At 45.6% G+C, this 61,919-nt stretch overlaps 2 protein-coding genes across 3 annotated transcripts; both read left to right on the forward strand.

Annotated features, from left to right (window-relative positions):
• The first annotated feature begins 20,274 nt into the window (after positions 1 to 20,274).
• Positions 20,275 to 44,201, forward strand: Leo1 (LEO1 homolog, Paf1/RNA polymerase II complex component). Of its 2 annotated transcripts, none has more exons than XM_057768551.1 (12): positions 20,275 to 20,380; positions 23,861 to 24,619; positions 26,223 to 26,327; positions 27,888 to 27,982; positions 28,786 to 28,931; positions 29,769 to 29,853; positions 32,575 to 32,669; positions 33,171 to 33,305; positions 34,387 to 34,522; positions 35,741 to 35,927; positions 38,167 to 38,264; positions 43,966 to 44,201. In XM_057768551.1, the coding sequence occupies exons 1-12, from the start codon at positions 20,323 to 20,325 to the stop codon at positions 44,068 to 44,070; spliced, it is 2,004 nt and encodes a 667-aa protein (XP_057624534.1). In that variant the 5' UTR covers positions 20,275 to 20,322; the 3' UTR covers positions 44,071 to 44,201. The 2 variants fall into 2 exon arrangements, with proteins under 2 accessions (XP_057624534.1, XP_057624535.1); XM_057768552.1 differs by having other exon boundaries at positions 43,970 to 44,038.
• Positions 44,202 to 49,177: 4,976 nt separating this feature from the next.
• Positions 49,178 to 60,718, forward strand: LOC130873672 (RNA polymerase-associated protein LEO1-like). The gene is made up of 9 exons (XM_057768553.1): positions 49,178 to 49,294; positions 49,813 to 49,958; positions 51,003 to 51,087; positions 53,535 to 53,629; positions 55,265 to 55,399; positions 56,759 to 56,888; positions 57,690 to 57,867; positions 59,243 to 59,341; positions 60,463 to 60,718. The coding sequence occupies exons 1-9, from the start codon at positions 49,178 to 49,180 to the stop codon at positions 60,507 to 60,509; spliced, it is 1,032 nt and encodes a 343-aa protein (XP_057624536.1). The 3' UTR covers positions 60,510 to 60,718.
• Positions 60,719 to 61,919: the final 1,201 nt, after the last annotated feature.

The raw sequence follows: 61,919 nt of genomic DNA on the forward strand, positions 1-61,919 counted from the left end.
TAGGGCTAAGCAGACCAGGAGAAGGGCACTAGGAAATACCAAGGTGACTGGCAGCTTCGCCATTCCCAGCAACCAGTACCATCATGAATATGTTCATTTATACAAAGGCAGCTTTCATTCTCTGTAGTTTAGCCTGAGGTCAGTTTGAGCAAAGAAGAATTTCTTCTACATTTAGAAACTTTTGTTGAAGGATTTCAGATACCACTTCCAAAGCAAAGGCAAAAGGCTAAATATCCTTGGGGGAAACGAGAAAGGAAACATTTAAAAAATGACTTAGTAAGGCATACAAGAATAAGAAGGGAGAAAATAAATGGCTCCTTCCTGCCTCCCTCTGTGACTCAGAGATCACCCCTAACAACAGTCCCTGTCCCAGTGTGGGAAGCTGGGGGAAGACTCATCTTCACAACTTCCATGGATGGCCGAGGAAGGGAAAGGAACAAAGGAAGGAGGTGGGAACTGATTTTTATTTTGATTTTTTTTGCCAGCAGAGGGGTGGTGGTGGTTTTTTGAGACAGGCCCTCACTATATGGCCTAGCCTAGTCTCAAACTTCAGATCCTCCTGCTTCACCTCCACAGTGCTAGGATGACACACGTGCACTAGAAGGACTGGCTGGAGATGGCAACTGTGCACCCAAAGAGGGCTCCCACCCCAGCGCTACCTCCAGTCTTCTTTCTCTTTTGAAACAGTTTCTCTAATAAGTTCTCTAATAAGTTTCCCAGACTAGCCCTGAACTCTTTCTGTAGCCTTGTCAGGTCTTGCACTTGTGACCACCTCTTCTTTAGCCTCCAGAGTACATAAGAGTACAGGCCGTGTCTCTAGGCCCAGGGAAAACAGTGTTTGCGGTGCAGGGCATGAATGAATCCTGACCTCACCAATGGATGGCCAATGCTCTTACCACTGAGCTCCGCCCAGGAGCTGGAACTCTGAGGTGAGACACAACCGAAGGCCCATCTAGCTGTGGTGAAGTCAGTGTTTCCTACACTTGCCCCACTATATTTTAACATATGAGTGTTTGGCCTGCATATATGTCTGTGTACCACATCTGTGCAGTGGCCAAAAAAGGGTGTTGAATCCCTTAGAACTCAGATTATTGACAGTTGTGAGCCACCATGTGGGTGTGGGCAATCTATGCTGGCTAGTTTTATGTCAACTTAACACAAGCTAGAGTCACAGGAGGGGAGGGAGCCTCAGGTGAGAGAATGCCTCAGTAAGACTGGACTGTACAGAGGCTGTAGGGCATTTTCTAAATTAGTGATTGATGGGGGAGGGCCCATCGGGGGCGGTGCTATTCCTGGGCTAGTGGTCCTTGTTTCTACAGCAGTAGTTCTCAACCTTCTTAATGTGACCCTTTAATACAGTTCCTCATGTTGTGGTGACCCACAACCATAAAATTATTTTCGTTGCTACTTCATAACTGTAATTTTGTAGATATTGTAACTATCTGTGTTTCCTGATGGTCTTAGGTGGTCCCTGTGAAAGGGGTAGTTTGACCCAAAGGGGTCACAACCCACAGGTTGAGAACCACAGTTCTATAAGAGAGCAGGCTGAGCAAGCCATGGGGAGCAAGTCAATAAGCAGCACCCCTCTGTGGCCTCTGCAGCATCTGGAGCTCCTGCCTCCAGGTTCTGGCCATGGCTGAGTTCCTGTCCTTTGATGTCATCATCCTTTGATGATGAATAGTGTTGTGGAAACATAAGCCAAATAAACCCTTTCTTCTCCAAGTTGCTTTTAGTTGTGCAATAGAAACGCTAAGACAGAGTTGAACCCAAGCCTCTAGATAAGCAGCCAGTGCTCTTAACCACCGAGCCATCTATCCAGTCACTCACCCCATTATTCATAGGACTTACACATTTTATTGCCTTAGGAAGCACAACTTGCTGTTTCAGGCTTGTCTCCCATTGAATCTCTTAAGAGACCCATGACTTACAAACTCAAATGGATTTTCATTTTTTCAACCTCCCAATGTTTTTTCAGTTATTCAAGTTCTTTATGAAAAAGTATTTTATTGTTCGTATTTCAGACTTAGAGAAAAGTTGTACACCCAGGCCGGGGATGTAGCTCACTAGTGGAGTATTTGTCTAGCATGGAAGAAACCCTGGGTTCAAGTCATATTACTATAAAAGACAAAAAGGGACAGAGGGCCTGGAAAGGTGGCTTAGTCAGTAAGAACACTGGCTGCTCCTGCAGAGGACCAGAGTTTAGTTCCCATCACCCATGTGGAAAGTAACGACCACCCATAACTCCAGTTCTAGAGGAATCCGGTACCTCTTCTGACATTGCCTGTTCCAGGCATGCACAAAGTACACATACATATGCAGACACAACACTGATGCAAATAAAACAACTATAACATAAATAAGGAAAAACTGTCCACACATAGCATAATTTTTTTCCTATATGTTTAAGAGAGAACCCAGGTTTCATTTAAGTGATCTGCTTAACTCCCAACCAAAAGTATCAATTTCACCTGAACAATTAGAGTTAAGTTGCCAACATGAGCCCTGTGGTGGACACTCAGACCACTGGCTAACTCTCCGAGAAAGAACTCGATGCTTAGCTGTTGGCACTGTGGCTGCACATGGCTGTCAATCATTTCCTTTGAGATTTGCCTAATCTGCAGAGAGCAACCTTGCCCAGAGAGATACACCTTTCTTCAATGACCCAAACTCATTGACAGTCAAAGCAAAACCAGAAAGAGCCAAGGACTTTGGCCCTGCGTGGAATAATGCTGTATAAGGGCTCCCTGATGGGGTTAGCTCAGGTCATTAGTCTGCATTTAATTTCAACTCTTTCTGCCCAGTCTTGTTTCCTTCCCCTCCCATCCACAGATGTTGATCCCAACAGCTCTCTCTAATAAATATCCTGAGCACTAAGTCTGTCTTAGTCTGCTTCCTGAAAAATCCAAACTCCTGCAGTTAGAGCCAGGGGAGGTCTGAGAAGTCAGAGATCAGACAAGGTTTGGAGTTGGCCCATTCATCACTGGCAAGACAGACCACAGGTACCATGAGTGACAGATGGAGCACAGATAGCCTTTGGCACAAAACATGCAATTAAAAGACTTTGAAAGTGTCTTCTTGTTCACTTAAAAAAGATTGAATTTATTTTTAATTTGTGTGTGTGTGTCTGGGTGTGTCTGTGTCTGTAGGTATGTGCATGTGAATGCTGGTGCCTGTAGAGGCCAGGTGTCAGGTCCCCCACCTGATGTGGGTGCTAGAAAACAGGTCTTTTGAAAGAGCAGCAAGCACTCTTAATCCCTAAACCATCTCTTCAGCGCCCTCCTTTAAAAAAAAAAAAAAAAAGACAAGGTCTCAAGTAGTTCAGGCTAGCTTCAAAAACTCCTATGTAGCCAAGAATAATCTTGAATTCCTGATCCTCCTGCCTCCACTTCCTGGGTGCTGAGATGACACACCTACCTATATTATAACAACCATCTTAAAAAGACTTCTTTTTTTGTCAAGACAAAAGGAGTAATGGAGGAAGAGAAAGACAAAACAGACACAAGGGACAGCAAAATGGCAGATATAAATCCTTCATATAAAATGACTCAGCCATGTGAGTCAGCTTTTGTCATCAGCCACACCATGGCTGGCACAACAGAGCATGGGTGAAGTGACCCTGTACCCTGTGGCAGTGTGAGACACTTCGGAGCCCAGCAGTCCAGGTTCTCGCTTACCAGGGCTGAACTACTTACTGCCTCTACCAGTGTCCAACCTGACAGTGAGAGGCTGTGTAAGGCTCTGGGTGTCATCATCCCCCCAAGAAACCATCTGGTGACAGAAGCTGGATACTTTGGAACCCTTCTTTGGTGAGTGATTCATTCCAATAGGAATGGACAAGTATTTGGGTGAGTGTTTTGACTGTCTCATCCCTCAGGCATCACCCTGGAGTTCTGGAATATTCCATCAGCATAGACTCTCACAGAACATTGCATCAGACTGGGGGACAGCAATGAAGAACTGGTGATGGTGGGTCCCTCACGTGGAATCTACTCTTTGTATTGCTCACAGGCTGCACCTGTGCCTGTCTGACCGCCTCATTCTGCAGAGATCGAATGCCATTTTCCAGGTTGCATAAGGACAGAGAACAAAAATTTTTTTTTACTATGGTTCTGTGTCTGTAGCCGGACGAATATGTGGACCTGGGAAGCAAACTTGCTATCACTCCTCTAGGTTCCAGATCACTCCTGCTGTTCTGATTCTGTGGGGCTAAGGGACCTGGTTCCTAAAATGGGACTCTTTCCACCAGCGATGCCGCAGAAGTCCCCTTGAATACCTAACAGTAGTTGCTGCCCGAGCACTTTGTGTGTCTGGTATCCAAAGACAAGGGAATGTTCTCCCTGGGGACATTCCCCGCATCACCAGGACCCATCCTCCACATCCTAACTGGTGAGAGTGTGGTTCCTGGTTCAGGCTGGATCAGGGAAATGGATCCATTGGTAAAGTACTTGCCTTCTGAGTTTGAACCTCAGGAACCATGTAAAAGGCACGTGACAGCACGTGCTTGTAATGGTGGAGGCAGGAGGACGTCGTGGGACTCAGTCAGCCTGGCCTACTTGGTGACTTCCGAGCCAGAAAGACCCTATCTCAAAAGGCAAAGCAGGTGACTCCTGCAGGACAAACCTGAGGCTGTCCTCTAGCTGCCATGTGCATGTGCGTACACGAGCATGTGAACACACACACAACACAATAAAAACTGGTCCCAGAACTTTCAGCCTGGTTGGGGCACTGCTGTTCCAGAGTTCCTTTTGGGTCAATTAAGGCTGCTGGTCTTCCTTACAGCTTGTGTTTCCTTCCTCTGCACTGGCTTCCTTCTCTTCCCTTCCCTTTGACAGGTGTCAGTTTCAAAGGCACTCCCTGATAAACATCCTGGATGCTAAACTGTGACTCAGAGGCTTCTTCCTGTGCAGTCAAAACTATGAAGCTGCCCTGTTGCCCCTAGACCTGTAATGTGTTTTTCTTCCTAATGAGAGCACTCAGAGCATTTTAGCAAGTCTTCTACATCAGGATTTAACAAGCTTGCCTCTGATCTCCACACTCCACTCAACCTGTCAAAGTTCTCAGTAGTATCCTATGTGGGGCTGGAGAGACGGCTCGGCAGTTAAGAGCACTGGCTGCTCTTCCAGAGGACCTGAGTTCAATTCCAAGCAACCACGTGGTGGCTCATAACCATCTGTAATAAAAATCTTGTACTGTACATGCAGGCAGAACACTATATACTTAGTAAATAAATCTTTTAAAAAATAGTATCCTTGCCGGGCGGTGTGGCGCACGCCTTTAATCCCAGCACTCGGGAGGCAGAGGCAGGCGGATCTCTGTGAGTTCGAGGCCAGCCTGGGCTACAAGAGCTAGTTCCAGGACAGGCTCCAAAGCTACAGAGAAATCCTGTCTCGAAAAACCAAAAAATAAAATAAAATAGTATCCTGTGTGTTTGTTCATGTGTGTGTGAGTGTATATACGTACATGGGAGGGCTTTGTGTGTGTGAGTGTGTATGTGTGCGTGCGTGTGTGTTTGCAGGTCAGTACATAACCTTAGGTGCCACCTTACTTTGAGACAGGGTCTCTCACTGACCTGGAACTCTCCAAATAGGGGAGCTGACTAAAGAGAGAGCCTCAGGGTCTCCACCTCTCCAGCCCTGGGATTACAAGTGGACACTACCAGGCCAGACTTTCCCACGTAGGTCCTGGGGAGCAAACTCCTGTCCTCGTGTTTGCAAAGCATACACTTTGCCGAGCTGTTCTCCCAGCCCCAGCCACACCTTCCAGAAATCACACCTATGTTCAGGCGGCAGAACTCTCCAATCTGGTTTGTTTGCTTTTTGTTTAGTTTTAGCTATATGGTTACTAATGTGTATATGTGCATGCACACGGAGTACATGAGAACACCTTTGTGGCACTATAGAATCCATTCTCTCCTTCCATCTGTGTGGGTTCTGGAGGTTGCATCATGACTAACATTATCAACATTATCCCCTGAGCTATCTCACCGCCCCTCCGGTCTTTTTCAACATCGAATAGTCATTCTTTCACTTTATATAATAGTCACATATGCAGTGTTATGCAACATTCACATATGCTGAGCCCAGGCTGGCTTCAGACTTCTGCCTCTACTGCCCAAATGTCACAGTGTGCACCGCCATGTGTGACTTTTCTTTGACTTTCACGACTCAACAGTTTCCAAGACTATAGGCCACTTCTTTTTGTAAATTCTTTGATTTTAAGCTTATCCTGCCACAGAGAAACTGTGAGGGGAGAACTCTGTCCATTGGACACAATGACTGTATCACCTACCACACCGCCTACAGGCTGCCTCTGGCTCTGTTCAGGTACCATGCTTGGCAGGCATGGACTGCCATCTTCCAGGGTTCAGAAAGACAGAATCAAAAACTAGAGTTTTATCACGATTAGATTCAGGTCATACACCTTTGGCCAAAGTACCGGAGAAGCCACTTCTCATTGTATCCTAGTGGGTGACATAGGACACGCTGGTTTCCTCACAAATGTGGGAAATGATGATCACATGATTAGGTGGTGGCTGCCACGATTTCTCAGTGCAAAATTACCCTTTTCCTTTGTAATTGGTTTTGTGGGGACATACATTAAAGCTATGACTAAATATAAAGAGTAAATAGCTAGTCGGTGGTGGCGCACACCTTTAATTCCAGCACTTGGGAGGCAGAGGCAGGCGGATCTCTGTGAGTTCGAGGTCAGCCTGATCTACAGAGTGAGTTCCAGGTCAGCTAGGACTGTTAGAGAAATCCTCTCTCGACAAACAGGGAAACAAAAACAAAACTGTAAATATCCGACTCTTTTTTTTTTGTTTGTTTGTTTTTTTTTTCGAGACAGCGTTTCCCTGTGGTTTTGGAGCCTGTCCTGGAACTAGCTCTTGTAGACCAGGCTGGTCTCGAACTCACAGAGATCCGCCTGCCTCTGCCTCCCAAGTGCTGGGATTAAAGGCGTGCGCCACCACCGCCTGGCTAAATATCCGACTCTTGATCAGACCTTTAGTGTATTTATTCATTCCTTCATATCTGCATTGGGTGAAGGACTCCTGTCTCATTCAGTAAATTATAATCCATCACTCCATTATTTTATTTTATTTTTGCCTGTTGAGACAAGGTCTCCCTATGTAGCCCTAACTGTTCTGCATCTCTCTATGTAGATCAGGCTGATCTTGAACTCAGAGAGATCCCCTTGCCTGCCTCTGCCTCGAGTGGTGGGATTAAAGATGTGCGTCAGTCACCGTGCCTACCTTCCTTGCTTTACTGTTCCAGCTGTCCGCTTCTGGCCAGCAGGAGCCTGTGCACGCGGGTCTCCTTGTCCTTTCAGCTGATCTTCTCCATTTCATCTGTGCTTCCTTGCTCACTGTGCAAGACGCTCCTAGCTTCCTCGGGAGCTTCCATGCCCCAGTCCTCCAGCCATTTCCTTAGAAGCTAAGATCTGGGCCTTAAATGTGTTATTTACTCTTCCGACTGTTGTTGGGCTGATTGACACAATACAGCTAGGGAATATAGGAAAAATTCACATGCATGTACATGTATATACAATAAATAATAATGTACATATTTGGAGCCATAGTTATTTCTACACTCACCTGTGTATATCCAAAATAATATCACTCTTACCTCCGATTCTAGTCCAACTTGACCAGCTTCAGTTCTCTCATTTCCTATGTATGCAGTGTTCTCTACGGGTGAAAAGCGTGGGTCCCCATGACTTATCTAACCAGTCATTCTCTGTGTTAGCCTCCCCACGACAGCCTGTCATATTGAGAAATACAGATTTGGTCTTTGGAGAGAGATCCACAAACCTTTGTAATTTCCTGAGTAACACTGGCTGCTAGGATTTTTTTTTTTTTTAATAAATATTTGGCCATTGACCCTGGCTCCTGACTCAGAGATCTTCAGACGTCTGTGATTTATTGAGTTACTGCCACATCTAACTCAGGACCTCTAAATCCTTGGAATTTCCTGAGCTAGGTGCATCCTCTGTTGAACCAAGGCAACTCTTGACATGTTCCTGGATAGCCTCAAGATGGAGCTGGTTGCCAGGGGAACCAGCCATGTGATCAGATAGGGCAAGAGCCTCTGAAGGTGGATCTGGGCATGAATGGTCAGTGTTTTAAGCAATACTGCTTCCTAATGAAGCCTCCATAAAATTTCCAGGGACAAGGTGTGAAGAGCTTCCAGGGCACCAGTGGAGGCAGAGGGGCACTCAGAGGGCACTGCATCCCTACAGCCTTCTGCCATCGGCAACATCTCTTGTAGCAGACTTTCTAATACATGGATGAACACCAGCAAAGTGTTTCCCTGAGCATGTGAGCTGCCCTGGCAAACTAAGCAAAGCTAAGGAGGGCTGTGGGAAGGCAGACCTGCAACTTTTGTCTGAAGCAAGCCTGAGATGGCTTGAGAAGTGGAGGCAGCCTTATGGCACCAGACCCTCAGTCTGTGGGCTCTGCTCTCTTCTAGGTAGAAACTCAGAATTGAATTGTAGGTGGCCCGGTCTGTGTCCACTGAGGAACCTGGTGCCAGAAATGTTAAGTGTGGCTGAGCTGGAAGGACGCAGTCCTTTCTCCTATGTCTTGCACTGTCCCCCTGCCCCTCCAGTGTGATCGTCCTCCCCTGCACCTGGACCCAGTGCTGAGTCTCCTCTGGCAGCGTGACCAATGCACCCTGTAGGCTTCCTCTCCTTTCCCACCCTTTGCCCCATGTATTTATTTTCTTTGGCTTCCAAAGCCTGACACCAGGCTGTCTCTAAAGGAACTCCACTCTCCCTTGTCCCAGAATACTCCACTGCTGTCCCTTCCTTGTGGGGGTGCCCTCTCCCTCCCGATAAGTCACCCTCTGAACAGAATCCGTCTTGTCCCTCTTGACTTTAACCTCCTTTTCCAAATTAGTTTCCTACCTGAACGCTAGAGCACCATGGCCCTGAAACCTCCACCTTGCTCGGCTCCTGCCTCAGTTTGTTTTCTATTGCTATAACAAAAGAACCGAGGTTGGACACTTTGAAGAAACAAGGTATTTAATTAACTTGCCGTTCTGGAGTCTGAGCCTCTAAGATCAGATGGTTTCTGGCAAGGAACTCCTCAGTTACATCACACCATGCCAGATGGCATCGTGGCAGGAGCACAACACAGAGAGAAGCCAGGCAGCAGAGAGGCCTTTTTATAACAGCAGCGCATCCTCCTGAAAACAAACTCCCCATTCCTTCCAAGGGCAACACCTCTGATGATTTAACAAGTGCCCTGAACTCTAGCTCTTAAAGGTTCCACACCTCCCAGCATCACCCCACTGAGGACCAAGCTCCCACCGAGAGAGAACACATGCAAACCACGACAGCCTGCACATGGTTTGATCTGTGTAGGAAGGGAGGGAGGAGCAGAGGGGAAAGTAAAAGAAGCGACACACCATTAATCACTTTTCAAGTTTTACTTTTTATTTTTGGGACAAAGTCTCATGAAGCCCAGGCTGGCCTCCAACTTGCTCCACAGTTTAGAGTCACATTGAACTTGTGATCGTCTTGTCTCTACCTCGAGTGCTAGCATTGCAAATGTGCATCATGACTTACTCATGCAGTGCTGGGATCGAACCCAGGACCTCCTGCACACCAGGCAAGCATTTCTACCAACTAAGCCACATCCTCATTTCATAGGTTCACTTTCAACAAACATTATCTTGAGATTCAGCTCCATTTTGTCTCTACTAGTTACCACCTCTGTTAAATTTATATTTGCCAGGGGAGCCAAAGCTGCCTGTCCAACTGTTCTTTCAGTTTTAGTCTTTGTTCTTTTGAGACAGAATCTTGTTATGTAGCCTGGGCCAGCCTCCAACTCTTGGTGTTCCTCCTGCCTCAGTTTCCCAAGTGCTGCAACTGCAATCACAGGCCACCATATCACTTCCACCCGCTCTTTATGATGCCACAGACTCTTCTAGCAGAACCTCCATGGCTCATGCAGGGCATTGATACCAGCTGACCCCACCCACTATTTCTGTCAGCAGATGCCTCGGGATAACAGAGAGGGGCATGGGCAGCTGCTTTAACCACTTTGAGCCTTCCCCCTTTCTGTTCTCCTGTTTCCCACTAGAATGTTTGATAATCTTTCTAAATTTTGTGTGTGTGTGTGTGTGTGTGTGTGTGTGTGTGAATGTGCCTGTGTGTCTCTGGGGGCCAGGGGTCTGTGCCTCTATATCAAGTATTTTCCTTTATTGGTTTCCACCTCCTTTCCCCACTTTCCTTCTTTTTTCTTTTTCTTTCTTTTTTTCCTTTTTTAAAGACAGGTTCTCTCACTGACTAAGCTGGCCAGGATTCCCCGTCACTGTCTGCCATTTCTGGGGTTACATACATGCACGACCACATATGTCAGAGCTGGGGGCCAACCTCAGGTCCCTATGCTTGCACGGCAGATCGATACTTCAGCTGCTGAGAAGCACCCTGGAACCCCACCTGCATCTAAATTTATTTCTTAGTTTTTAGAATTTTATTTACATGGTGGGGGAGATGTCTGTGTCATGGCAGAGGCGTGGAGGTCAAAGGACAGCATTCAGGAGCTAGTTTACCCCTTTTACCACAGGCCTCTGGAGATCAGATTCTGTCAGGCTTGGCGGCGAGTTAATTTTATCTTCTGAGCCAGCCCTGCCCAGAAATATAAGCTAGATTTTTTCCCCCATGGGCAGATTTTTCAGATGACCTAAAACTATACAGGCCTGGATTCCTTTTCCTCATGTACACCCCATGCTGTCTGTGCCTTATTCATGCAGATTCCTCTCTCAGGCCTGTCTTCCAAAGACACTGCATTTCCAAAGACCACCACCCTGGCATCCTTAAAGGCATCCCACGTGCTATCCAAGGCCTTGCCAGTGTTCCAACTCTGCACCCTGGTAGAATTTAGGCATCTGCAATATATGTCCTTTCTGTTTGATGCTCCTCCCCAGAGACAGGCACTATGTCTTTCCCATGGTTTTACTCCCGGGAGACCTTGTACACAGTAGCAGTTAGACATTATTTGTTACACTGAAACATCAAAAAAGTTTATAGATTGCTTTCTTTCTCTGAGATAGGGTTGACTTCCAGGCTATCCTAGAACTCTGTAGATCAGGCTGACCTCAAACACACAGAGATCTGTCTATTTCTGTCCTTAGTGCTGAGACTAAGGGTGTGCCACCACACCTGGCTAATAAAAGTATAGACATCCCTTACCAGCACACATTAGTAGCTAAAAGACCTCATTTTTCTACCTTAGAGAAGACAAGATACTTTCCTCACCTAAAGGGCAAGAAAGTTAGAATGGTTGCCTTTATCTTCCAGGATGCAATGTGCTGTGTTAGTACAGAGGGAAAACCCACTCAACACTGCAAATTCAGACTTGCCCATGCAAGTCCAGTTTTTTTTCTTGCTCAGATGGTATTCCATTCTAACTTTTTAAAGCTATGAAATATTGACCTATTTTCATTTCCCACAGAATATATTATTCGTTACTTTCTTATTGCATAAAACCCTATTTTCATCTGCAGCGACATGGCCCCAATCCTCATTCCTGGTAGGAATTACATAACGACAGCAGGAGAGCTGCTTGCTTTGTGCTGGTCTTAGCCTGGAATCCCATAATCTGCTTCAAAGCAGGGCATTATGGAGACTCTGGCTGCGCTGCTCTGGCAGACATTTCCTCCACTTACTATATTTAGAGCAAGAAGAATCATTTGGTTATAGTCTTCTACTGTTGCAGCCCCTCCTTGGCATCCTTGGGATGAGGGGATACTATGGATCTGCAGAGTGGGACTTCACCAAGCTCAGTTCTGACTGTGTCTGTTCTCTACGCCATCTGCTACTGATCTCGCCGTGCTCGGAGCTGAAAACACAGCTCCTGGTGTCTTCCTCACGTCCCGTCACGCGGCTCTGAAAGTCTGCTTGTCCCAACTGACCTAATCACCAAGTTATTAGAGCCAGCCATTTTAGGAATTTTAATCTTTACATAGAAGAGAAAGAAGGGCTAGAGAACAAGTCTAGACATTCTTACAACACAGACAAAGGCTTCATGCCGAGTTCCTACATCCTTATCCTTGTGATCTGGAATGTGACCCCCATGGTGAGAAACAGTACTGAGTATGTGGTTAAGTCAGGAGTTTTGAGGTGGGCCGTAGACACAACAGCCTATTATTATTAGAGAACAGGGCAAAGGGAGATCTGATACACTACAGAGGAAAGGGTGATGGGACCATAGATGGGAGATTCTATTCATGTGGCCAAATGCCAGGGAGTGTTGCCTGCTATCAGAAGCCTGCCAAGACAAGGACAGGTTCTCCTGAGCTCTGCCAAAGCTGTTTTTCCACCAGTGAGACTGAATTCCCAGCCTACACCGTGAGTGGTTACATTTCTGCTGAATTCAGCCACCAAACTGTGGTCAGCCACAATCAAATAAAACAGCAGCCTATCCCTGAAATGTTTCTATCTTCGCTGCTTTCCTTTTTGAGCCGGTGTATTTTTAAAACCCCATCTTATCCTTTATAATATGTTTTCTCTAAGAAAACAACTTCCCATGTTCTTTTCAGTTTCCTTAGATGCTGGATTTCAAAATAATCTAACACACATTTAGCAATCATCTACTGTGGCCCTGGAGTGTTTAGGCACTATAGACGACAGACACAAAGCAGCAGCATACAGCCTGTCCTTAAGTGTCTGTAAGTATAAAACCGTTTTAATAGTGCTCATTGCCAGTGCGTGATAAAATGGAAAAATCAGAACCGTCAGGATGGACGGGCTGGAGTGACCAAGAAGAATGAGAGGCGCCTGGGCTGCGCGGATGGGCTTGAACAAGCAGACCTTACTGGGAGATGCTAGAGCAAAGAAGACTCCAGAATTTATCTTCTAGTCTTTCCTGAATTCCCTCCCCATTTTCATTTCTGTGTTGTACAAGTAACCTAGATGCTTTTTCTCCTTTAGTGTTCAGTGCTACGGATTGAAGCTACAGCCTCGTGTATACTAGGGGAGTTTTCCACCACTGAGCTACACTGTCAGCTTCTTTGACTTTGAGGCACAATCTTGCTGAGTCCCCCAGGCTGGCCTGAAACTAGGGATTCTCCTACCCTCACCTCCTGGGTGGCTGGGGTGACAGATGTGTACCACCAAGCACCACAGGGTTTCACTTAAAACATTCCAGAAACCTAAAATTGTACGATGAGATGCTTCTGTAATCTCATGCACACAGAGGAAAGCTTTGCTAGCAATTCAAAGTTATCTTCTTCAGCCCCCTGCCCCGCCCCGTACACACAGTGCTCTGTTCAGGCAATTACTACAGGAGTGACAGCACGCTGCACACATCTTTCCCTACCTGCTGTGAATAGAGAGGAATGGGGCATTTTAAGATAATTCATCTTTGGCAACACACACACACACATTTCCCTAATCTTATTCTGATCACATGCTTTAGAAAAATCACACTTTTCTAATCACATAATGGACTGTGTTGAGGGAAGAAGAGAATGGGGCTGAGGGACGGGAGCAAGGGAAACCCAGGGGGAGGGAGAAGGAGGGAGAGAAGGAATTTTTGTTGTTGTTGTTTTGTTTTTTACAATAATCTGAACAAACACAGGATGGAGAGGGTGTGGCGAGATGTCTTAGCAGTTAAGAGTACTTACTGTTTTTGCAGAAGACCTGAGTTCAGTTCCTAGAACCCACGCCAGGCAACTTGCAACCACTTGTACCTCTGACTCCAAGGGATTGGGCGCCCTCTTCTGGAGTCTGTGGGCATTGAACTTACATGCATACGCTCATGCACATACATATACCTAGAACTAAAATTTAAAAAATAAATTAATTAAAAGTTAAAAGTCAAGGTCTGGGGCATAGCTCAGTTATCGAGTGACATGTGAATGGCCCTAGGTTCAATCCCCAGCGCGGCAGAATTAATTAAAAGCTCTGTGTGGTGACTCGCATCTGTTACCCAGCACTCAGAGGCTGAGGTAGGAGAATCTAAACAAGTTCAAGGCCAGCCTGGCCTACAGAGTGAAGAAAAACAAAAGTAGGCTGAGTGGTGGTATGCCTTGAATCCCAGCAGGTGGATCTCTGTGAGCTTGAGGCCAGCCTGGTCTACAAAGCGAGTTATAGGACAGGCTCCAAAGCTATAGAGAAACCCTATCTCACCCCCCCCCCAAAAAAAAAAACCCAAGTAAAATTCACTATAAATTGGAGCAGTACCTGCTTAAGTCAGGAATGAGAAAGATCTTTTCTACTGTTCACCATCTTGGACCATGTTTACCTTTGAGACGCAGAAAGGTGCAAATGATGGAGAAAACAGTGACCATTAAAGCAAGGCGCCCACACCACCAGAGTTCGGCATTCAGCGATCACTACACATGCATTTGGCTTGCTTCCTTTTGGACATTTTCCTGTGTCAACGTGTGTATACACACATACGTCACAAAACGACGTTCTGAGGGCTGGTGCATGGCTCAGCTAGGAGTGCGCTCTATGCTAAGCCTAGTGAGTGACCTGAGCTTGCTCTCTAGGATGTACACGGTAGAAAATGGCTCTTGAAAGTTTTCCTCTCATCTCCACATGTATGCTGTGCCACATGAGCATGCACAAACACACAGACACAAAAATGGGCCGGGCGGTGGCGGCGGTGCACGCCTTTAATCCCAGCACTCAGGAGGCAGAGGCAGGTGGATCTCTGTGAGCTCGAGGCCAGCCTGGTCTACAGAGCGAGTTGCATGACAGACAAACCTTGTCTCTGTGGGCAAAAAAGAAAGAACATGCAGTAAATTTAAAAATGTAATGTGTGTGAAGTGTGTCTGTAGTATGTGTGTGCATGGTATGTATATGTATTGTTTGTGGTGTGTGTGTATTTGCTGTGGATGTGTTTGGGATCAAGCCCAGACCTTCAGACATACTAGTTACCATCAAGCTACAAAGTAACCCTACTTAAACTACACTATAACTTACCTGGACAATTCTCTATGGCTTTTGTTTGCTTGTTTCAATTTCTGATTATAATAAAGGTTCTTATTTTACATTTTAGCTATTTATTTGCATATCTGTCAATTTTTTCTCTCCAAATTAATTTCTAGGTGATGGTCTCTGTGTTGCAGAAATGTGATATATATAAATATATATGTCATATATATATCACATACATGTAAGTAAAAAACTTGTACAATAAAAATAAATTTTTAAAAAATTACTTGCTTCTGTCTAGAAAAATAGCTTTTTTTTGAGACAAGGTTTTTCTGTGTAACCCTGTCTGTCTTGGAACTCACTCTGTAGACCAGGCTGTCCTTGAATTTACAGAGATCCTCCTGCCTCTGCCTCTTGAGTGCTGGGATTAAAGGCATGTGCTACCACCACCAGGTGAAAAGTAACTTCTAATAACACAGGTAGACAGAGGATTTATGGTGTTGGTGGAATCATCTGTGTGCTGTGTCTCTTTGCTTAATTTTTCTTGCTATTTTAAGCCCAAGATTATAATCTACTCTTCTGTTCATATTTTGCTTCCATGTTAAGTAGTAGATAAAAGGTACATGCAGATATAGCTCATTTGGTATAATACCTTCCATGGCATAAGGCCCTGGTCTGATCATCTATTCTCACACAATACAGCAGCAACACAAACACATATGTTCCCATATTTGAAAGCCAAATTTACCGGAACATCAGTATGAATCATAATCAACCTAAAATGTCACACCCATTAAGGGGACTGTCCCCAGCTGTCATTTCCTGGTGAGTAAGGAAATAAATTACAGTAAAGGAAAGAAAACCTTCAGTGGACTCTTTAGGGGAAATTTCCCACTTTACGGTGCCCAAGAAAAAAACATTTTCCTAAAATGGTAGCGTTGTTATTTTAAACTGAATCAACAGCCAGGTGTAGTGGTACACACCTGTAATCCCAGTTCTTGGAGGTTGAGGTCATAGGATCATGAGTTGAAGGCTAGTTTGGGATACAATGAGTTTCAGGTCAGGCAGGGCTATATAATGAGATTATTTTAAAACAAAACAAACAAAAACCACCAAAAAAAAGAATAAAACCAGAAACGATCACTTTGCCAGACACAGAGAGCTTCACTGCTCTCCTATTTATTGAGAGGCGAAGGCAAGATGATCGCTGGAGAGAAGGAGCTCAGGGCCAGCCTGGGGAACAGGGTGAGACCTCATCTTCAACACCACAGTATCGAGCTGAAAATGTATTTCTGTAGTGTTTGTTTTAAAAACAGTGTTTTTAACTACGAGAAACAGTGAATGAACACTGCTAAATTTTATTTTAGAGGTCACAAGGGGCCTCTTTCTTCAGTTTGCGCTGCTTCAGGCTTCCCCACAGGCTCACAGAAACATCTAGCTTAAGAAAGACCGGCTAAGGGTGGGAGGGGCGCTGCTCTTCCTCATTTGCAGGTGACAGGTCTCTTCAGCACACCATCACCGTCTTGTGGCCTTTGCCACATTACTGTTAAGACCTCCGTGCTTCTGTAATTGAGGCCTGAAGCCTGTCTCCTGCTAGTGACTCCCTTGAGAGGGAGGAGACACACTGTGCCAGCCAGCCAGGCACACCAGTTCCCACCCTCTGCTGAGATGGCATCTCTGTGTTTACTCAGGATTCTAAAATACCCAGTTAAAGAAGCAAACACACTAGACAGATTTAATCTGAGCAGTGTCACCATAAGGAGAATGCTTCAGTTTTGTCTTTGAGCTAAGTCTATTTTATTCATTTTATTCTTTTTTCAAGATAGGGTTTCTCTGTGTACCCCTGGCAGTCCCGGAACTCGCTCTGTCAACCAGGCTGGCCCTTGAACTCAGGGATCCGCCTATCTCACCTCCTGAGTGCTAGGATTAAAGGCATGGACCTCCAAGCCCAGCTAGCTGTATCTATTTTAGTAGTTTCTTTTTATTTCATTTTCATAAACTGGACATACTGGTGCAGATGTGCACATTTCTAGTACTTGGAAAGTAAAAATAGGAGGGTCAATACAGGAAGTTTAAAACCTGCTCGGAGCTAGGCTGTGGTGGGGCATGCCTCTAGTCCCAGCACTCGGGAGGGCAGAGGCAGGCAGAACTGTTAGTTCGAGGCCAGCACTAGGACACCGAGGGCTACACAGAGAAACTCTAGTCTCGAGAAAAAACACAAACCCAACTCCCTGCACCCCGCAAAGCCTGCTTGGGCTGCATGAGACTGCCTTAAAAAAAACAAAGGTACGTACATACATTGCAGAGGGGGGTTCCCTGAATTCAACTCTGTTTTAGAAGTTGGGTAGTGTTCTCCAGTTTTGTCTCTAGATCCTCCCCACTAATTTATTAGGGTTTTAAAAGATGTTCTTTTATGTCCTTGTCTGTCGTCTCTGTTGTCCCGGTCTCTCCTTCCGGGTACTTGGTACTGTCTCCGTGGTGTCCTCACAGCTGTCACTCTCCTCCTAGCAGGCCCCGCCTCCTCTGCCTGTTCCTTCCCTCTCCGTCTCCTCCCTTTGCTAGTGCAGCAGCTGACCTCATCCTGCCTGCTGGCGAGGTCTTTCCAGGACACAGTTCCCTGGTAACCCTCAACTGGCAGGAAGTAACTAAACCTAGCCTTCTCCCAAGCCCCTCTGCGTTGGAGGGGAAGGTTCCAACAACAACAAAAAAAAGTCCACCTTTCTTTCTCTAAGAAATGCTTTCAGGTTTAATAACTTTCTTCTGCTTGCTGTGATGTTTGCTTTTTTCTCTTTTCTCCACATAAATACACATTTTCATAGGAAGTGTACCCAAACCTTTTCAATATTCATCTTTCCTTGCCCAAACTCTCATTTACATAGGGAACTTACTGGGGCTTTGAAATCTACAATCAAATCTCCTAAAAATCCAGCTGATACATGGCAATGAGCAGACATGGAGGTGAAGGATAAAATACTTGCCATTATTTTGGAAAACAGGTCAGACTTAATTTTGGGAAGTGTTGTCTATTTCTAGATACCCAGAAAACTCTTCCATATGGAAATTAGCTTCCCTTCTAAATAGATTTGATAATGCCAAGTATGTACACACACACACACACACACACACACAGAGAGAGAGAGAGAGAGAGAGAGAGAGAGAGAGAGAGAGAGAGAGAGAGAGATTGCGGAGAGTGTTGTATGAGGCAACTAACTAATGTGACTCTCAGTTTATACTATATTACGCATTTTCTACTATGATTATAAAAACAATCCTCAGAATCCTTCATGCCAAATGTCCTACTTTACTTTCTATTGCTGTGGTAAAACGCTGACTAAAAGCAGCTTGGGGAGGAAAGAGTTTATTTCACCTTACAGTTTACATTCTGTCCTGAAGGGGAATCAGCGCGGAAACCCAAGGCAGGCACCACGCAGGGCCAAGGAGGAATGCTGCTCACTGGCTTGCTCTGCTTGATTGCGTATCTGAACCACCTGTTCAGAGGTGGCACTGCCCATAGTGCACGGGGCCACATCAATCATGGACCGAGAAAATGCCGCACAGACTTACCGACAGGCCGATCTGATAGATGCCTATTCTCACTTGAGGTTCCCTCTTTCCAGATGACTCTAGCTTATGTCAAGTTGACAAAACAAAACCCTATCCAGCATGCCAAGTTAGTAGAGAAAACATAACACAGTCTGTCCTACTAGACAAAAATTCCCTTGCTTACGCTAATATATTTCCATTGTAGAAAAATCTAAAAAACAGAACAAAATAAAATCTTTGCACCTAGAGCTAATTAAGCACCACTGGCATTTGTTATCATTCTAAACTTGACTTTAAATTCAGAGGACATTTTATATAAAAACCAGAGGGTATAAAAAGGCAACAACAAAACAGGAGAGATGGCTCAGCAGTTAAGAACATGTACTAGACTGTGAGGCTATGGGGTTGGTTCCTAGCATCCATACCAAGTAGCTCACAATTGCCTGTAACTCCAGTTCCAGGGGATCCGACGCCCTCTTCTGGCTTCTGCTGGTACCTGCAGGGGATCCGATGCCCTCTTCTGGCTTCTGCTGGTACCTGCAGGGGATCCGATGCCCTCTTCTGGCTTCTGCTAGTACCTGCATGTAAGCGGTCTGCGTAGAGCAGGCACACAGGCAAAGCAGGAATCTTTAAAAAGAGATAATGGAGGATAGCATTTTCCCCTTCCTATCCTCCTGACCTCAGGTTCCTCTCTTAGGAAGCAACCACTGTTTCCAGCGTCTACAGAGGGAGTCTTCTGGAGAGAGACAGTCAATTTCAGGCTACCCACAGGGTTTTTGTTCTTTTGAGACAGGATTTCTCTGTGCGGCCCTGGCAGTCCTGGAACTATTTAGACCAGGCTGACCTTGAACCCACAGAGATCCATCTGCCTCTGCCTCCCGAGTGTTGGCATCAAAGGCATGTGTCATTGTGCCTGGCTCACAAAGTTAATGGTAGCTTTTTATGTATGCTATTCAAATTTTTCTTTCTTAACCATATATCTTAGACATACTATTTTCCTCTTTTTCCTTCTTTCTTTTTTCTCTCTTTTTCAGTTATTTATTGGTTTTTCAAGGTGGTCTATCTGTATAGCCCTGATCCCTCCATAGACCAAGCTGGCCTCTAACTCAGATTTGCCTACCTCTGCCTCCCAAGTGCTTGGATTAAAGTCACCTGGCTTTGCACCTTAATTTTAAAAACAGGATTCTTTATTGAGCCCAGAGGTTGTGGATTCCGTGCTGGGATTACAGTTGTCAGAGCCATACCTAAGTAGGTGCTAGGGTGTCAGAACTTCACAACTTCACTGCCAAGCTACCCTCCCAGCTTTTCTTTCTTTCTTTCTTTCTTTCTTTCTTTCTTTCTTTCTTTCTTTCTTTCTTTCTTTCTTTCTTTTTTTAGAGCCGGGGGTCCTCAAGGATCCCACGTTGCTCTTGAATTTGCTAGACAGCTGAGCATAAATTTGGGTTTCTGATTCGGCCTCTGGAGTGCTGGATTACAGGCGTGTACCACCACGTCTGGCTGGAGTTCTCAACCTCTTATTTTTTGCGACAGGGTCTCCCTTTGTAGCCCTGGCTGGCGAGAACTCGTTATGTAGACTGATCTGGCCTGGTACTCACAGAGATCACCTACGTCTGCCTACGCAGCGCAGGGATTAAAGGGGTGAGGTTTCCAGGAAGCTGAAGCCTGCCGCAACTGACGGGTCCTAAACCAGTTGGCCCCGCACCCCCAAACTCAGCGAGGCGGGCGGGCGAGCTCAGACACTCGGGGGGCGGAGCCCGCCGAGCGCACGCGGAAACTAGGTCACAGAAGCAAAGGAGGTTTTTGTGCCGATCTTTACGACACTGTCGTATTCGCTGGGCCCCGGCCGTAAAGCAGGCTCGAGTCGGCCAGGCCAAGGCCGCGGACCGAGCTGCCATGGCGGACATGGAGGATCTTTTCGGGAGCGAAGCGGAGAGCGAGGCGGAGCGCAAAGGTGCGGCGAGCAGGCGGGCGGGCTCCGCGGATGGGCGCACGGGGCGCCGAGTTGCTTTCCGGCCGGAGGCGCTCCACCGGGCACTGTGGTGCTCCCACGCTCTTGCCCAGCGCCCCCTGCATGCCCGGCGGTGCCAGCCTCTCCCAGGAGACGAGCGCGGAGTCTGCGCCTCGAGGGCCAGGGATCAGCCTGGGCTCGTTGGGGGGGGGGGAGCAGTCTGGGGACGGGTGGTCTGCGCCCCGCTGTGCACACCTGGCCGAAGGAGGGGTGGCAGCGGCTAAGTTCACTGTTCATCGGGTCCGATAATGCCCTCCCGAGTGAGACAGATGATGGGGGGACTGCAGATGCTCATGAAGGGTCTGGGGGTCGGATGGGGACCAGGGTGGAGCTGTGCCGAAGGACTGCACGCTGGAGATGAGTGCCCTTGGAGAGCCCGTTCAGAAAATTCCTTTCCTCGTCTGTGATGTAAGAATGGGGGCACTTTGGGGGTGTTGGAGAGAAGTGACAGGAGATTTGGTGAAGAATGAATGGGTTGTATGGTGCATGGAGGTTTTTCTAGCACAGGGGCTAAGAATATTTGGATTTGAGATATGAATAGAAGTAATTAGGAATGAGGAAAGATAGAGACCAACCTCAGAATTCTTGCAGCCCTCCAGGCCCAGATGAGCCTGCATCAATGTCTTTTTCCTCGCCCCTCCCCCCGTTTTTTGCCAACTCCAGTTTATTTGTAATTACTGTAGTGAAGGGAGCAGTAGGTGAAAGTACAGAGAAGAGAACCGAATTCTGCTGTGAGAGCTCTGGTCAGGATCAGTCCGGAATACTTCTGCATAAACTCCCGTCCCACAACTTTTGCTAGGAGTTTTTCCTCTTTGTTTACTCTTGTCTCTTTGAGGCACAGTTCTATGTAACCCTTCCTAAGACTTCCATAAGGGCTTTCATTTCATTCATCCAATCAACAACGATCCCTATAATTTCCTGTTACTTTGCCAGGTGTTGGGAACATAATCATGAGGAGACAGGTTCCCCCTCCCCAGCGTGATTCTTTTTTGATGCACAGTTGACGAGAAGCATTGGTTAGTGAGATGTACCCTACCCTGTAGTGCTTTCCTACAGCAACACAAGGCACAGGGAAGTGGTCTATCGAGATGATTGCAATTCTAAGCTGTTTTTCTGTCTTTTCTTCCTTTTGAAAACTTCTAAGGTCATTACAGTGTTCTTCCATCTTACATAAGTTAGCGGACACTCTCAGGTTTACTTCTGGGTCTGGTGTGCTCTCCTTACAATGGCTCTTGATCTTGAAGTTGGAATGGACATGACAGAGTAGTACTTGGTAGGCCCGCTTGTTTGTCTGCCTTGCCACCCTCACCCCCACCCCGACTCCCGGCCGCCTCCTTCCCTTTCTTTTTTCCTCTTTCTTCACACGATCTGCTGTGTGCATTGCCTTTGTTGGCTTTATATTCCTGAATCTCTTGCCTCAGTGAGTGCTGGTGTTACATATGTGTACCTCCACTCCCTGCTGGTCGTTATTTCATAGTTTTTATTTTTAGTGTAGGTTGACCTTGTGTCTTGTTGCTATCCCGCAGCTAATACATTAGCTGTAATAGTTTTTGTGGCTTCTTTAGGGTTTTCTACATCTGAAGCCATGCCATTGTGATTAGAGACAGTGTACTGTTTCTTTCTCTTACCTGTGTAATTTACTTGCTCTGGTTAGCACTTTCTTTATAATATTGAATGGAAGTTGCAAAAGTAGATATTGTTCTTGACCTTAGAAGGAATGTATTTAGGTTTCTAGTATTACTTATGGTTTATAAACATTGATTGTATAAGGCCAATAATGACATCACTACTTCCATTCCTGACTTTAGTAATTTGAATTTTGTATTTTTTTTCTTTGACAATGACTAAAGGCTTAATTTTGTTAATTTTTTTAAAGAATGAACTTTTAGCCAAGTGTGATGGTGTGTCCTTGTAATCCTAATACTCAAAAGGCAAGAGTATTGGCGGAATTTTAGGTCAGCCTGGTCTGCATATGGGTTACAGGCCAACCAAGACTACAAGAACCCATATGATGGGAAAAACAAACAAAACCAAAACTTCTGGATTTATTGGTTTTCCATTCTTTTTCTTTGTTATTCTCTTGCTGATGCTATTTTGAGCTTTTCTCTTTTTATGGTTTTTTGAGACAGGGTTTTTCTGCATAGTCTTGACTGTCCTAGAACTCACTCTGTAGACCAGGCTGGCCTTGAACTCACAAAGATTTGCCTGCCTCTGTCTCCTGAGTGCTGGGATTAAAGGTGTGTGCCACCACTGCCCTAGGTTAGGCTTTATTTTCTTTTTCTGATCTCTTAAGATATTGATACCTTAAAGGTAGGATATTGTTTGAGATGTTTCTTTTAATGTAGGTGGTTGTAGCTATACCTTTTCTTTTGAGCAACATTGCTTTTCCTTTCTGTCCCCTAAGAAAATATTTTCACTTTCATTCATCTTAAAATAATTTCTAGTTTATCTGTGGTTCATTAAGCCCTTTAAGTTATTAAAAATTTTTTGAAGCATAGTTGCATGCTCTGAAAGTCTGGGTCAGGCTGAATCATGCTAAGGGGTCGTGTTCTTGTCTAGCACATGCCAGCGCTGTTGTCAGCACTGCAAAGTGAAAAAAGATGTGTTTGTTTGACAGTCTTTCTTCCACATTTGAATGCCTGTTTTTGCTCTGTAGTTTGTGAGGAAAAATCCGTTGTGATCCTTACAGAAGATCCCTTTTATCTTGCTGTTTCACGATTCTTTGATAACTTGGTGATATGTTTATGTGTGGATCCCTTTAAGTTGTACCAGTGTGGCATTGACGTTCATTAAACTTCTTGAATGTGTAGACTCATCAAATTCGGGTCATTGTTTCTTTAGCCATGATTTTCTTCTAGAAGGCCATAATGCACATGTGATGTACTTGATGGCACCTTGTACAGTTTTTTCCTATACTTAATGCTTTTAAGCTCTGTTTATTTTTCTTCTTTTCTCCTCCTGCTGCATTTCTGGCACAGGTTCCGAGTAATGGTACCTGTAGCAGAAATGTGGGTCTGTGTACTGCTTTGTGTGGGTGAACTAGGCAGTGAAGGGTGGGCTGGGTAAGGTAAAACATGAAGGGCTCTACATTATTTATTTACTTCAGCTTTTTCAAACAGGGTCTCATGCTGTAGCCTAGGTTAGCCTAGAACTTAACTGTGTAGCTCAGGCTACCCTTGAATTTGAGTCGATCCCTTTGCCTCAGCCTCCTGAATTGATTATAGGTGTGGGCTACTGTGCTTTATTTACTACTGTGAGTTTGCTAAGTTTTCTTAACTGAACATTCTCCTGGTTCTTGAACTTCTTTGCCTCTGGAACATTGAGAAAGTTTTGCCAGTTCATGTTTGCCTTTTATCAAGTTGAGATGGACTTTTAGAGTTCTTTACTTTGCTGACATTACCTTGTGTTTGCACGACCCCCTAGATTCTGATTCCGGGTCTGACTCAGACTCTGATCAGGAGAACGGTGCCTCTGGCAGTAATGCTTCCGGCAGCGAGAGTGACCAGGATGAGAGAGGTGAGTCAGGACAGCCCAGTAACAAGGAACTGTTTGGCGACGACAGCGAGGAGGAGGGAGCCTCCCATCACAGCGGCAGCGACAATCACTCTGAACGATCGGACAACAGGTCAGAGGCTTCCGAGCGATCTGACCGTGAGGATAATGAGCCCTCTGACGGAGAGCAGCACAGTGGCTCTGAGGCCCACAACGATGAGGATGAGGAGGGTCACAGATCAGATGAGGGGAGCCACCACTCAGAAGCAGAAGGTTCAGAGAAAGCACAGTCGGATGATGAAAAGTGGGACAGAGAAGATAAGAGTGACCAGTCCGACGATGAAAAGATGCAGAACTCTGACGATGAGGAGCGGGAGCAAGGGTCTGACGAGGACAAGCTACAGAACTCTGACGATGACGAGGAGAAGATGCAGAACACAGATGATGAGGACCGGGCCCAGCTTTCTGACGATGACAGACAGCAGCTGTCTGAGGAGGAAAAGGGGAATTCTGATGACGAGCATCCTGCAGCTTCTGATAATGACGACGAGAAGCAGAATTCGGACGATGAGGACCGGCCACAGGTGTCCGATGAGGAGAAAATGCAAAACTCTGATGACGAAAGGCCACAGGTCTCAGATGAAGATCGGAGGCATTCAGATGATGAGGAGGAGCAGGACCAGAAATCAGGTAAAGATTCATGGGAAGGTGCGACTCAGTAGAAACATCTGAGTGCAGCCTTGCTCCGTTCTTGTTTCTTTGTAAAGATTTTTTTATCATACTTTATGCAGGTGGCTGTGTTCCCTGCATGCATATCTGTGTACCACGTGCGTGCAGTGCCCATGGAGGCCAGAAGGGGGTGTTAGGTCCCCTGGAACTGAAGTTAGAGCAGGTTGTGAGCCACCACATTGTTGCTGGGAACTGAACCTAGGTCCTCTGGAGGAGCAGCTGGTGCTGTTGACCACTGCACTATCTCCCCATTTCCTTTATTCCTGGGTCCTCTGAAGGAGCAGCTGGTGCTGTTGAGCACTGCACTATCTCCCCATTTCCTTTATCCCCGTCTTTATTATGCTGTTTTTTCATTTTTGTTTTCTCCTTTTATTTTCACCTTTTAAAACTCTCTCTTTCACACACACACTCTCTGCATTCTTCTAAATTTCCCTGTTTGTTTTCACTGTCTTCCCCTTCCATTCATAACTGACTAGGTAGAGAAAAATTTGCTCAGCTCAAATCAACACATTCTTCATACAGGATATGAAAATATTTTAGAGATTGAATTCTTTGTATTATATAAGTCACCCCACTTAGGTTAAGTCTTTCTGGAGTAGAATATGGATTGCTTCATTTCTGTAGGTGACTGGTCATGTTAAATTAGTTTAGTTCAGTCTTGGGAAGCTTAGGTACAAAGGGAGAATTGTTCCTGTAATATCTTACAAGGCGCATTCAGAAACACATTTTGACTTATTTTTTAAAGAAGAGGACTGGATATTTCCCAATATGGGTTTAAATCTGCATAAACTGTGCTTAGGACTCAATAAGTATTTAGTAACTACTTCAGAATAAGATTCTCTGTAAGGTTATCAGAATGTTGAAGCCTTATACAGTGCTGGCAAATTAATTCAAGAACGGGTAAAAGAATCTGCTAGCATTACAGGCATGCACCACCACAACCAACTTTTTGATTTTTTTTCTGTGTCTAGCTTGGGCATGCAGACACACACTCTGTGACTGACTGAGCCACACCTCCACCCTTTGGTTTGTGTGCAGTTTAGTGTTGACATGTTTATAGATTTATGCAGCTACCACCATCATGATACAGGACAACATGTTATGAGACACATTTTATAGCCACGTCCCTTGCCTGTACCTAACCTCATCACCGACTGATCTGTTCTGTCACCGTGCTTTTGTCTCCTTGTGCCTCGGTCTCATCAGTTCTAGGACAACAGGCACTGTCTCTGCCAGGCTAGGTTTTCTTCTTTGACTTAGCCTAATATATTTTATATCGATACAAATTGTTACATGTAGCCTGGCGCAGGCCTTTAATCCCAGCACTCAGGAGGCAGAAACAGGCGGATCTTTGTGAGTTTGAGGCCAGCCTGGTCTACAAGAGCTAGTTGCAGGCCAGGCTCCGTAGTTACAGAGAAACCCTGTCTCGGAAAACCAAAAAAAAAAAACAAATTGTTACATGTATCATACTTTTCTATTTGTTGCTGGACTACTTTGCATGAAGTTGCAGTTTCTCTGTAAGCTTGGATGTGATTATGCACACCTTCTAATTCTGCTCTTTTAGAATCTGCAAGAGGTAGCGATAGTGAAGATGAAGTTTTACGAATGAAGCGCAAGAATGCAATTCCATCTGACTCGGAAGCGGATAGCGACACTGAGGTGCCCAAAGGTAGCTCTTCTATTTCTTTGGTACCCACGTGTAGTTCATGACTCTGTGCTTTTAAACCTTTGTAAACTCCTAAACCTTGACACTGCATGATTCACAGAAGACTGTGTGACCTGCTTCTTTGTTTATAGTTTGAGTGAATTTATCAAGGGGGGCTGAGCCTCTGTACTGTTTGGAAGTGACAGTGTGTTCTTCAGTCGGAATAAGGAGAGTACTGGACTGACTGTCCTTACTGTTCTCAGACAGTTTAATATTAGATGAAGGCGTGAGCTTTGACTAGGTTACAAGAAGAGTTCATTCATGTAAATGCAGGTTAAGGTTGTTGCAAAGGTGGAGATGTACATGTTCATCTCTGTTCTGTTTGCAAATGGCAGGTGGCCACGCAGTGAAGATGTCAGTGTGAAAGTCAGAGCAGACAGAGCTGTGGTAGACGCTTGGGGACGTGCAGCTGTACTACGCTGCGTGGTAATAGGCATTGCTCCAAAGCTCCGAGAGGTTATCTTAAGGCAGACATTTTGAGGGTCACCTGTAGAGAAAAGGAAAGCTAGACAAGATAGCAAACCCTGAGGTTTACTTAAATATCTGCTTAGGAGTGCGCTTTGGAAACAGATGACCTGCTGTGTTTGGCTGATCAGATTTCTTACTAGATATAAAATAGGGTGATGAAGACAGAGGAGTTAGAATTGGTAGGTGGGGTCCATTGTTCCGTTTCGGTCACCAGTGTGTTTTGAGTCTGTACTATATACTGTGACTGTTGTAGGCACTGGGAGCATGGCCATGATTGAAAATCAGCTCCTTTGTAGAACTTGCCACCTGGTGCCTAGGTTTGCAAACTGGGGAGACAAGTAAACCTCACATGTACAGTAGTTGGGTGGTGATACGAGCTAAGAAGGGAATACTGAGGGAGGGGGAAGGCACAGACTTGTTTCTGCTTTACTGTATAAAGAACTTCAGTACTCTGGTCACCTCCACCTTGCTGTCCAGTGATATTTTTGTCCCTTGTCACATCTTTGTAACTCAGTGTCATAGTGTATTCTAGACTATGTCTTTACCAGTTGTTCTAACTGTTGTAATTACAATTTTAAACAGACAGCTGGCTCTCCGACCACTCTTCTGGTTTTCTCTTTTCTTGCTGCTTTGATGGGTACCTCAGTGATGTTCTGTCTATGAGGGTGGGGCTGGCTAGACACAGACATCTAACTCTGACATAGAATGTGTTAGCCCAAATTTGAAGATTTAGCCTGGAAGAAACAACTGGCTTCTAAACAGTAAGAGAAAATAAAAGGATACAGAGATGGAAGAGGAACTGCCTATGCTTGTACCTGTCTCTGCACACATGTGCCACAGTGCCTGTCTCTCTGCATACATACCCCTCAGTGCCCTTCTCTCTGCACACACGTGCCACAGTGCCTGTCTCTGCACACATACCCGACAGTGCCTGTCTCTCCACACACATGCTACAGACCTAGGTTTCTGCCATTTCATGATGCTGACCCAGAACTCTTGGGATGTTAAAGTGAAGACCAAGTGTTAATACTCTGCATCTTTCCTTCTGCACTGAAGACAATAATGGAACCATGGATCTGTTTGGAGGTGCTGACGACATATCTTCAGGGAGCGATGGAGAAGATAAGCCCCCTACTCCGGGACAGCCTGTGGTAAGTCAGGGGATTAGTGTGAGTTGACCCATACTCAAGTGAGACAGATTCTCAGCTGAAGGCTCTCTTTCTCCAAGAAGTTTCTAACTACGTCGTCATATGGAAATACAGTGAGTGGTTCCAGGGAGGCGTAGATGTGACTGCGGCTACCGTGAGATGGTGCTGGGCCTCACAGGCTGAGAGCATGGGGACCTGGCGTTTAAGAACCTTTCACTTTATTGTTTTCCTTACTCATGCAAAGTGTGCTGTCTTAGTAATTCTTCTTCCATTCCTTTCCTTTTTATTGGAAACAGGGCCTTGCTATGTAACCGCAGCTGGTCTCGGACTCACCATGGGGTGCTAATCTTCTCTGATACCATTAGCGTGGCTGCATAAGTGCTGACTGAGTGAACACTCTGTCCACGAAGGTCTGGCAGATCCTAGGTCACAGTGCTCTGTAGCCACACAGCCAACCGTGTCTTGCCTTTCCTGAGATATTTTGCAGATAGATGAACAGTGCTGATGACTGAGGGTGCATTAGTCCTAAGATAATATCTTACTATGGTTCTTGCTGGGCATGGCAGCTCATACTTGTAATCCCAGTACTTGGAAGGCTGAGGATTTCTGTGAGTTTGAGGCCAGTGTGGGCTATATAGTGAGTTCTAGGCCAGCCTGGGTGACAGAATGAGATCCTGTCTCAAACAAAATGAGAACAAAGGGAAAAGCAAACAGTGTTTCTTGCTCCCTTGAGTTATAAAATGTGGAGTTGATCTTGGGCCGATGCCCACTCCCCACAGCTCTGACCTTCTGCCTTCTTGCACTAGGATGAAAACGGCTTGCCTCAGGATCAGCAGGAGGAGGAGCCAATACCTGAGACGAGAATAGAAGTAGAAATCCCCAAAGTAAACACTGACTTGGGAAACGACTTATATTTTGTTAAACTGCCCAACTTCCTCAGTGTAGAGCCCAGGTAAGGAAATCAAGATGTCTTCTGAGTGTTGACTAGAAATATGTGGGTATTAACCTGGTGGTGGTGACACACACCTTTGATCCCAGCACTTGGGAGGCAGAGGCAGGCGAATCTCTGTGAATTAAAGGCCAGCCTGATCTACAGAGAGAGTTCCAGGACAGCCAGGGCTGTTACACGAAGTACTGGGATCAAAGGTGTACACCATCACCGACTGGCTGCAATCTGATGCTCTTATGAATGAGGGGACACCTGGTCTCCAAGACACTTGGTACCTACTGCATCCCACCAACACTGCAGTGAGAAGCAGACCTGCTGGCACATTAGGACAACAGCTATTCAGCTATTGGTGAAACAATGCTGGTGGGGACGCCTAAGTTAACTCTCAAAGTCTTGGGTGATTTCCATGCTTCACCCCAAGGAAAAGGATGTGACCATCTACAGTGTATGTGCTCTTGTCTTTGCAAGACTCCTAGAATGTGAAAAATTGATATTTTTTTTTTCTTTTAGACATTGTCTCACTATGTAGCCCTGGCTGAACTGGAACTCACAGATCTACCTGCCTCTGCCTCCTAAGTACTGGCATTAAAAGTATGTGCCACCACATTGCTATCTGGAATGTTTAATCTTGTTTATAATATATTTCAAATAATATATAATAGCATAAAAATTTTTAATTTTAGCATATTTTTAATGCTTTTAAGTTGAGCTTCAAACTGAGCATTGTAGTTTTTTTAAAGTTAGGATTCTTGATATAATGGGTTGTGGTAACTATAACTACACCATGGCAATGCTCTTTATGAAATAGGATTAATAGTTTATTTTAAAAACCTCTTGTAGGCCTTTTGATCCTCAGTATTATGAAGATGAATTTGAAGATGAAGAGATGCTGGATGAAGAAGGGAGAACCAGGTTGAAACTGAAGGTACCATGCAGTCTTTGCTTCCCTCCTATAGAGTGAATCTGGGGACACCAACCTAAGTCTTGAGCTCTGAAGATGGTTTTTGTGTCCCTTGTTCTATCAGCCAGATTAACCGTCTGTCTTCTCAGAATTCTTTTGATGCTAGGGATTGAACCTGGGCCTCTGCACACTCTTTATGGAGCTGCATCTTTGGTCCCTGACATGCTGCCTGGGGGCTAAACCTAGGCCCTTGCAGGTTAGGCTTTTTTGAAAATTGAAGGCAGAGTCTCACTATGTAGCCAAGTTGTCCTTAAACACGTGGTCTTCCCACCTCCACTTCCTGAATGCTGGGTCACAGGCATGACTCGGGGTTGAGCTGCTGCATTTCCAGTTGTACCATCTTCACCACATGCAGCAGCTTCCTGAGTGTCTGTGTGACATTGCTGAAGATGGACCCTGTCTAGGCACAGGTGTCAGAGCTGTCAGTGACCACTGTAGAAATGCGGACCAAGTAAGAAAGATGAAAATGCCAATAATTTGCTCAGGATCATTCAACTGGTAGGTTTAGCCTGATAGATGGTTTGGACTTTTATGTGCTCTGCCCTCCACTGTCTTGGCGCTGCAGGCTCATGTATCAGTATTTGCTTGGTATGCGTGTGTATTGATTCAGAGTTAGCAGTATTAGTTTCTCATGGCCATTTTAGTGCCTCTGACTTCTTTTTGCTGCTTCTCATTATTTTCATCATTTATATAAATTAATGTGGTAGTTCTTTATTCCTTATTCATTTTAGCAGTTTTCTATTTTCTGTCATGGTGCAGCAGAGAGTATCAGTGTGCTCACTGTACATTCCAGTGTGCACCTCATAGTTTAGACATCAGTATTTTGCTCTAAAACCTCAAGTGCTTCAGAGTACAAAATGTCTGTGTTTATTAGGTAGCTCTCCTTCAGAAGCTTGGGATATGATGGAAAGTGACCCTAGATTTGTTTCTTGGGTGATGGTTGAGACAAGGTGAACAGGCTTAGAGTCAATTGATGGCTGAGTCAGGAACCAGCTATGTGCTCTGTGAGGTTCTGTGTCTTTAGAAGTACTTCCATGTGCTTCCTTCCTGTAGAATGAGACTTCATAGTGTGTCCTCAAAGACATCTTTCAAATGTCTCAGTTGCTAATTCCTATGCTGGTTTGAATGAGAATGGCCTGCATAGGCTCATACAGTTAAATAGTTGGCCCTCAGCTGGTGAAACTGTTTGGGAAGGATTAGGAGATGTGGTCTTGGAGGAGGTGTGTCCCTGGGAGTCGGTGAGATGTGAGCTCTCAGCTACTGCACAGAGTATTACTGTCTACCTGCCGCCATGCTCCCTGCATGATGGGCATAGCTCTAACTCTGAATCTGTGAGCCCCAAATTAAATTCTTTTTTTTTTCTTTTTATAATTTGTCTTGGTCATGGTGTTTTCATCTCAGCAATATAAAAGTAACTAAGACAATACCTGTATATATGTTCGTATATTTATATGTAGCTAACTGCTTTAGTTGGGGTTTCTATTGCTGTGATAAGCACCGTGACCAAAAGCAAGTTTGGGAGGAAAGGGTTTATTTTATCTTACACTTTCATATCATAGTCCATTGTTGAAGGAAGTTGGGGCAGGAACCCGGAGGTAGGAACCGAAGCAGAATCCACTGTAGAATGCAGCTTACAGGCTATCTCCTCATGGCTTGTTCAGCGTGCTTTCTTAGACAACTCAGAATCACCTGCCCCAGGGATGGTACTGCCCAGGGTGAGCTGGGCCTCCCATATCAATCATTAATCAAGGTAGTACCACAGACTTTACTACAGGCTGATCTGATGGAGACATTTTCTCAATTAATTCTTCCCGAATTATCTCTAAGTTGACAAAAATCAACTGGCACACTAACCTATTGTACATAAGAGAGAAAACAGGAATAATAATAGATTGTTTTACCTTAATTTCTTAAATTTTTAAAAATTACATATATTTATCTGGTGTGTGTGGTGTGAGCACTCACATGTCCATGTTGCACATGAACTTGGGATATTTCCTTCTTGTTTCCATCTTCTTTTTCACCCCAACCCTGCCTCTTTAGACAGCGCCTTGCCTTGTAGCCTAGGCGGGACTGAGATCCATAGTCCTCCTTCTGCAGTGCTCCTTCCGTAGCGCCCCACATGCTGGGAGCACAGACGTGCACCACAACCCGTGGGTCATTCTGCATGAGTGTATTTTCCACTTTACTGCTATTTTAGTATGTTTCCGGGATGTAGCACGATCAATGCATGTATTTAATGTGCTGTGTTCTCCTGGAAGGACCATCAAGTTTTTAATTTCTGCAGCAGTGACTTATTTTCTAAATCTGTCTGGCATTTTTCCATCCTGCAGGTGACAAGTCCCCATATGTGTGTGGGAAGAGGTATTATTGGTTCCTAGGTCCATGGTGCTATTTCCTCTACATATGTGTCTACCTCCAAAGTTCTCTTTGGAGTTCAAGCTTTGTCTCCTGTACCTCAGAGCTTCTCAGTTTTAAATGCTGTGGCTGTGAGCTACCATTGTCATACTAGCAGCTCAGAAATTCACTTAAACACTTATATTTTTCCTGCTTTTAATTTATTACAAGAGGATTTCACTGTTGCCTGTTTTTCTGTCATTTACCTACTGTGCTTATTCTGTGACTGCATGTCTCTCAAGGGAGTACCACTAGTACCGTTTCCTAAGGCTCTGTATTTTGAAACAGGTAGAAAATACAATAAGATGGAGGGTACGCCGAGACGATGACGGGAATGAAATTAAAGAAAGCAACGCTCGGATTGTCAAGTGGTCAGATGGAAGGTGAGAGCCGCGTGCCGGCACTGGGCACCCAGACCAATGGAGAGGAGAGAACTGTGGACTCCCGACCGTACGCGGGCCAGCTCTTGTTAGAGAACCTCCACTAGTTACTCCTTGTGGTTGCATAGGAAAGCTGAGAGAAGCGATAGTTGGAGGTGTTCGGGCTGGTAGGAGTCGATAAACTAATGTGAGTTAGGAATCTTAGCTCCCTTAGCCCCATTGCATACTACTCACACGTGAGGAAAAGTTCCTTACCTGGGAACGGGTAGAGGCAGGGCCTGAACCACAGCAGGTGTGACTTCAGGGAAGTCATTTCCATCACAGTGTCTCTCCTCCTGCTGAACCACAGCAGGTGTGACTTCAGGGAAGTCATTTCCGTCACAGTGTCTCTCCTCCTGCATTTTGAATAAAGAGGGAAAAGTGGTTGGATCACACTTTTAGGGAAGTAAAGTTGTAGAGTGAAAGCCTTTAGATTTTAACATGCCAAATGATTTTTCTCTTCAGCATGTCCCTGCATTTAGGGAATGAAGTGTTTGATGTGTACAAAGCCCCACTGCAGGGAGACCACAACCATCTGTTCATAAGACAAGGGACTGGGCTGCAGGGGCAGGCTGTCTTTAAAACGAAGCTCACCTTCAGGTAAGTGCTCTTAGGAACATTGCTTGATTTTGGTACTTGGTCCCTGTGGACTCCGCAGTACAGTCCAGGGCTGGTTCTTGCTTCTGGAGGCTGAGACTTAAAGGACAGCGAACGTGCTTTCTCGGGAGCCAGGTCGTTCAACCGGGTTTACACGTAAAAGAGAATGTCGGTGTGTGAGTTCTAGTGGCTACTGTCCTCCAGGAGAGCTAACGTGCTTGTGTCTGTGCTGGTCAAATGGACCCTCTGTTTTCAGTAAAACTGACCTGGAGACATGGGGTAATTAGGGCTTGTATATGCTGATGTCAGAGAAAAGGCATGGAGTTGGGGGTGTGGATGCTGGAGCTGTCCCGTTGCCTGGTGCTGTTGTGTCCAGATCTTTGTGGGAATGTGTCCCCGGCAAACCCGGGCACCCCGGCTCTGGTGAGGGTGCTGTGCTGCTTTCTTGTTTTGGTTTTTTTTTTTGTTTCTCGAGACAGGGTTTCTCTGTGGTTTTGGAGCCTGTCCTGGAACTAGCTCTTGTAGACCAGGCTGGTCTCGAACTCACAGAGATCCGCCTGCCTCTGCCTCCCGAGTGCTGGGATTCAAGGCGTGCGCCACCACCGCCCGGCCATGTGCTGCTTTCTTGAAGATAAGCAGACCCCCGTCCTGAACGACAGTCTGGGGGGCACCACTCAGAGCTGTTCAACTGGGCTTTGGGATTGGGCCTACGTCTACTTCTACTTGTGTGGCTTCGGACGGCTTCGTTCTGTGAGGTCACCTCATGGGGTAGACGGGGAAGGTCAGATCCAGGGGGACAAAGCACAGTGTCCGTCAGCCCTGCTTGAGCCTGGCTGTTCCTGCCGTTCCTGCCTCGGGTGACCATGCTATACAAGTTTCTTCGCCCCAGTTTCTCTTTTCCTCTGTTCTTGTCTCACTGAGCTAGATAAAGTCCACGGCCCTCCAAGTAGAATATTCGGTTTTATGGTCTTGTCTACTTCTTTGAACAGAAAGTGGCTGCTGGTTTTGTGTTTTTATGATGTGGGTATGACTGGCTCACAAATATATTGATAAACAGTGGGGAATTCCTGTTCATTTCTCACAGGCCTCACTCTACAGACAGTGCGACACACAGGAAGATGACTCTGTCACTTGCAGATAGATGTTCAAAGACACAGAAGATTAGAATCTTGCCGATGGCTGGTCGTGACCCTGAGTGCCAGCGCACAGAGATGATTAAGGTATGTTGGGTAAACTTCATCCGGGAATAGTTTTGTGTATTAAGAACAGACTGTAGGGACTGGAGAGATAGCTCAGGAGTTAAGAGCAATGACTGCCCTTCCAGAGGACCCGGGTTCAATTCCTAGCACCCACATGGCGGCTCACAATTCTGCAACTCCAATTCCAGGGGACCCAACACCCTCACCCAGACATATATGTAGGCACATAATTTTTTTTTAATTAAAAGAAAAAAAATAACAGATTGTAGCCAAGTGGTGGTGCATGCCTTTAATCCCAGCACTTGGGAGGCAGAGGCAGGTGGGTCTTTGTGAGTTTGAGTCCAGCTTGAGCGAGTTCTAGGATAGCCAGGACTATATAGAGAAACCCTGTTTTAAAAAGCAAGCAAGCAAGCAAACAAAAAGAACATATTGCCCAAACTGTGTGTTTATCTGTTCATTATGTCTTATTGGACTTCCCTTCCCTCTTCCAGTGGCATGGGCCATGTTAATTTACTAAGCATATACTAAACAAAGAGATGCAGGGGTAGTGATAAACATATGCAAGCTTTTGGGTTCTTCCCCAACAGGGCTTGAAAGTGACCACCTGAGTTTTCATATATCAAACACCACTAAATCATCTACACTAGTTGGTCCTGTCGGAGCTCAGTGGGCAGACTCAGGAGGAGGTGCAGCGGTCCGAGTGAAGACCTAAAGTGGAGTCTCACAAGAGTTGTCTGAGTTTTGTTTTGTGATGCTGAGGTTTAAACCTAAAGCCTGTGGTTCATAGATTGTGAGTTCTGAGTCAGCCTGGTGTATGCTAAGATCTTGTCAAAAAAGCAAGGCAAGAAATTTATTCCACTTAAGCCTAACAACCCAGGTTTAATCCCCAGCACCCACATTGTGAGAGGATAAGACCAGCTCCCATAAGCTAGCCTCTGACCTACCCCCCCCAAGCAAAATAAATAAAATTAATTAAAAAAAAATGTTTCGAGACTAGAAGGTCCAAGAATAAGGCAACAGTGGCTGGTGAAGGACTTCTTGCTACATTCAGGCATGGTGGAAATCCTGGTGATGCAGAGGGAGCAAACTCGCTTCTGTAACAGCCAGTGTCTTGACAGCCCATCAGTCCGTTAGGTTATCAGTTAACCCATGAATTAACTAGCTAGGGACTAAGTTTCCAACACATGAAATTGGCGTCACTTTCAAACCATAGCAACTGGTTTACTTGCTTTCTCACAGAAAGAAGAAGAACGCCTGAGGGCCTCCATCAGGAGGGAGTCGCAACAACGCCGCATGAGAGAGAAGCAGCACCAGCGGGGCCTGAGTGCCAGCTACCTGGAGCCTGACCGATACGACGAGGAGGAGGAAGGCGAGGAGTCCATCAGCCTGGCAGCCATTAAAAACCGTTACAAAGGGGGCATTCGAGGTGAGTGTGGCGTAGAGTCATGTCACCTTGTACACGAGCTTACTGCCGGCCGTTGGACATCATACAGAGTCAGTGTCTTAAAGATATTGAGCATTTCCTGCCAAGTTTGTTTGAGGCTGTCCTGGCAGGGTAGGACCCTCGTGGCTCTCTTTCAGGTGTTTTATTTTTGGAGGTTTTCCTTGGACAGGTCCCTTTTCCCTGTCTCCTGGGCGTTGGGTTTATAGTCGTGTACGCCACATCAGGCCCCTTGCAAACTTACCCCTTGTCCTTCTGATTTCCACTTTGAAAGGTTGACGGTTTTTGTTTTCGTTTTGAGAAAAGCTCTCATGCTAGTCCAGGTTGTTCTCAAACTTTCAGCAGTCTCCTGCCTCAGCTTCTTTAGTGCTGGTATTCCAGGCATAAGGCACCTTTCTCAGCTAAGTTGCCAGTTATCAAGAACACGTTACTGAGACACGTGGTGCTTTCTTTTGCCTTCCTGCCTACTTTTCTCTAAGCTGTGTTCTGCAGCTTCCTCCTCTCAGTGGTTTTAGTTTGCATTTATAGCACATACTGAATCCCAGACAAACATGTTCTCTTTGATCTCTGTAGTGTTCTGATGTATTTGCTCACTGATGAAACTAATGGCTCAGAGCTGTCTGTAACTCTAGTCCCAGAATTCTGTGCCTTCTTTTGGCCTCTGCAAGCACTAGGCACACACATGGTGCACAGACATACGTGTAGACAAAACACCCACACAGTAAATAAAATCAGTAATGTATTAAAGAAAGAAAGAAAGAAAGAAAGAAAGAAAGAAAGAAAGAAAGAAAGAAAGAAAGAAAAAGAAAGAGAAAGAAAGAAAAGCAGACTCAGAAGCAGCCAGGATGACTGGAATCTCCCTGCCTCAGCTTCCCGAATGTGAGATTGCAGGCTGTGTCACCATGCCCACCTAGTTTTTCCACTTTTTTTGTTTGTTTGTTTGTTTGTTTTTTTTCCACTTTTTAAGAGTGGTATTTAAAAGGCTCCACAGCCTCTTTGAATTTCCTCAGTGTCATGTGAAATAAACGCTCTGCTAATGGTACCGAGAACCCGAGGGGAGGACTGAACAAGGAGTGTGCTTGGTGCTCATGCCAGTACAGAGTGAACGAGTGTGCCTAAAGCCACTTTGCCCACCTCATCAGCTCTGAGCATGTAACCTCTCAGTTCTGAATGTCATTTGCCGTGTCTGTAAATTGAGAAATGAGGTCTGCAGATGCTTTGGGTTGTGTGTGGCACTGGGTAAAAAGTCAGGGCTTAATGCCTGTTAGGGAACTACTGTACCCCTGGACTTCACTCCAGCCCTTCCCTAGTTCCTTCCCTAGTTCACTCTGACAGAGCTGTGTAACCAGATGTCAGTCATACATACCATAGTATAAGGATGCAGATGACCTTGCATCCTATCCTGGCTGTGCTCAGCTGAGTGATACGTTCTACAGACACATAAATTCCCTTTTATCTGACTTTTCTTGCAGGACTTCATGTGATCAGCTGAATGCTATAGAGCCTACCTATTTTGAGAACTCAGTACAGCAGCCTTTTTCATTTTGCCAATGCGAATTCATCACAAAAAATCTTAATTGTAACATTTTTAATGTAGCATATTAGAGATGCATTCAAGGATTATGGTATATAACATTCAGCTCAGTAGAGATTAAAACCAAGTAGATGAGTTCAGTGGTTCCCAGGAGAGCAGGATATTCACCTAGCAAAGCTGGGAAGGCAGTATATTTGGAAAGAAAAGGTCTGGCTCGTTTTTGCATATTTAAAACTATAAGAAAATTTAAACTGGGACTGAGAGGCTCAGTTGTTAAAGCACTTGCCACGCAAGTATGAGGACTGGAGCTCAGGTCCCCAGACCTGTGTGATCTGGGTACCTGTAATTCAACTCTGGAGGGTAGAGGTGGGCAATCCCCAGGGAAAGCTGCTGCATTGGTGTGCTCTGGGTGTGATAGGGAGACCCTGTCTCACTGAGGAAGATGCAAGAACGACTGAGGATGACTCCTGACATCAGCCTCAGGCCTCCATATGCATGTGCATACATGTGCACCCTTGTGCACACACATGTATCACACACACTCAAGAAAATGGAACCATAGAAATTATTTTGTTCCTCAGTGGAAAAGTACAGAGAGAAGAGAATGAACGGTATTTATTGGAAGGCAAATTCAGGAATGAATAGATTACTGTTGATGAAAATGATTCCATCTAATTCCTTCATTTTCAGAGGAACGCGCTAGAATCTACTCCTCGGACAGTGATGAGGGCTCGGAAGAAGACAAGGCTCAAAGACTGCTCAAAGCAAAGAAACTCAACAGTGACGAGGTAATCCACATGTACTGAATTCTAGGGTTCCCTTGTTCTCAGGGCTCAGCTCCTGGCATGACAAGGAGCTCTGAGACACACAAATGAGTTCTCCATGAAGGTCCTAGTCCACAAGGTGCATGGGGTGAGGCCCATATTTGGGTAAATACTCACTCCTTTCATGAGGCTCTGCCTTTGTCCTGCTTGCTGTTGTGTGACAAAGATTTTCCCTGGGGAGACACACAAGTCTACTTACCTCAGAGAGGGACTAACTCATAACAGACCAAAATACGGATACCACCAAAGTCCAGTTTGGAAAACCAGTAAGTTCTTTGGGGGTTACTTAAAAGAATATGGGGGAGGGGTTACTTACGTGATCAGAAATTACTCAGAGACAGCGCCATCACTAAAACCCACCCCAGCATGGGTGACAGCTCACAAAAGATAGGAAGTGGGAGCCAGGAGCTCAGCCTTCAGGCAGCTCCACAGCTGGGAGAGTATCCTTTTCAGGTGCCTCGGTAGTTCTAAAGTTCTTCTAGCAGCTCGGCTTCTTTCTACAAGTTGGTTTGGTCTCAGAGTCTTCCTGGCTTCCAGGTAGCTGGCCTGGTTTTAGAGTTCTCTCTGCTTGTCTGAATTCTGTACGCAGAGGCTGCTTGTTCGTTTGCTGACTGCCCAGACCTGAAATAATCACACAGAAACTGTATTAATTGCAATACTGTTTGACTAGTAGCTTAAGCCTATTTCTGGCTAGCTCTTACCCATTTCTATTATTTTATATTTTACTACAAGGCTATATTCTGCAAAGCCATTGGCCAAAAGCAGCTTCTTTATTAACCAATGGCAATAAAACATTCATAGCATGCAGAGGGAAATCCCACATCACCTCCATTCATCTCAGAGTCTTCTTTGTTGCTCAGCTTTACTTTGTCTTTTTTTTTTTTTTTTTTTTTTTTTGGTTTTTCAAGACAGGGTTTCTCTGTGGCTTTGGAGCCTATCCTGGAACTAGCTCTGTAGACCAGGCTGGTCTCGAACTCACAGAGATCCGCCTGCCTCTGTTTACTTTGTCTTGAGTGGGACTCTCAGCTTTTATTTACTCCGGTAGGGACCTGTAGTGAGTTTGGTCAGTTTCAGGTACTTCCTTGAGCTATTTTGAGTTGACCTTCCTGGTGAAGGAACTTCCTGCAGGACAGAATATTTCAATCCTAGAAGACTGTTGCACAAGGGTAACCTTCTAGAAACCCTCCTGATCTTGGGGTTAGCATTTTGGCATAGGAATTTTGGGACATAGACTAGAGCATCTCCTACTGTTTCTGTTGACTATATCTTAGGATACCGTATTTTTTGTACATTCTATAATGGAATGGTTTTGATTTACTGAGCTGATAGCCAGGGGCAAGGGGCGTTTTTATTTATTTTTTTTTAAGATTTATTTTTATTTGTCTATGTGTATGAATCTGTATGTGTGCACTTGTATGTGGGAGCCCGCAGCGGCCAGAAGAGGGCATCTGGTTCCATGGAGCTGGAGTTACAGGTTTATAAGCAACCTGACATGGGTGTTGGGACCACATTTGGGTCCTTTGCTAGAGCCCGCACGTGCTCTTATCCTCTGAGCCTTCTCTCTAGCCCCTCCACAGGAATTTCTGATGCCTAGATTGATTAATTTCTCCAAAGATGATTTTTTTGGGGGGTTGGTTTTTGGAGTTGCATGTAGTTAAAGCAGGCCTTGAACTCATTGTGTAATGTGGCTGGCTTGAACTCCTGGTCGTCCTGCTGGTGCTGAGATTACAGGCATGTACAACCAGGCCTGGCTGATTTATATGTATCTCTGGAAGGTACCCTGAGCATCCACTGCCTAGGACCTCCTGAAACTGCATTCTCTGATTGAAATCTTGCTGATTTGGCTGTGAAGCCTGACAGCTAGGTTTGCTGTGTGAAACCCGCATTGTAGAAGGAGAGGGCTGACCACACCAGATTGTCCTCTGACCTCTGCATACGTGCTGTGGTACATATGTACCCCTTACACACACACTCAACACAAATAAATACTTTTTGTAAGTTTGTAGACTCCTGGCTCAGAGAAACAGTGCTAGGCTTATATCCTGGTCCATTTTTACACTAAAGACTTTTGACCCTTGTCTCCTGTTCTGCCCACCTTGTAAGGCATAAAAGCCAGTGTTCATGGTCATAGTTCAGTGTCTATGTGGAGGAGCCTGTTCTAGTGCCCTGCTTTTCCTTCCAGCTTTCGCTTAGTTTTGGCCTCCAATGATGCTTTTGTTTTATTTTACCCATCATTACTCGCTGTTTTCAGTGAGAAGCTGTTCTCAGTACTGGTCTGCCATATTGCAGGAAATGGATATCTTCCTGTTTTGCTTTTGAGCTATTTTAATTATTTTGGCTGTTACGAACTCTTATGTGAAACAAAATTATGTCCTCAGGTTAATGTTGATTACCACATTTACTATTTCATGTTTTGGGAGTAGCTTGCTATAGACAGAATTTGTTAGCATTATACTGCAACATATTTGTTGTGAATTAAATGAAATAGCATCTTAATGGTGCGTTTACAGTGTGATGAACAGTTGGCAAATGGGGGCTCATCCAAGCAGATGCTTAATCCTTGGCAAGCAGAGCCGTGAAAATCGAGAGGTGCCGTGGAACTCTTTATTCCCAGTAAGAGATGCTTGTCTGATCTCCTGCTGGAAAAGTGCAAGCCTTCCGGCTCTCTTATAGAAGCTCCTTTTCTGGTTGGTCTCCCCCACCCCCCCAGCACTTTCTCAGTCGCTTTGTGCCCTCCCTGCCTTGCCTGACAGCCAGCGTTTCACCTCTGCCTCCAGCTTTGCTATGCTTCTTCCTATCGCTGCAGCTCAGGTCATGCCAGTGGGTGACAAGGACTGAGAGGAGCCTCCTGCTCCGCTCCATACCCCCAAATTCCAAGAACCTGGCTATTCATCTAAGATGTGGGGAGCTTTTGGATGTCAGGATACCCATATGAGGAGCCAATGCTATGCTAGAACCGGCTTTGAGGGTAAGGGCAAGTCTAGATTACCCAGACATGGTGTTTCATACCCATAGCCCCAAGATTTGGAGAGGCTGAAGCAGGAGACTACATAGTGAGTTCCAGGCCAGCTGTGCTATGGAGTGAGACCCTGTCTCAAAAAAACAAAGGTGGAAAGAAAAGATGATCATCAGCTGCATCGCTGAATTTGGTTGCTGCCCATACTTGCCAGTTCCCATTGCATGCCTTGGGGCAAGTCGGCTCACTTCTCTTATTCTTCTGTTGAGGCTTATGCTTCTGCCTGGGAAAGTTACTGTATGTAGTAAATACAGATAGGAGTGTGGGAACAAAGTGACATCTAGCTCAGCAGGAAATGCTGCCTTTCCTTTCCCAGCCCAAATGGAGAGCAATGCAAAGGAGAGTACTTTATCCAGCTACTTCATTTTACAGCCTGTAGAACACTTTCTTTTCTTCCTTCAAAGACAGTGAGACAAGGTGTGTGTGTGTGTGGTGGGGCACTTTCTGTCAGCTCTCTGTCCCCAGGGGCTAAGAAAGGGAAACACTGGGTTCAAGGATTGACATGGAACTGGAAAGCAAAGGCTCATGTGAGATGTCAAACCTCTTTCTCACAGCAGGCTGCTTACTGAGAAGAGTTAGTACAAGGGCCTGGTCCTCTCTCTCCCCTCTTCTGCGGCTCCTTTCTGGAAACCACAGCAGCCCTGCCTATGTCATAACCTGTGATCTGTCCATGTATGTAGGAACCTGTGTTCATGACTACATTATCAAGCATCAGTTCAGTCTTAATGTTTTGTTGCTTCACAGATTTTTGGCACGGGGATGTATATATACTTCAGCTTTGTTCAGCAAGGCAGCTTAGTTTCTGAAATAGTTCTGCACGCCTAGTTTCATGAAAGAAGGTCATTCTGAAGGCTCCATTGTAGATGGAGGGGGTGGTTCCTGTGCTGTGCTTGCTTGCAGCTTCTGGGGAGTCAGTCTTGGCAGGCTTTCCACCAGTGTTTACCCCTGAACTGGACCTGGTGCTGTTTATATCTAGACTTCCTTGGGAGAGCCTGACCTCGGGCTGTTGCTAGACCTTGTCCAAGAGGTTTTAGAAAAATGTTATACATGTTGAGAAGTACCACGGCAGTTCTTTCAGCCACTCAAATCTAGTCTCTAACAATAAGGAATTTTAGAGCTAGCACCGAACGCTGCTTATGTGCTGGCATGTAATGTGTTTGCAAGATTCTGCAGTGGAGCAAAGTCAGTGCTGCCTTTGCTGACGGCCCAGAGAGGATTTCAGTTTGCTCTTGGCTGGAGAGTGGGGAAGGAGGTCACATCCTGGGGACAAGATCCTTCCAGCAATTGGGTCACTTTACTGCCACCAGCTAGCATGTATATAGAGAAGGACTTTCATGTCCTTGTATGGGTTCATAAGTTTCTTGAGCCCTCTGGTGGCACTCCCAGTCTGTAGGAATACATTTGGGATAAAAAGGCAAGAAACAAGTGTTGGCTGTCATTTTGTTATCAGATGCCAGCTAAGGAGATCACAAAAAACGTGGGAATGCCAGGTTGCATTTTGCATCTCGAAACATTCTTTGGCCTTGTCTGACTAGCTTTCAAGCCGTTAGTCTGTCCACTACACTTGATTTTGTGGTGCTAGTAACTGGGTCAGGGTCTCTGTCATCCTAAGCAAACAGCCTGCCTCTGGGCTGTGTAATCCAGCGTCATCGATTCTTTATCTCTGGTGAGGAGTTGGTTTGTGAGAATTCTGAAGGGTCAGTCAACGGCAGAGTTTATTGAAGGAGTGTTGGCTTAAATGTGAGGCTGAATTCTGCCTGTCGAAGTTATTTCTTAGAAAGCTTCCTGAGTTCTGTTCCTATTAGAGGGCTGTGCAGGATGATTTAAGTTGTGCTAATAGAGTCTGTGCTTGTATATAGTCCTCTGATGTCTTTAAATATTTCTCAAAAACCTTTACGATGTGGGTTTTTAATATATCCAAACAAAAATTACTTTTAAAAAATTGACACTGAAATAATGAATTCTACATTGGGAAAATAAGTTGAATGCTGAGAAAGGAGAGATACTCTTGATGAAATACTTGATCATGGGAAAATGCTCCCGCAGGACAAGTGAACCTTCATTCTTTCATAACTAGATTAAGACGCCGCGTGTGTGTGTGTGTGTGTGTGTGTGTGTGTGTGCGCGCGCGCGCGCACAGTGCCTGCTGAGTCATCTTACTGGCCAAGGTGAACTGTCTTTGAGTCCTAACCTTTTCTAGGGCGGACCTCATTGCCCATCTCCCTGTGGCTTTCTGTGCCTACAGTGGTTTCCCTGTACAAGACCATCTGCTGGGCTTGAATTCTGCAAAGCTATCTTATTTTTTGTTTGTTTGAGAGAATCCCATTTGTAGACCTGGCTGGGGTGGAACTCACTATGTAGACCAAGCTTGTCTGCACCTCACAGAGATCTGCCTGCCTCTGCCTCCCAAGTGCTGGAATCAAGCGTGCACCCCCATGCCCTGCTTGTTTTTTTTGTTTTTGGTAAAAATTTGGCCAGGGGCCATGTTAGTCTTCCTGTATCATCCCAATTTTTAGTACATGTGCTGCCAAAGCAAGCACCTGCAAGATTTTTTATAAGTTACTTTAGTGGAGAATCATTAACTCAGATAAACTGCCATAGAAATGTTCTCTTTTGACTTTGAGGCTATAAACTGTTTTATTTGTTTAGGAAGGTGAATCTTCTGGAAAAAGGAAAGCAGAAGATGATGATAAAGCAAATAAAAAGCATAAGAAGTATGTGATCAGTGATGAAGAGGAGGAGGAAGATGACTGAATCAACTGTGAATGCATTTTATATATTTATTGTACAGCTTGTCTATAAATACGATGTAAACATGAGTTATTTTGATGGAGATTAATTGATTTGTGTTTGTGAAAATTTAATTGTAATAAAACACTCTAAAAAAGCAAGCCCGCATGCTTAAGGAATCTGCTTTGCTGTTGAGGTGGGGCCAGCTGATTTTGCAAGCATTTTCCAGGATCCAGGTCGGGTGAGTTTCTGCCGCTGTTTGCCACCCCATCCTCTCATCCTCTCGTCCCTCACAAAGAAGCCTCCTGGCATGGCGAGGGCAAGACAGAGCAAGGCCTTCTCCTCCACACAGAGTTCAGAGAGAACAGGAAAAACCCCTAGAAGTTAGTTCTCTAGGTCTGCCCTCACAGAGGATCACAAAGTTGGTTGGCTGTAAACAGTAACACCTGGCCTGGAGAGATGTCTCAGTGGTTAGAGCACTGGGGGCTCCCCTAGGGGGTGGGGCTTGATTCCCAGCACCCACATGGCAGCTGACAGCCACTTGTAATCTCTGTGCCAGAGAACCCAGTGCCGCCTTCTGGTCTCCTTGGGCACCAGACGTGTACAGGCATACATGCTGGCAAGACACCCAAATTCCTAAAATTCAAAACAGTAGAAGTGAACTCTGACTTTTGGAGAATCTGAAGGCTTGAAATCAAGGAGAGCGCAGTCACACTCCCTCCTCTCCTTTCCTTCAGTTCTTTGGCTTGTGGTATGACACCTGCATGTGGTCAACATGACTAGCTGGCTTGTGCACACTTCCAGATCTCTGTTCTCATAGGACCAATTTAAGCCAGCATGGCTTCATGTTATCTGATTATATCCCAAGGAAAGTCACATTCTCAGGTTCTGTGTAGATAGGAATTTTTGTGCTACAATTCAAACTTCATATTATATATATAATATATTATATATATATATAATTTACTATAATTACTCAAGCAGTTACACAGGACTTCTGTGTGACAGCTCTGGCTGGCCTCGAACTCACAGAGATTGACCTGCTGTCTCCCGAGTGGTGGAATTAAAGGCATGTGCCATCACTGCCTGTCTAAAATGAAATGTAAAAAAAAAAAAATAGCTTTAAGACTTTTATTTATGTGTGCATGGAGAGGGTATCTGAAGAGGCCTAAAGAGGGCATCAGCTCCCCCAGAACAGAAGTTACAGGAGGTTGTGAGCTCCCTGATGTGGGTGCTGGGAACTGAACTTGGGTCCTCTGCAGGAGCAGCCAAGAACATCTCTCCACCCCTAATTTTTTTTTTTAAATTAAAATTTCCGCCTCCCCGTTTCCCATTTCCCTCCCCCCCCTAATTTTGATCTTTAAAAATAACTGCTTTACGAGAGCTGAGGTGTAGCTCCTTGATTTAGAGTGCATGGCAACTATTTTAAGAAAAAAATTCTGAATCACCGTCACAACCCTTTCCCAGTTTAAGTTCTTGTGTATTTTATGGCTTACTGAGTTGAAACTCCTGCATCTAGTTTAAGAACCCTGTGCGCCTCCATCCTTCCCAAAGCAATGTGCGTGTCCCTTACTAGGAGCCTCCCCTGTCTCCAAGCCCATTTGTGAGGCTGTGTTCGGCTTTACCACCGCCCTGTGGGGGGCGCTATAGGGAGACTGGGAGGCTGGATAGCAAAGGAGAGACTTGCTCCTTCCTGTTTGCTCCTGAGGGGGCGCTCAGGGGGCTTCCTGTAGGCGTTTCTGTGAGGGTCAGCCTGCTGTTCTTCACCTCAGGAGAGGCAGCTCCTCTCCACAGCCGCCAAGTCTGGTGTGGAGTGTGACTAGGAGCACCAGGCCAGTGGACAGCGGCTCTCCTCAGGTAGGAGGGAACTTTTCAAATGTCTGTGAGAGTCTCCCTTTGTAGCCCTCACAGGCGGCCTTCCTCTGGAAGTTCTCCTGCCTCAGCCTCCAGAGCTGAGGTTACAGACATGCCTGGCCCCCAAGGCCACTGTCCTGAGGTATTCTAAATGTTAATTTGTCTGTTTTGGTTTTTGAGACAAAATCTTATTCTGTAGCATAGGGTGACTTCTGACTCACAGTAATCCTGCTTCTGTCTCCCAAATGCTGGGATTACAGGTGTGAGCCACCATACCTGACTAAATATTTAAGTTCTAATAATTCTGCCATTTCCTGTGTTTTCTCAGATATGGACTTGAAAGTTGTTCTCCGTATTTAGTTATTTTTCTAATTAGATTTTTTAAAAATTTATTTTATTATTATTTTATTATATATATTTTTGTAACCCAACAAACAACTTCAAACCTAATTGTAACTTTTTTTCTCCATTGAGACAGGGCTTCTCTGAGCAGCCTCGACTGTCCTGGAATTCACTTTATAGATCAGGCTGGCCTCAAATATAGAGATGCTCCTGACCCTGCTTCCCACCACTGCCTGTCTGTCTAATTGTAACCTTACGTGTATTAGATTTTTAATTGTTTTTAAATTTTTATTTATTTAGGCAGTGTTTTGCTGTATGGCCCAGGCTGTTATTGAATTTATGTGTGGTTCTTTGTTTTGTTTTGTTGGTTTTAAGCTCCTAATTGTTAGGATTATTGGCCACCACCATGTCTTTTTCTTTCTTTCTTTCTTTCTTTCTTTCTTTCTTTCTTTCTTTTCTTTCTTTTCTTTTTTTTTGGGGGGGGGTCTTTTTAAAAATATTTATTTATGCCGGGCGGTGGTGGCACACGCCTTTAATCCCAGCACTTGGGAGGCAGAGGCAGGCGGATCTCTGTGAGTTCGAGACCAGCCTGGTCTACAAGAGCTAGTTCCAGGACAGGCTCCAAAGCCACAGAAAAACCCTGTCTCGAAAAAAACAAAAACTGTATGTATGTATATATATATATATATATATATATATATATATATATATATATATATATTCATTATGGATACAATAGTCTCTTTGTGTCTATGTCTGCAGGCCAGAAGAGGGCACCAGAACTCATTACAGATGGTTGTGAGCCACCATGTGGTTGCTGGAAATTGAACTCAGGACCTTTGGAAGAGCAGGCAATGCTCTTAACCACAGCCATCTCTCCAGCCCAAGGCTGACACTTGGAAAGTATCATTCTGAGTGGTGATTTTGCAGAGTTTAAAGTCAGGTGACCTCCTTGCCCCTGCGTCTCCTTCATGACTTTTTTGGAAAAGGTAACAGTGACGTTAAAGTTGGCCATTGTGCTGCCTCCCTGAGTGTGGAGGACTCGGGCTTCCACTGTAATATCCTAGGACTGTGGGAGGCGTTTAGGCTCCTGGAGAATAAAGAGAATGGGAGAAAATATAGACAAGGGGACAAAGTGCCGCTTGGGAGTCTGTTGGGTATCTTTCCTACGTGATAAATTATCCCAGCGCAAAACAGCCTAGAACAACATAGCGCTTTCTTACTCAGATTCTTGTCTTAGAAATGGCTTAGCTCCAAGGTTCTGGTCCAGGCACTCCCCCAGGGCCGCACTCTCTGACTGCCCACCTGCAGCTGAAGGGTCTGTTTCCGAGCAGGAGTGCCCCCCCCCCAAGTCAGTGGGTCACCTTCATATCAAAGCAGCTGCTTCCCTCACAGTGACAGACAAGCAAGACAGAAAAAACTCGGCGTTATTCAGAGTCCAACTTTGGAAGTGAGGATAGCTCACAGATCCCACAGATCAGGTGTGACATGGTGGAGAGGACACAGAGAGAGTCACAGTGGAGAGGACACAGGGTGTCACAGTGGAGAGGACACAGAGAGTCACAGTGGAGAGGACACAGGGTGTCACAGTGGAGAGGACACACAGGGTCACAATGGAGAGGACACAGAGTCACAGTGGAGAGGACACAGTGTCACAGTGGAGAGGACACACAGGGTCACAGTGGAGAGGACACAGGGTGTTACAGTGGAGAGGACACAGTGTCACAGTGGAGAGGACACAGTGTCACAGTGGAGAGGACACAGGGTGTTACAGTGGAGAGGACACAGTGTCACAGTGGAGAGGACACACAGTGTCACAGTGGAGAGGACACAGGGTGTCACAGTGGAGAGGACACAGTGTCACAGTGGAGAGGACACAGTGTCACAGTGGAGAGGACACAGTGTCACAGTGGAGAGGACACAGTGTCACAGTGGAGAGGACACAGAGAGTCACAGTGGAGAGGACACAGGGTGTTACAGTGGAGAGGACACAGTGTCACAGTGGAGAGGACACAGGGTGTTACAGTAGAGAGGACACAGGGTGTCACAGCGGAGAGGACACAGTGTCACAGTGGAGAGGACACAGTGTCACAGTGGAGAGGACACAGTGTCACAGTGGAGAGGACACAGGGTGTTACAGTAGAGAGGACACAGGGTGTTACAGTAGAGAGGACACAGTGTCACAGTGGAGAGGACACAGTGTCACAGTGGAGAGGACACACAGAGTCACAGTGGAGAGGACACAGGGTGTCACAGTGGAGAGGACAGAGAGAGTCACAACCAGTGGAGTCACTGCACTTTTGTTTGTTTAGTTTTTTTTTTGTTGTTGTTGTTTTGTTTTTTTGGGGACAGGGTTTCTCTGTAGATTTGGAGCCTGTCCTGGAACTAGCTCTTGTAGACCAGGCTGGTCTCGAACTCACAGAGATCCGCCTGCCTCTGCCTCCGGGGTGCTGGGATTAAAGGCGTGCACTACCACACTACTCAGCTGGAATCACTGTTTTTGAGACAGGGTCTTATGTAGTCCAGGCTAGCCCTAAATGCGGGGATCACAGGTGTATACCACCATGCCCAGCTCTCTGGGAACTGTCCTCAAAGTAGTTACCCTGGTGACCTCACCTGTTGCCTTCTTTGATTACATTCTGGTGAACTGCTAAAGGCCAGGCTTGGAGAGCCTCCTGGAGATCTGGTTTGTGAATAATGCAAATGTGTTGAGCTACACAGAGAACTTTAGCAGGGACTGGGGCAGCACTTGCTCTTGCAGAGAACTCAAGTTCAGTTCCCAGCACCCATGTCGGGCCACTCACAACCATCTGTAACTCCAGCTCCAGGGCATCGGACTCTCTTTGCCTCCATGTACATAATTTTAAAAATTAAAATAATTTGAGTTAGACCCAATAATGTCTATTCCCTCAACACTGGCGATCACAGTGGGAGCATGGATCTGTTTGGAGATATAGATGACATTTCTTCAGAGAGCGGTGAAGACCAGCAGACGCCTGTTCCAAGACAGCCTGTGGTGAGTATAGTCACCAGCCACACTGATCACAGGATTGCAAGCTAAGAACAGGTATTCAGCAAAGGTTCATGAGAGGTTCATCTCTCATGTTGAGGGGGGCGTTCGTAGAGTACTAACCATGTGGTAACAGTCTTAGCTGACCTGGGCGTCTGACTGAGACTCTTGACATGACAGATTTTGATTTAAAAGGTCTTTCTTATGCACATGTGTGCTGTATGGGCAATGTTGATATTCTTTTCTGATTTTAGTAGGTACTTAGTAATGAAGGGTTAAATTATTTGTACTTCTTTAATGTCACACAAAATAGAAAATGAGCTATGCCAACAAAATACACCTTCCTAGTAATGCAGGATAATATATCTTATTCTCCATGGAATGTTGTTTTCTTTGTGGGTGTGGTTGGGGTGAGATTTAGGGGAGGGACTCGGACCAAGGCTTGGCTGACTATTCCTAAGGTGGTTCTGACTTAACTTCCTTTCAAATCTGTGTCTGCCACACGCAGCTGGAACACTTAGCCTGTCTCTTCCCGCTCTCCCTTTCTGATCCCTCCTCAGGGTGGATGTGGACTGCCTCAGAACCAGCATGTGGACCTGCGTATTCCTGAAACCAGAGTAAAAGTTGAAATTCCCAGCATCCACACTGACTTAGGGAATGAATTGTATTTTGTTAAACTCCCCAGATTTCTCAGGATAGAACCCAAGTAAGAGAATGGAATAAAATGTTCAAGAGTTTGAAAAACAATATAAAATGTAAATGAACTGTTATGAGTTGACCAATCCTAAAATGAAAGGTTTGTCACGTGACTGGAACGAGAGCCTGATAAGTCACTGTAGAGAATTAGAACGCTGGCCGGCTTCCTGCCTTTGCCACTCTGCTCTAAATGGACAGATGGCATATGACAATGTCACTCGTGGAAAGCTGGAAACACAGGGTGACAGCGAGAGAGATGCCAGAGAAGCCCTGGTGGCCAGTGTCAATGACACTGAATCTAGGCCGGATGGTGACTTTGACGACAAAGTAGTGTTGGCTCTCCTTACTCACTAAGGCACAGATTCTGAGGGGTAAATTTTAATCCCTGAACTAAAGATTTTAATTTGTTGTTAATTTTTATTTATTTATTTTTTAAAAAATATAAAAATGTCATGCCCAGATATTGATTAATTAAGCTAAGGGCTTTTTTTTTTTTTTTTGGTTTTTCGAGACAGGGTTTCTCTGTGGCTTTGGAGCCTGTCCTGGAACTAGCTCTGCAGACCAGGCTGATCTCGAACTCACAGAGATCCTCCTGCCTCTGCCTCCCAAGTGCTGGGATTAAAGGCATGCGCCACCACCACCCGGCTGCTAAGGGCCTTTTTTGATTAAACTGTTCTTGAGCTCTGCCTGCCTGATTCCCGAGTGCTGGGATTAAAGGGTGTGCCACAATGCCTGGCTCAAGGGACGCTTCTGAAGCCTTTCACTGCGTTCATAGTCCTTCAAATAGTCCCGTGGCCCTGGTTTTTAAATATGGATGGGCCGGTTAGTATTACCTATGCTTTATACTATGTGTTTCCTCCGAGAGGATTTTGAATTACGAGCCCTGTTTGGATTTTATTTCAGGAAGTTTGTTTTAAAAAGCAAATGAAGGGAGTAGCCATTGGCACACTTCCCGAGGGTTCCATGAGGCTGTGGTCAGCTGTGACGCATGTGTAGAGACATGGGTTATAGTGCCCATCAACCATTAATTGTGACTAATATGACAATTTTTTAGACCTTTTGATCCTCAGCATTATGAAGATGAATGTGAAGATGAGAAAGTGCTTTATGAGGACGATAAAACTAAGTTAAAATTGAAGGTATTCTGCCATATTCTATTCCTTTTCTAGTGCCCCTGTCACCTTAGCCTTCTAGTAGCTGTGGCCACAGGCATGCACTACCACGCCAAGCTAGCTTCTTCTTACAGTTTTTCTTTTAGATTTATTTAATTCATGGGAGTGCTTTACTGCATGTATGTGTGTGCACCGTGTGTGCCTGGCATCTGCAGAGGTTGAAATTCATGTGTGTGAGTATTTTGCCTGCATGTATGTGTGTGCACCATGTGTGAGTTTGGCACCTGCAGAGGTTGGAAGAGGGCATCGAACCCTCTGGAACTGGAACTTATGAATGGTTGCGGATCACCCTGTGGATGCTGGGAATCTGGATCCTCTGATAGAGCAACAAGTGTTCTTAACCATGAGTCACCTCCCAGGCCCCTAAACTTCTCCCTTAGATTGTAAACGCAGGGATGATAACATGAGACCTGCATTTGAGAATGCTCTTAATGTTGCCTGCTCACTCAACAAACAACTCTCGAACATGGAAAAACGGCCTTTCCAGACATTTAGGGCAGTGGGCACACATCTTTTCTCTCTCCTCTAGAATTTTTCTCAAGTTTTCAGTTTTTCATTTCTTTGAGACAGGGTTTCTCTGTGTAGCCCCAGCTGTCCTGGAACTCACTCTATAGACCAGGCTGGCCTTGAACTCAGAGATCTGCCTGCCTCTGCCTCCCGAGTACTGGGATTAAAGGTGTGTGCCATCCTGTCTCAGTTCTAAGTTTGAACTGAAATAAAGGTAGAAACTGTTGCAATGCACTACTGTCTCTCAGATAAACAGTGTTGTAAGGTGTACAGGCCTGTCTCCACACTTCCTCCCCGTAGCCTCCTACCACGGAAGTGTTCCTTCGCGGACATTTTGTGCACAGAAGCAGACCTTGCCATTAGGGGATTTCTCTAGAGAATACCTGGGATGACAAAACACTACTGGTGTTCATGAAGAGATGTTGCCTCCCAAACAGCGGTAACTCTAGGTGTGGTCCATTTTTAGTGGTCTTTTGTGACTTGGAGTTTTCCATTTCATGAGTTAATTTGAACTCAAACAGAACCAGGGATAGGTCTCAGACTTTAAATTTGCTGCTAATGGTTTTATTTTGTGTGTGTGTATGTGTGTGTGTCTGTGTAGGCACACCGTGTGTGTGTATGTGTGTGTGTCTGTGTAGGCATACCATGTATGGGTGCCTGCAGAGTTCAAAAGAGGGTATCAGTTCCCCTGGAGCTGGAATTATAAGTGGTGTGAGCTGCCCACCATGGTGCTGGGAACTAAATGTGGGTCCTCTGGAAAAGCAGCAATGCTCTTAACTGCTAAGCCATCTCTCTAGCTCCTAGTAAGTTATTATTTAAAAAACTTAAAATGTTGTCTAGATCTAATCTCATTAGACACTTTTTTCTTTTTAAAAAGTCATATTTATTTGTATGTGCAAGAGCATGCACATGCATGTACACATGGGCCAAAAGGCGTTGTGCAGAGTCTTCTCTTCCCACTACATGGGTTCTGGGGATTCAACTCAGGCAGTCAGGTGTGGCAGCAAGTGCCTTACCCAGTGAGCCATGTCACTGGTCCTAAGAGACACTTTTTTTTTTTTGCAAAGGAGGCATTTCTTTTATTTTATCCTCCCTTCACTCCTCCCAGCCCCTTCCCTTTCCCTAGATCTTCTACTACTCCATTTCCCTTCAAAAACAAACAACAACAACAACACAAGCAGGCCTCCCAGGGATATCAACCACACACGGCATTAAAAGTTACAATAGGACAGGCACAAACCCTCCTACCAAGGCTGGATGCAGCAACACAGTAGGAGGAAAAGGGTCCCAAGAACAGGCAATAGAGTCGGAGACACCTCCACTCCCACTGTTGGGAGTCCCACAAGAACTCCAACTGTCGCTTCAGTCTCTGTGAGGCCCTGTGAGCCCTGCTTAGTTGATTCTGTGGGCTGTGTTCCCTAAGAGACCCTTTAAAAGCTCCCCGCCCCCACCCTGGACCTTCAAGGTTTGTGTGTGTGTGTGTGAGAGAGAGAGAGAGAGAGAGGGGGGGGGGGCGGCTGAGAATAGAACTGGGGGATCTCACATGTGCTAGCCAAGTGCTTTATTTATCAGGTTACACCCTCAGATGAGGTGTCAATTTCAGCTGTTTACCCTGGGTGGCCTAATCTCCTCTTTCCTGGGGACCTCTTACTTAGCTGGGGCTACAGGCCGCATCCGGTTTAGCCTCTCCTCCCACTGCTCTGACCTGAACCCCAGGAAAAGTAAACAGAAAGCCTGGTTATCTTAACCAGCCCGTACAGATGCCAGTGATGAATGGGTGGTAGTGCTGCTGAGTCAGCCATTTTCTCAGCACCCATCCATTCTTAGCACACAATTATGACTAATTCAAGGAACAAAAACCCAATAGCTAGCTGTGTCAGTTGCCCATACCTTGTCTTTTGAACCAGGTGGAAAATACTATACGCTGGAGGATACGCCGGGATGAAGAAGGCTGTAAAATTAAAGAAAGCAATGCCCGGATCGTCAAGTGGTCAGATGGAAGGTGAGTACTAGAACACCCGAGGGAGGCCTGGGTAAGTTGGAAATTTCGCATAGGGCTTTATTGAGAAAATCTGGGCTGCTGGCATTACCTCAGAAACCTGAGAAAGAGAAGCAGAGTTTAGGCCTTACAGCTGGGCTAGCGGGTGAGCGTAGAGCTGGCTCAAATGGATCTGCTCCCTCTTTTGTCTTGCCTCTTCTCTGAAACCTCAGGGTAATCTGAAATAATCTTTGTTGGCGGTGCTGGGGATCAAACCCTGTGCTTCATGTGCACATGGCACGTGCTCTACCAACTGGACTAGGACCGTACCCCCTCAGTTGAAATCATTCGAGAACTCATTTCAGTTTGCTGACTAAAAGATATAGATTGAAGGACATTTCTATTTCAGTCTGAAAAGTATATTTTACCACTCTTTGCTCTGAGGTGTGTATTCGTTACTTTTCCATTGCTCTGATAAAACACCATGACCAAGGCAATATACAGAAAGAAGAAACAAGTGTATTTAGACTTACAGTTCCAAAGGGACCTGGGGCAACAGGCAGCAGGCATAGTGGTATGAACAGCTGAGAGCACTCATCTGTCAAGCCAAGAGAGAGAGAGGGGAGAGCTAACTGGGTTGGGGGCTTGGAAACCTCAGAACCCACCCCCAGTGACACACTTCCTCTAGCAAGGCCACACCTCTTAAACCCACCCAAGCAGCAACAACAGGGGATCAAGTTTTCAAACGTCTGAACGTTTTGGGAGGCAGAGGCAGATGGATCTCTGTGAGTTCGAGGCCAGCCTGGTCTACAAAGTGAATTCCAGGACAGTCAGATTATATAGTACAACCCTAAAAAAATAAACAAATGACAAAAAAGAAGGGTCTCCCCTGGTATGGTAGAGCACACTTTTGATTCTAGCACTGGGGAGGCAGAGGAAGGCTGAGCTATGTAAATTTATGGCCAGCCTGGCTTCCATAGCAAGTTCCAGGCCAATCAAAGCTACACAGTGAGACCTTGTTTCAGACAAACAGAAGACAGGGTTTCATGGCCCATCCTGGCCGAGAACTCACTTTATAACTGACCCTGAACCTGTGACCTTGAGCTCCTGATCCTCTTACTCCACCTCTCCAGTGCCAGGGTTACAGGCAAACACTTCCATACCCAGCTTGGAAGGAGGCTATTGAGAACGTTTTAAAAAACAGATTTGGCCGGGCGGTGGTGGTGCACGCTTTTAATTCCAGCACTTGGGAGGCAGAGGCAGGAGGATCTCTGTGAGTTCGAGACCAGCCTGGTCTACAAGAGCTAGTTCCAGGACAGGTTCCAAAACCACAGAGAAACCCTGTCTCGAAAAACCAAAAAACAAAACAAAACAAAAAAAACAGATTTATTTATTTATTATGTATACAGTGTTCTACTTGCATGTGTGCCTGCACACCAAAAGAGGGCACTAGATCTCATAGATGGTTGTGAGCCATCATGTGGTTGCTGGAAATTGAACTCAGGACTTCTGGAAGAGCAGCCAGTGCTCTTAACCACTGAGCCATCTCTCCAGCCCTGAGAGCATCTTTTTTTTCTCCTTCCCTGTGAATTCTATATGAGGACAGGATCCTGAACTGGTCACTAAGCATCTTAATACCCAAATGTTTCCCCTCCCCAGCATGTCCCTGCATTTAGGCAGTGAAGTGTTCGATGTCTACAAAGCCCCACTGCAGGACAACCACAACCAGCTGTTTATACGGGAAGACACTGGTCTCCGGGGACAAGCCATCTTTAAATCCAAACTTACCTTTAGGTAACGTTCTCTTTTCACCGGTCGCTACTTGCTATTGAAGATCAAGGCAGAGCAGTGACGCTGAAAGCCTGACCCTTTGGACTGGCGTCACTCCATAGAGCAGCTCACCAACCACCTTATTTGGTTCCAAGACGAGTGTTTATAGCTAACTACAGGTTTCTCAGAGAACCAACTCATGCTAAAAAAGCTTACAAGGGACTGGTCCATGGCTTCTCAATGGCCAGGGTTCATGGAAAAGACTTGTCATTGTAGCTTGCCAGTTGGTGTGTCCTTAACCCTCTAGTGGAACTAATCCCCCAAAGCTAAAGTGCCATCAGAATGTGGTGCTGGTGTGTGTGATGAAAGCGGTGGTAGCTTGAGAGGTACCGTACTGTAATTACCATGGCAGTGGATACATGGTTCCTTTGAAGCTGCTGAAATATTTTAAAATCAGATTGTAGTCATGGCTGCACAACTTTGAAAATTAAAAAAAACAATTATAAACTTAAAATAAGGTCCTGTTGGGTGTATATTATTAGTAAATGTGTTGTGTAACAACCATAAGGTTATATAGTCTTGAGGGTGTCACCAGTTTGCAGTTTCCTTAGCTATAAGATGTGTGTCACTGGGATGTCGTGTTAAATAGTACATAAACCTGGAACAGTTAGTGCTCAACCTTCCCACTTATGAATGTCTTCTACAAGTATCCTGGACCGTGCGCAGCTCTTAGGTTTTGCTTTCTGCCCTTGCTCTGAGCTCTACACTGGGATAGTATTTGACTGCTTGGCACAAATCTTTCCTTAGGTCCTTTCTTCGATCTTCAGGACCGACTTACAAGCTGTCCTCCCCTGCTCAGGAAGGCAGTTACTGTTTGTGACGGTATTGCTATGTAGCCCAGGCTTTCCATCCTCACCTCAATCTTGCAATCCTCCTGCCTTTGTCTGGGTGATGGGATTACAGGTTGAGACTCTTGTCTCATCCTGAGCCATTGTGGTTCACTCTGTTTCTGAGACAAGATCACACACTTGGCCACCTACTTTTTAAAACCGTCCTACTTTTATTGGTTGGAGGAGACATCTTTCAGTTCTCAAAATGTTTCTGCTAGTGCATGTTTCACCCTTGTGGATCTGAGATTTCATGACCCTTGTCTGTGATTGTAGTTGGGCCTGTTCTTTGTGGAAAACATTTGATGTGGCTCCTGCCTCTTTCTCCTCGCACTCTGGGTCAGTCCACTTCACTCTCCCTGAGTGGGTGAACAGAGGGAAACCGTGGTCCTCCTGCCACCTTGCTCTGCTCAAGGGTGAGGTCATCATGGCTCATGGGCGGTTTGGGTGTTCTTGGTAAAAGTGAGACAGATATTTCCTGTTCATTTCCTGACAGACCTCACTGTGCAGACGGTGCCGCATATAAAAAGCTGACCCTTTCGTTTAAGAGCCCAAGTTCAAAGACACAGATTAGAATCCTACCGATGGCTGGTTGTGACCCTGAGTGGCCACGCACAGAGATTCAGGTATGTCTGGTGAGCTTTATGTTGGGATCTTTTGTACATCAAGAGCTGTTTCTCTGAACTTAATCAACACGTTCTTTGGGTACAGCTTAGTAGCACAATCTTTGTCTTGCCTGTGCAAGGCTTTGGGTGTGATTTGTGGGTACGTACCACAGGAAGGAAGAAGATGACAGGAAGGCCTAGAGAGCCTTTCTGACTTGATTGACACTGGCTCCGCTCTTTTAACTCCGAAGTGTGGCATGCCTGGCAGAGTCTCCTCAGCCTGTTGTCAGAAGCTGGGTCTATTAGTTGCACTGAAGGCCTCGGTAGGAATGCCTGAGAAGCCTGGGAGCTTGGTGGAGCCTCAGAGGTCAGGTTTAGTGATGAGTACGGCCCGCTTCCACTCTCGCAGAGCGTCACTTGAGAAGGGGTTTCTCAGGCTGGCCACTTCTGAGCTGTGAGTGGCAACAGTGGGGGATGTACACAGCTCTGGGGGCATGCCTGCGCCAGTTCTGATCAGGACGGCATCCTCATTCCTGTGTTGCCTTTACCCCACCGAGCCATCTACCCTGTGGGGGTACAGCAGTGCGGGGCAGCCGACTGCTTTAAAAATGGGTTTGAATGGACACAAAGTAGCTCATTTCCCTCTCCCTCCTCCCCTTTTCTGTTCTGTTGGAGAAACTTCCACCATATTGCATGGGCTGGTCTTGGACTCCTGGTTTAAGATGTCTTCCTGCCTCAGTTTCCACTACAGGTGCATGATACCACATCTTGCCAAAAGTAGTTTGTTTTTTTTTTAAGTTGAAACTTTGCATTTATATGTAGAAAAAAGAACGCCGAAGGCTGTCTAGTCGACGGAACTTGCATTCTAAGAGGAAGGATGAGCTGCATTCTAGCCCCAACACCCAGCAGCCTGACGGTGAGGACAAGGAAGAGGAGGGAGAAGAGGACACGACATCCAGACTAGAGAACACTGAAAACCATTACCAGGAAGCAGTCCACAGTAAGTCAGTGTCAGAGCTCATTTCAGTAGGTGGGGCTTAGTTGTGCTCTGGTGGGATCTTCATCTTGTTCAAATTATTTACTTAAGACTATAGAACACACTTTCCCTTCCGTTTTGCTTTGGTTAGGGCCACTTGCTCATAGAAAAGGTTAAGTGAAACCAAGACACCTCCAGACAGCACAACACCTGCTCTACACATGGGATGCGCCTGTGGAGGGGAATGTATATATTAGCACAGTTAAGAACTCACTATTTGCCGGGCGGTGGTGGCGCACGCCTTTAATCCCAGCACTTGGGAGGCAGAGGCAGGCGGATCTCTGTGAGTTCGAGACCAGCCTGGTCTACAAGAGCTAGTTCCAGGACAGGCTCCAAAACCACAGAGAAACCCAGTCTCGAAAAACCAAAAAAAAAAAAAAAAAAAAAAAAAAAAAAAAAACCACAGAACTCACTATTTGGGGGCTAGAGGGACGGCTCAGCAGTTTGTTCTAATTTAAAACAAAGCAACGTGTGAGAGAAAGATGCCATGCAACAGAACTCACATGGAGGGCTTACTAGTCTCTGGGGACAGGAATAGCAGAAGAGAAGAGTAAAGAAGAGAAGAGGCGAGGCGAGGCGAGGCGAGGCGAGGAGAGGAGAGGAGGGAAGAGAGTAGTCACTCAAGGAGTTGGTGGAGGTGGGGAGTGGGGCAAAGCCTGAAGGACCCAAGGGTCCAAGAAAGGCACAGGCCACCCAATGAGTCATCACACAGAAGGTGGGGGCTGAGGGCTCTGAGCCTGACAGCTGTGATTGGCTAGAACCAGGACTTAACAAAGCCAAAAGGCAAAAACCACGCTAGAAAAAGTCCTCACTGGGAAATAGCCAGAGGTGGGGAAAAGGGAGGGGCTCACCAGTTGTGCTGGTTTTGGATGGAGGGACCCAGCAAGATCCAGAGAAGTGAGGCTGTCATATGTGATCCTGGTTGAAGAGCCTGGCCAACAAGCCGAGTCTGAGGCAGGCAGGTCCATGGGGACTGCAGGAGGCAGTGTATTGCAGACACACCAGCAGGATCCTTGCACCCTGGGTGAGAGGACAGGAGCTGATGTAGCAGTCAAGACAGTTCTGCCCTTCACCCAAAGCAGGAAGTACCTAATTGTAGGGAACAAATACTGAAGGTGGCATCACATTCCTTGAACGGATGGTACCAGGTCTGTGCAAAAAGCTCCACTGCCGTTTTAACAGTTGTGTTCATCTATAGTGTGTGGAAAATGGCAGAGAAGGTAGGCAAGGGTTACGCAGGGGAAATCATGGTGTTTATAACTTAAGATGGCCGCAGCCAGGGAAATAAGGGTCCCTCCAAAGATAATTCCCCTTCCTAAAATAATCCCTTTCCTTTCAGAGGAACAAGCCCTGTCTTCCTTGGATGGCGACGATGAAGGATCTGAAGACGACAAGACCAGAAGAGTTCTTAAAGCCAAGACGCTCACGAGTGACAGGGGTAAGCTACATCTATTTAGCTCCAGGGTGACCTTGTATCCAGAGCCAGCTCACAGAGCAGGAACACAGCTGTACAATCCACTGACGCCTGGTGACACAAATGTAGTAATAAAAGCAGAGACTCTGCTGTCTTGGAGTGTATGGCCTCCCAAGACCCACTCCCAGGGGTGGGTCTTGGGAGGCCATACACACTCCAGAGAAATGGAGACATTTGCAAAATCCCAGACAGGCCAGGAGGAGGCATTTCAGCTACACAGCGAGTATCAGGCAGGACCAGGCAGGACTCAGGGCCCGGAGGCATCTAGGCTCCTCCAGGGAAGGGCAAATGCTCTGTGTGGATAACCAGTGCCTGCCGTTTGGATAGAGCAGCAATGGAGGTGTCTCTAGTCTGTGCTATTTCCCACCGAGTCTTGGCTTCCCTTTTCTCTTGTAGGATCAGACACTGGCAGTCATAGTTATGTGAGGGCCCTGTGCTGTTGCTGCTGGGACATACTAAGTCAGTGCCTTCCTAAGCACTTACCTTGCTCTGGGTACCACAGGCAGGGATAAGCATGGCAGCAGCATTAATGTTTAAATAGTGGTTACTTGTTAATTCATGTGTATGTGTGTATACAGATGTAAAACTTTCTAAAGAAAACCACAAAAACATACCTAAGCATTCTTCAAATTCAGTTTTTAAGTTCTTTTGAGTGTACGTCACATTTTTTGCAGTGCCTCTGGAGGCCAGAAGATGGTGATGGAACCCCTTCACCCCTCAACCAGAGTTATAGATGCTTATGAGCTGCCATGTGGGCGCTGGGAACTGAACCTGAGTTCTCTGCAAGATCCATCTCTCCGGGGTCTAAAATCAGATGTTAAAATATTTAATTATACAGAAGTACTGAAACAAAATAATGTATTTCAAGTAATGTGATAGAAATAGCATATTGAATGAAAAGTGTACCTCTTACCCTGACAGCCACCTAGGGAAATCCAAGTCCCAGGAGCTTAGAGCCCAGAGATGGTGCTGTGTAAACACAGGTCTCTGGGGCAGATTTCTCCTGTCAGTTCAGAACTAGTTTGGACAAGGCTCCCAGAAATGCCTTATATGAATTTTATAACCCGTTTCTCATATCTCTTCAGGAGATGAACCCTCCAGAAAGAGACCAAGGGGAGAAGAGGAAGACTGAATCATGAAGTGAAATGTGTGCTGGTGTCTATCAAAATTTCCTTAGTTTTCTGTTTGTGCTGGGATTGAATTCAGGGTTTCCTGTCTACTGAACACGAGTCTACTGCTTAGGTCCTCCCTAACTCCCCTCAAATATATTAAAACAAGGATGATTATTTTGACTCACATAAACCAATGACATGGGCTATGCAGAAACCATTTTCCTTCCATGTATGCGTGTGTATGTATATACATAAACACACACACACACACATATATATTGTTTGTTTGTTTGTTTGTTTAAGATCTCACCATGTAGCCCTGACTGGCCTGGAGCTTGCTATGCAGACTAGACTGGCGTGGACCACGGAACACACAAAGATCTGCCTGCCTCTGCCTCCTGAGGGCTGAGATTAAATGTGTGTGCCACTATGCCTGGCCCCCTTTATACTTTTATAGCTGTGTTGTGACTGTATAGTAGAAACATTTCAGTTAGCATTAGCTTCAGAAAGAACATTTAAACTTATTAAGAATACTCAGGAGTCCTTAGCTTCAGTTCTAGGTTCAGGGAGCCTGCAGGCCATGACTTCTTTGGGGTTGAACGACCTTTCACAGGGGTTACACAGCAGGTAATCTGCTTATCAGATATTTACATTATGATTCAAAACAGCAGCAAAATTATAGTCATGAAGTAGCAATGAAAACAATTTTATGGTTGGGAGTCACATGAGGAATTGTGTTAAAGGGTCACAGCATTAGGAAGGTTGAGAACCTCCACTTTACATGGTGCTGACCAGGAGCCTCTGATATGTCCACGAACCTCTAGGCCAACTCCACACACTGTGCAGGAAGGCTTAACATCTGAAGGGCAACACTGTTTGGCAATTTTGTATTGCATGTGTTTGGCCACACAGACTGTTTGCTGGCCCAGCTCAGCATCTGGGCACTGTTCAGACCCAGCCTGTGGCACCCTCACCCTCTCCTACTTAGGAGAGCTCCCTGACTCACCATCCTCAGAAGGCCAAAGAGCTTGGCCACTTTTACTCATAAAACGGTGATTTTGGTCAGCTTCATGCCTAATTATAGCACTTGAGAGACTGAGGCAGGAGGACTGCTGTAAGTCTGAGGCCAGCCTTGTCTCCAACAAACAAAATATCAACACTCATCCTTTTTTTTTTTTTTAAAGATTTATTTATTATGTATACAACTTTCTGCCTCCATTTATACCCACACGCCAGAGGAGGGTGCCAGATCTCTTTACAGATGGTTTGGAGCCACCATGTGGTTGCTGGGAATTGAACTCAGGACCTCTGGAAGAGCAGACAGTGCTCTTAACCACTGAGCCATCTCTCCAGCCCCTCAACACTCATTCTTGTCTGTCCATAAAACTAAGCCGACATATACAGCAGACAGATTTGACAGTCGGCAAAGG

The sequence above is a fragment of the Chionomys nivalis genome, chromosome 4, assembly GCF_950005125.1.
Source record: "Chionomys nivalis chromosome 4, mChiNiv1.1, whole genome shotgun sequence".
Taxonomy (NCBI): Eukaryota; Metazoa; Chordata; class Mammalia; order Rodentia; family Cricetidae; genus Chionomys; species Chionomys nivalis.

Coding starts and splice junctions, on each gene's coding strand:
- LOC130873672 (XM_057768553.1), top strand. CDS start 49,178: ATGGATCTGTTTGGAGATATAGATGACATTTCTTCAGAGAGCGGTGAA. Junction 49,295..49,812: donor GCCACACTGATCACAGGATT/GCAAGCTAAGAA, acceptor ATCCCTCCTCAG/GGTGGATGTGGACTGCCTCA. Junction 55,400..56,758: donor AAATCCAAACTTACCTTTAG/GTAACGTTCTCT, acceptor ATTTCCTGACAG/ACCTCACTGTGCAGACGGTG.
- Leo1 (XM_057768551.1), top strand. CDS start 20,323: ATGGCGGACATGGAGGATCTTTTCGGGAGCGAAGCGGAGAGCGAGGCG. Junction 26,328..27,887: donor CGACACTGAGGTGCCCAAAG/GTAGCTCTTCTA, acceptor TCTGCACTGAAG/ACAATAATGGAACCATGGAT. Junction 29,854..32,574: donor GAACCAGGTTGAAACTGAAG/GTACCATGCAGT, acceptor ATTTTGAAACAG/GTAGAAAATACAATAAGATG.